Source organism: Helianthus annuus, chromosome 2 (genome assembly GCF_002127325.2).
Source record: "Helianthus annuus cultivar XRQ/B chromosome 2, HanXRQr2.0-SUNRISE, whole genome shotgun sequence".
Lineage (NCBI taxonomy): Eukaryota > Viridiplantae > Streptophyta > Magnoliopsida > Asterales > Asteraceae > Helianthus > Helianthus annuus.
Genome location: NC_035434.2, coordinates 63,841,797 through 63,913,885, shown reverse-complemented (window position 1 = coordinate 63,913,885; position 72,089 = coordinate 63,841,797). Strand labels below are relative to the sequence as shown.

The following is a 72,089-nucleotide window of genomic DNA, read 5'->3' as shown; positions in this document are numbered from 1 at the left end:
AGTAGAAGATGATGCATTTTCTTCTTGAATAATAGGAGCAGACACTGGATCCGTTGCTTCTGAAGTACCTTGCACTGGAGCCCGTGTTTCACCATCATTAGCATCAACAAACTCCTCATCTTCCGACGACACATTGTAGTCGACAGCATCATTAAACACCTCATTTGAAACGAGATTGTTGACAGAAGATGTTGCTTGTGAGTCAACAAGGATTGGGCGAACCAGCTGAGAGCCAGTCGCGTTCTCGCTTTCAGACAACATTTGAGCTATTGCATTATCATCGTCAAATGTCGGCAGATTAAAAGAGTCGAAAAGACCATCATAGTCGAACATCCAAGGATCACCAGAAGGCTTTGGAGGATTAGAATATCTCTGGACTCTTACTTCACCCCATTCTTCAATCCTTTTGGTAGTTAGGTTCCATACTCGCAGATTAGGAGTAGCATACCCAAGGAAGTAACCTTCGATAGCTTTGGCACCAAATTTCCCATCAGGTTCAATCATGGTACATGGTGCACCAAAAGGTTCGAGATATTCCAAGTCTGGAGTCTTCTTGTGAAGGAGTTCAAAGCATGTTTTCCCGTGTCTTTTCACTGTAAGAACCCTGTTCAATGTGTAACAAGCCGAGGCAACAGCTTCAGTCCAGAATCGAACTGGAAGCTGAGACTCGACTAACATGGTTCTGGCAGTCTCTATCAAGGTTCTGTTCTTTCTTTCAGCGACCCCATTTTGTTGTGGCGTATACCGAGAGCTGTACTCGTGAAGGATTCCTTTTGCAGCACAAAATTCATCCATAACTCTATTCTTGAACTCGGTACCATTGTCGCTTCGGATTCTTCTCACCTTTAGATTATACAGATTTTCTAACAAGGTGATCAAATTCTTCAGAATTTCTGGAGTCTCGCTCTTGTGGACCATGAAGTCAACCCATGAATATCTTGAGTAGTCATCAGTAACTACCAAGCAGAAGACTTCTCCATGCACACTCTTGTGTTTGACTGGGCCGAAAAGGTCCATATGCAAACGCTCAAGTGGCATGTTGACAGTGTTTACTTTCTTCAGTGGGTGAGATTTCTTGGTTTGCTTTCCCTTTTGACATGGCACACAGACATCTTGGAGCTGAAAGTTCTTCACATTAACACCTCTCACCAGATTGTTTTTGACTAGGTGATTCATTTTTCTAAGGTGAATGTGACCCATTCGTCTGTGCCAAGAGATCGTCTCCTTTTCAGTGGCTTTTGAAATGAAACAAGTGACTTGCTTGGACTGAGTAATAGCTTGGCTCATATCAAGGACATATAAATCATTCACCCTTGGAGCCGATAAGAGAATCCATTCAGGAGGGATCTTGAAACCCGGCTTCAGCACATAGCAACCGGCATCATCAAAATGCACGGTGAACTTCTTGTCGCAGATTTGAGAAACACTCAAGAGATTGTGATCCAATTGTTGAACATAATTGATCTTGTCAAAGCTCACAATCCCATTTGAAATTCTTCCCTCGCCGGTAATGTAACCTCCCTTGTCGCCTGCAAATGCGACATATCCGCCCCTTATACTTCTCACATCAAACAGAAGACGATAGTCTCCAGTCATGTGCCTGGAAGCCCCACTGTCGACAATCCAAAGACTATTAACAGTTCCTCCTGGAGCCGCCTGCACATACAGTTAACACATCAGATTGAGAGGGGGACCCAAGCCTTTGTTGACTTGGGTCGTCCTTGATCATCAAGGAAAGTGATCTTTATCACTTGATGATTAGGAAATAAAACCTCTGGTGCTCCCCCTGAATTCAATACCTGCTTTTGTTTCCAAGCTTGTGGCACTTTACCAGTATTTGAATTAAACATTTTTGTATTTACTGGTTTTACGTTTGCAGACTTAGCTTGTACAGGTTTTGCATCCTTGACCTCAGATTTCAAGGCCTTCTCAATTACCTTTTTGTTCTTTTGTTTTTCTTTCTTTTCCCTTTCTTGTAAGACATGCGGGTCTTGTTTAGGGGAAACTGGTTGTTTTTGGTAATTGTTTTCATGGGGAACACTTCCTTTTTCTTTCAACTTCTTCAAATATGGGCAATATCTTACGATGTGCCCAATTGTTCCACATTCAAAACACATTCTCCGCTCTACAAACCTCGGAGAACTGTGTTGATGACTCGACTGAGAACCAGAAACTGAACTTTGTGGTTTAGATGTGCTAGGACCTAAGTCACATCCGTTTGTGTGTTGGGTATAATTGTTTTCATCATTTCTCTTTAAAATTCTAACTTGTTTTATGAATTCAATGTTAGATTTATTTTGAAATGTTTCCAATTTGTCCGTACCCTTTGACTCGACAAAGTTCATTTTCTGTTCTCCTTTCTTGACAGGAGCTCTCTTGTTTTGCACCCTAGGAACCTTAGGTTGCTCAACCCTAGATTGTAGAATTTTGGGTTGTGCAGCCTTAGGTTGAGGAGCTTTAGACTGTTCAACCTTAGGTTGTTGAACCTTTGGTTGTGCAGTTTTAAGCTGCTGTACCTTTGGTGCTTGTGCCTTTTGAGCTTTCTTTTCCTGTACCTGCTCTTTACCTTTTCCAGAATTCACTTGTTGTTTTCGCTCATTTGACAGTTTTTGATTTCCGTATTGTTTTCTAATTACTTCACACGGAACGGGTTCACATTGGGTGACCGTAATTTTGTTACCCTTGTTTCCCAAAAACTTGTCAGTTCTTCCTTCAAAAATTTTCTCAATTAACTCTTGATTTACGTTTTTGATTGGAAAATCCTTGTCAGAATAAATTTTACTGTCTCCCTTGAGCGTATACAACAAGTTGTTCTTTTCAATGCTAGGTACATTTGGCTTCATTGCCTTTGGTGTTTCAATCTTACTTGGTTTCACCGGGGGATCACACAAGATGTGATTCTCAGTTGGAATTTCAGGTGCAACCAAGTTAGACTGTGGTTTCTCATTTTCCTCAGATTCATCGTCTGAAGAATCAGCATCCTCAATGATGGGAGGACTCTGTTCCTTAACAAACGATGAAGTTTCCACCTTTTCAGACTCAGATTGCCCCGAGGATGATGCACCTGTTTTGAACCCAAGTCCTACTGCAAAATCATCGGGATTGAGTTGCACTTTAGGTTCAAATCGAGGCATCTCCTCGTGATCAGGCATCTTGGAATAGTTGTGATTCATTGGAGGAGGACATGATTTGAATCCTACCCCAGTGAATTTCTCATCCTTCTTCTTCTTTTGCACATCAATAATGTGATCTAAAACATAGCGGGAATTGGAATAACTTTCCAATTTCTGCTTGATTGTTTCACATTCACACTTTGCTGTGGCCAGCTCAACCATCTGTTGCTCAATTGTATCAATTAAGTTGTTATTAGCATATTGTTTTCTTAAAACAGCCTTTTGAAGTTCAGAAACATCATGCTTAAGTGACTTAATTGTTTCTTTAAACTCTTTTTCATTTTTGGTTAAAAAGAAGTTAGCTTCAGATGCTTTAGCAAGATCCACAATCAATTGTTGATTGTGCTGCAGTGTAATTTCAAGCTTACTTTCCTTTTCTGCATACTCTTTACATTTAGCACATTCAACATTAGCAAAAATAGATTCAGGCTTAGGATCACATACCTGAGAGGTTTGTCCTTCAACATGAGCCATAAAGGCTGTATGAAAAGAGAAAGATCCATCTTCAGAAAAGAATTGAGAAAGCTTCTCAGAAGTTCCAGCAGCTTTCTGACAGAGAATAGATCTTCTTTTGCATAAGGCTTCAGCATCAGCCAATAACTCATCAACCTCCAGATCCAAAGCTTCACCTGACACATCACTAACATCGAGTGATTCCCCATCTGAACTTCCACTATAACCTGAGCTGTCTTCATCCTCAGAAGATTCACCAGCATGCACGGGTTCTTCAACCTTTTCAACCACCTTGGCATAGCAAGCTGTGCCACCATTACCTCCTTCACCAAGCTGAAGATTCCAGTTGCAAATCTCGTCAGCTTGAACAACTAATCCTCTGTGGGGATTAGAGTTTGTGGATCCAGAAGAATTTCCTCCCACGGGAACTAATTGTCTGTCAGAATTGTTCTGTTGTTGCTGAGGCTGTCGTTGATTCCTAAACGGATTCTGATTGCCCTGCTTGGCTGGTTTCTGACATTCCCGCTTGAAGTGACCTTTTTCACCACAGTTGAAGCAGGTGACAGCATTTTTATCAAAACCATACTTGGTATTGTTGTTGCTTTCCAAGTTGGTTCTACCTGTTCGCTCCATAAACTCTTTAGCTCTCCGGATAGCACTTGCAAGAGCCCACTTTATATCCATCATCTCGAATTCTTCTTTATCAACCTGTTGATAATCTTCGTTGGTCAGGTTGATATTTCCAATTTGACCGGCAACCAACCCACAATAGGCGCTGACCAGAGTATTCAGCATTTCCATATGTTCCCTGGCAATCTCAACACTGACTTTTGAGAAATTGGAAGTATCCAATCTGACAGTGTTAGGGTTGGAAGTAGCTTGAAAGCTTGAAGAACTTCCATAGAACCCTTGTTGTTGTGGTGGTTGCTGTTGAGCTCTACTTGGATCCAGGAAAGGTGGTGGAGTGAACTGAGGAGCTGTCTGTTGCACATACTGTTGTTGTTGAGAAGAAGAAGAGTCTGGTCTTGAGAGCATAGTATATGCTGAGGGATCAAACTGATTTGCTGTAGACGCTCCGGTGTTAGAAAGAAAAGCAGTTTGAAGCTTAGCATGTTGAGGAGCTGGCTTATCTCCTTGAATACCGCCTGCAATCCCAAAATACACTTCTGGATTCTGAGGAACGATTGTTCTTTTAGCCTTGAGCCTTTCTTCAACGGCTTTGTTTTCTAGCTTCTGAATCAGCTCATAAATGGTGATTGTATCTAAAACACCATTTTCCTTAAGGATCTCGAGATAACCGCTCCACTTTGCTGGTAAACTATCAGCAAATTTCTGAACCATTTCTTGTGGAGTAGCGGGAACTTTGAAAGCAAACATTTCACTCAACAGATGGTGAAATCTTGTAGACAACTCTGTTAGACCCTCATTCTCCATGCAAGTAAAACCTTCAAACTCTTTCTTAAGCAGTTCCTGCTTGATCTTTCTTGATTGAGCATTTCCCTCACATCTCATAGTAAGCATATCCCACAGTTGTTTTGTAGTTGTACAGTAGACAAACTGATGATATATATCTCTATGAAGCGCTTGTGTGAGAATCATAAATGCTTTCTTCTCCAATTCGAACTTCTTTTTATCTTCCTCGGTCATTGTGCTGTAAGTCTGAGGATTAGATCCTGCGACTTCTAACTCATTCTCGAATGGAGTGAAGAAACACATCCATAAGTCTTGGCCTTGTCCTTGAACATACGTTCTCAATCTTTCTTTCCACCAACCCCAATCATTTATGTGATTGAGCTTTGGAGGTTTTGTGTTTGTACCCGTCTCATTGTCATTTTGCATCATGGCCTGAATACTGCTGTTCTGATTAGTAACTAAGGCCCACTGATGTGCAGATATCATGGCAGCTGAGGGTGGGGTAATAGCTTGCATCCAAGCATTCTTGAAATCTTGATCAGATTGAGAAGTAGATGATTGCGCAGTAGATGATTGCGGATTTAAAGACCATGCGGATGGATCCCATTGACCGTTTGTACCCATTTTATATTTTAATATATTCTGTGAAAATTAACTTAATAAAAAGTTGATTTTCACAAACTATGTTAAAAGTTTCGAAGGATAACAAGCAGCCGAAGGATGTAGGATCGAAAGACCTGAAATTCACAAGCTGTTAAGACAAAACAATTAATACTCGAAGGATCCACGAAAGATCACACCTGTTCGAATGATCAACAGTGTCGAAAGATCACTGTTGAGATTCGAACGATGACCTCGAAGGATAACCTTGAAAGATTCACCTTCACGAAGGATCCTTATCTTTCGAAAAGTACAGTAACTCGAAGGATGATCTTTCAAAAAGATTCCTTGACTCGAAGGATAACCTACAGACTTCGAAGGATGTTCGAAGGATGGCTATCTTTCGAATCTCCTTGATCGAAGGATGATCTTTCGAGTTCGAAAGTTATCTTTCGACGGTTCTGACACAAGTACAGAAGGTACAAAAGTTGGTGAAAAGTTGATGTGGTAGGTGACCAACTTTCGGCAAATGGGTATGATCTGACAACTACTTTTCCAAACACAGATTTGACTTTTAAAAAAAATACCCAAAATAGAAGTTTCTTATCCTCACCAAGGCAACCGGAATTTGACCGGAATAATGGCCGGAGAACAGAAAAACTATCGGATATGATTTTTAAGTTACCCAAACCTTCCCGTAACACACCCGGTTAGTTTAGAACACGTTTTTATGGTTAAATATCCAGAAAACACACTAAAAACGGGTGCTACACCAAGAAACTTTTTGTCCAAAAACTACCAAGTCTTGCACAAAAACCCGGTTTTAACAAGGAAAAGAGCCACGGCTCTGATACCACTTGTAGGTCCCTCGGAGGTTGAGGTTTAACCTATTCCTTGTTATGTTTAACCCACTAGCAAGTGCGGAATCCAAGCTAGCAAGCAAACCGGAGTTTATATGAAAGCAAAGTGAACAAGAGAAAGAGTAGACAAGCAAGTATCAAAGTTTTCTCTTGTATTTCAGTGGACACGGTTACAGACCTTGACCAAACTGAAAATACACTCTTACAAAGACCTGGGTTTCACACACAAAAGCTCTCTACAATGAACACACACTTTGGACAGAACTATCAGAACTCTGTGAAAGTGAAACCCTTCATGGATATATATACCCAAAACAGATTCCCATGCACGAAGGATAGATGTCCTGGTCGAAGGATCATCTGTCGACCAGAAAACCTATCGAAAGATCTCGAAGGATCTAGACATACCTCGAAGGATAGTGTATCCTTCGAGGTCCATAAAGATCCTCCGAAAGACATCTTTCGAAGTCTTCGAAGGATAAACATCATCCTTCGAAGACATCCTTCGTGACACTCTATCTTTCAAATACTAAGTGTTGAAGTTTGGCCAAGTCAAACCAGGAGGATGGTTGACTTGGTCAAACACATATTACAACACAATACAACACATAAAAGACGTAAACACAACCGACAAAAGACATCGTTTTATACATTACAAAATATAGACAAAGTACAGACACAAAGTGCACCAACAATTATAGACTTTGTTACTTTAGACATTTAATCGGCCAATATCATTTATATTTGAATGATGACATCACTTGTGATGTCACCTAGGTGATGTCACTCGTGATGTCATCCCCGATCAGATCCGCACCGCAGCCGAGACTTGACACTAGACGTAGTCGACAGATGACTGCACCAACAGTATTTAAAGTACGCAAGGAATCCAATCCGTGGATTTCATTTGGCACTTTAAATATTTCCAAGAGTCTAACTATGAAGATAGGAAGATCTTAATAGGAATTCGGTTTGTCCTTATTGAGTTGTAATGTACATATTAGGATGTACAAGAATCCAATCAGGGAATCATCCACGAGGATCTTTAAAATAGAGCAACCCATCGTTCCTTTTGTTTCAAGTTTAAGCTTGAATTGAAGCGGTAGCTCATATGTCAAAAAGCCTTCATTTTCACAAGATCGTTGTGCTTGAAGGACAAGTGATTGAATATCAATTAGAGTTTGAACAGAGTGAAGCTTGACTTGTTCCTTTCGACTAAGTGCATCGGCTACGATGTTCGCCTTACTAGGAAGGTAGCGAATCACGCAATCGTAATCGTTCAAGAGCTTAACTCAAGTTCAGCTCGTTTTGATTGAGAATATTCTGGAGACTTTTGTGGTATGTGAAAACCATACACTTCGTGCCATAAAGATGGTGTCTCCAGGTTTTGAGAGCAAAGACTGCAGTTCCCAATTCGAGATCATGAGTTGTATAGTTCTTTTTGTGAACTTTCAATTGTCTTGACGTATATGCTATGTCTTTACCTAGACGTATAAGAACAAAATCAAGACCTAGATTCGGCGCGTCACAAAAGACAATGAAATCATCGATTCGAGGTAAGGAATATCGATTCTTGATGGTAAGCTTATCAAGCTCACGATAATAGATACCCATTCGAAAAGATCCATCTTTCTTTTTCACAAAGAGGACAGGAGCTCCCCAAGGTGAGAAAACTCGGACGGATGAATCTTTTTTTTCTTAGATAACAGTGGGTTTTTAAAAGAAACGAGCGTTTAAGGCTCTAGGGGAGATCACAAGTGATCATGGGAATGATAGAATCACACGAGTAGTTTGTCTTTGTTTTGACATCACAAAGTTGCATCAAACATTCATACAATTACAGTAGTTTAAAATAAAACCACAAATTTTATTTATAACAACCGCATTGTCTTTAAATGTTAAAAGATAACAACCAGACGGATTATAAAATACTAATTGTTCATTCCGCATCATCGATTGCCTCATTGATGTTAAACACTCGCCCACGAGCGGGATTCACATTCGCGTTTGCGTTGACATTCGGATTGACATTCGCATTCGCATTCGCGTTTACCAGTCTCGGGCAATTGTTGCGGAAATGACCCATTTCTCCGCAATTGAAACACGAACCAGGTGGGAATCTTGCAGCATTCCCTTGAGCTTGTGCTGGGACCTGGGCAGCTTGATTTTGTCCAAAACGACAAATGTTGGCCAAATGCCCAAATCTACCACACGTAGTACACTGTTTACAGGCCTGTTGGGCAACATGGTGACCATTACATCGAGTACAGTGAGGTGCGGTACCAGCATATGCTTTCTTCGCAGGAGGTTGAGTCGGTGGGTTCTGAGGGTTCTGAGCAGTTTGATTGGTGACAGCAAAGTTTTGGGAAGCCTTACGCTTCCTTGACTTCTTTGAAGCCTCATCCTGCTTCTTACCCTTACCCTTGTCAGAATCAGTTGACTTCTTTTTATCACCCTTGCGGGTGAGTTTACCCTTCCTGACTTGAGATTCAGTCAGGGTAGCAGACAACTCGATCGCTTGACGAACGGTAGTAGGATTAACGCCAGTCAGGATGTCCTGAATGGAGTCGGGTAAACCATCGATATACCTCTCGATTGCCTTATCCAACGGGGTAACCATCGTGGGACACAACAAACTCAGCTCCTCAAATCGATCCGTATAAGCACGGTGTTCTCCCCCGACTTGTTTCAAATCATCAAATTCTCGTTCCAACACTCGAATCTCGTGTCGGGGATAGAACTCTCTCATCATGAGAGCTCGGAGCTCATCCCAAGTCTGTGCTAGTGCCACTTCAGCACCCCTATCACGCATCACTCCGTTCCACCATGTAAGAGCTCGCTTCTCAAATACGCTTGAAGCAAACTCAACTTTGCGCGCATTCGGACACTGCACATGTCTGAATGTGCTCTCGATACTCTCAAACCATTGCAGGAGCACGGTTGCTCCTTGTGACCCAGAAAACTTAAGTGGCTTCGCAGAATTGAAATTCTTGAAATTACACTGAGCATTATTGTTGTTATTATTGTTGTTGTTGTATAACTCGTGGATTTGGGTCACAATGCCTGGAAGCACAGCAGCCATTTGTTGAGAGACAAGGGCTGCGACTTCCTCAACAGTATAAGTTCGAGCATCGGTTTGAGTATTGCGTCGTGGAGGCATTGTCTAAAAAGGAAACATGGGAAACGGGTGAGGTTGACAGTTGGAAAAACAAAAGAGGCATTGAAAACATCGACAAAACACAAGGAAGGCGGTCATTCGTTCGTTACCTCGAACAAACAAATGAAACGCAGTGACAAATCAAAGTAAATAGGTCATAATAATGTATTACCGAAGTCATGCTCGCCTATAAGTGAACACTCACCCCAAGAGTTCCAAGGTAAGAGTGACTGGTCCGATAATGTGGATTTGTACGAACACTCTAGCCTTAGACAGAAAACTCAGGGTACAGGCATTCACTCTTCCAGTTTGCACGTGTTCACATTATTTAGACCCAAACCTTGACGGGATTTGGAAAACTCAAAAGGCACTAAGCGAAAGATGGATCAAACCAGAGGGGTTCAAAACCATATAATAAAGGGTTCTAAACCTTATAACAGAAGGTTCAAAACCTAGTAATCAATCATCCAAGGATAGATGATTAATTTTCGAAGCGGATTCGTTATTGTGTTCTCGTTGTGGTTATCACCTAAGGATAGGTGACGGTATTGTTTTAAAATTCTAAACACAAGTAAACTTGTGTTAGGGTCCTAAAGTTATAGTCTAGGTCAAAGCAATGCTAATAACCTAATTCCCTATAACCATTGGCTCTGATACCAACTTTTCTGTCACACCCCGACCACGTTAAAACAACAAACCGTGGCGGAAACGTCGGGGAGTGTTGCAACAGAATTATTGTTTCACAACCATGGTAACCAAATGTTTTGTTTTATTGAATTATTATGTAATGTACATTGTCTTTAAATCAAAACAAACAAACTACATATTGTTTATAACTGTTTTTAAATCACTAAGGCCTCGTCCAGGTCCTATGTGACACAAGCTTCCTAGCAAGCAACATCAAGCAATACCAGCTGAAACATATGTAAAAAGTAAAGTCAGCAAAGAAATGATGGCGAGTACATAGGTTTTATGGGAGTATCGGATTCATGGCTCGTTTATATGTTGTAGTATCTCGTTAGACTACATGAGTCAAAATACAAACCTCGTTTAGAAAAAAAATGTATTGCAACATAATTAACCAACTCAAATCAAATTGGTTATAGTTTATAAAATCTCGTAGCCATGACTCTTAACTCAAAAACATTTGTTTTAATATAACAACTTGTAAACATCTCATAAAAACTCGTTAATAAAACTCGTATGGTTTATATCGTTTTGAAAACCTCGTTGTGTGACATCGTTTCAAAAATCGTTTCCCCAGTGAACTAAATAATGATACACAATGTAATATGATAGAAGCACTTATATATAAGATGTACCAGCGGCGTATCTACCATGATTCTATCATACTACACCCGTCCCATTATCTAATCACTACCAAAAACCAATCGTTTAATTCGTCTAACTTGTTTCAAATCGTGTATCTCGTTTCAAATTGTTTAACTCGTCCCAAAATCGTATTCGTTTTAATAGTGAAACTACTTTTGGTCATCGTGCTAACAACATTCAAACCTTTGTGACTCGTCTAACTCGTTTCTCGCATTAACAAACCACCATAGGGTAAGTTAACAATAACAGATTCGGTCATTATCTACATAACCCCCACACATAACAATGGGTGTAGTCTGATAACGGGATTTGTCAGATCCTATGGTACCATAACCTAATACTGGTCGGCTTGATCAGAGCTAATGAATGTTATTTGTTATGTAAATACAACCAACAAGTCTTGTTCACTTTATTGAAATCGTTATTAGTTTAGTATAAACCATCGTTTTTGAAACCCTCGTTTAAACCTTGAAATTCGTTTTGTACATATGAATCACCCCAAAACAATTGAAAACAATAAAATAGGGGAACTATGTACTCACTTGGGATTGCTAATTAGTCTTGAGAATAAGACCAATTTAAGCTCCAAGTATCACGGAATCAACCGGCACCTAGTATAGGTAACTATGTTAATAAATCGGCTCCTAAATCGGGAGATAGGATAGAATGAGGTTCTATAAATCAAATGAGTAATTGCACTCATATGGTATGATTTAATAGGCCCTACATTCTGATTGGAAAGCCTACCTAAGTGCTTTTGACCCGTTTCGACACATTATGGTAACATAAGCTACTATAAGGCGTCGTTAGCGTATAACTATGTTCGGATGGTAATCTATGTGCTATGCCAAGTCTTACATGCCCAATTATCCCTAAACATGTTACTAAATCAGATTACAAGTCAAAAATATGTTCACATAGTCAAATTACGGATTTTAGCTTCAAAAGGGCATTTTGGTCATTTCCTATGGGCATACAAGCTAACAAGCATATGACTAACCAATCCTATGTGATCATAAGGTATAACCTCAGTGGTTATTCCCTATGAAACTATGATCACTAACTAAGCTTGGTCGAATCCTAAAGATCGACCAAACGGGTTGGGTTCGAAAGTGTAAGCGGTTGTTCAGACCGCTTAACTTACGACCCTAAACAAGCACAAACTAATAGTGTCGAGTTAGACATGTCAAAACATGTCTAACCTACTGATTTGGTATAAAAACAAAGTGTTTTGATACCCTAAAGTAGTTCTGAGGCAAAATGCGTGCTAAAACGCATTTTGACCGAAACTTTGACTCGACACTGCAACTAGCTAACGTGGTAATCAGTAGCTATAATCACGAAGGATTATAACTATCGTGATTACAATCACGTTTCAAAGTTCAATTGAACTTTGACTTGACCAATTGATGGTCAAAACCGAAAGTCAAACTGTTGGCCAAACGTTTGACTTTCTGCACTACATAAGGAAAAAGCCATAAAAAGAATGAAAGAAGCTCACTTAGGGTCCTTGCTATCTTTTCTACAAAGAAGACAAAGTCCCAATTCAGCTTAGAAAGCTTCCAAGCAGATGTAGAGGAGAAGAAATGAGAATGAGCAAAGAATGGAGTGAAAGGCCTTGCTATTTATAGTTGTGGTGATGCTCTAGGGTCATTACAAGTGGTTTTCTTGGTCATTAAGCATTAAATCACAACCATACATGTGTTTAGGGACAGCTAGCATGCCTTGGAGAAGTGTTAACTTGGTCACCACACAAAGAATTTACCAAAACAGCCCCTGAATTTGCAAACAGCAGCCAAAAACACACTTTCTGGTTACTGGCACCCTGATGCGGCCCGCCTGGGATATGGGAGGGGGCTCACGCGGGCCGCCTGACCCTCCCAGGTCAGCCAAAGTTTCAAAAATTACAGTTCAGGTCCCTGCATGTGTTTTAAGCTCATTTCAGCCCTTTTTGACCCCCGTTAAGCCATTTTCAAGGCTCTACAAGGTCAATAAAGTTTATAGGAGTCAAAATATGCTTGGAACACTTTCGGATGTCGGCTCGTTTGGTCGTACGGTCACGTTGTTCGTTAAATTACGACGAAACTCAAACGGACGCGAAAACGATCCAAATTAAGCGACGAATGGAATTTTTGCATGCCGATCACTAAAATATAAATATTTTAGTGTGTACAAAAATTTTGGATGTCCAGATGTGGTCAGAACGTAAGATATGCGCGAAAATGCAAACTTACGCCATTTTTGACACTTTTAGTCCCTGAAAGATCAAATAAGCATGTTTTCGCACACCGAACCACTCAAAGCTTATTTCTAAGCTATGTTTAGGTTATTTATGGTATGTTTTGCTTATGATCAAGTTCCGGACTGTTCGACACCATACGAATCGGTATAGTTTCGCAGTTTGACACAAATAGTCCCTAGGATCGAACAAACTTGCTTTCGACACACCAAACCTTCCAAAACTTATTTCTAAGTTATGTTTAGGTTATTTAAGGTATGTTAAGCCTATTTCACTATCCCGGAGTGTTTGTCGCGTTAAACCGACTGCATTTACGCACCCGTTTGCGTATAACTTTCCAGAAAGTGATTTAGAGCTTGAAATCGAACGAGAATTGATATGTGCAAACGATACACATATTTATACAAATTCCAAGTATGAAATACAATATTTCATTGATTTGGTATTTGTTCGATGGTCTTGGAGGCACAGATGTCACAATACCCAACCCGATTACCCGAAACCACATACCCGTTTACCCGAACTATATACCCGAATTTTTAATTTATATTTATATTTTTCATTAACCTTTATCTATTAGAGATTTATTTTAGTATGTTTAAAATGTGAAAAAATATATTTTCTTTTAGTATATGTATTTGATAATAGTATTTATATTTGTTATGTTGTGAAGTATATACATATAAGTGTATAAGTATTATAAAGTTATTATTAATTTATGATAAAACTTATATGTTTGTAATGGACATTTTTTGTTTATAATAGTCATTGTATAAATAGGATTATATAATAATTATAATAGTAAAGAAATGTATTTGGAAATCCCAACGTATATCTTTTAGCAAACTAATGGGTTTACCCGATACCCGACGGGTAATTACCCGACAAATACCCGACGTGTATAGGGTCGGGTATGGGACATGATTTACCAACCGGGTATGGGTATGGGATTACCAATACTCGACCTGAACCCAACCCATTGCCATCCCTACAGTGAAGTAGGGGGGCTGCGAATTTCAAGGGGTGCAATAATATTTTAGGGGTCATCAATTGGATATCACAAACACAATTTTAAGTGCAGAAAAACAAAGAATGGTGTAGAATAAGAACAAGAATGTCGATTGTATATTGATAATTGCACACAATCTCTAGGATTGTCTGGTACAGAACCAATGAAAGCAAAAAACAATCAACCCTCTTGAAAATGTTAGGCAAGAACAGCCATCCTAAAATGGCCTAGGTGCACCTTATTTATAGTTACATAGGATAACCTAAATATAAACTGGGCCATGCCCAAACCGTAATCTCTTAGACAAATAAACCCAGTACTATTTAACCCACTAGAAAAACTAAGTCCAATAATCTATAATTGTGTTTGATAAAGATAAGCGTAAACCTACTCAGTTATATGGCCTTACAATATCCCCAAGGTTTATGCTGTCTTTATCAAACTACAGTCTTTATCATGTCTCAGTGGGAAGATAGTTCATCTTCTCATCCTCAAACTTGGGTTTTTTTTTCATGTTGATCATGATCAGCTTTGCTTGAAAATCTTGTTGAAAAGAATGCGAGAGGAGGATTCTCGTAAGCTCTTTTCTTTTACAATCTTTCTCTTTCAAGCAGGTTCGTAGGTACTTCTTCAAAGGTAATATCATTGTCAGATGATGACTCGTATCTGGTTCTTCTCACTCAGGTAGATCTTGTTGTTGTGATGCTTCATGCTTTGTCAGCAGTTATCAGCATCCCATTCTTCATCAACCCCTGTTTCTTGATTTGAATCAAATTCTGCACATGCTCAGAAAGTTATAAGCAAATATTTCTGTGCAACATAGGAAAGTACCACATGAACACTTGGTACATCTAAGTACTTGTACTCAGATTTCACAATTCAAATTCCTCTCAATTGTATTGATCATTCAAATATTCAAGAACGGTTAAATTTTTGATAAAATAAGTAAATACTTTATTTTATGATTTTCTATTTTTTTTAATTTTAAATATGAGAATATACACAGAAATACGAATAAACAAAGAAACTAATATATAATTACAATTGTAATGGGATCAAAATCATTCTAAGGCAGACCAATGAACATTTTTCAATGCAAGCTTATTCAAACCAGTCTATGTGATTGCCAATATATTTGTCCTCTTAAACCTAATGCTTAACTTTCAATTTTTCAACTTCGTGATACTATTAAGGTAATATTATACTATAATACCCGTGTGTCCCATACCATAACATACCCCCGCGATCAAGATAAGCACAACGGTTCATCATAGCAGGTGAGTATACTGAGATTTTTGATTTTACAACGTCAGACTATTGGTGATAGGTCAGTACTTTCGTACAACAGAGCGACCAATGTTTGTGTTCGACGAGGGTTAGACAAATACCTTTTTGGTACGGATTTTGCTTTCATAAGCACATGGAATTCCCTCATTTGAGTTTGTCTTCGACTAAGGTTTTTGGCCTCTTTGGCTCTTTTAAGATATCCTGACTGTGCCTAGGTCTGCATATAGTCTGGATGCAACAGAAGGACAACCATGATATCCCCGGATGACTCAACAGCATAAAGACCCGAAACCTCAGACGTTGGCTATCTATCAACGCAAGATTTAAGATTATATAATCATAGGCCGATGGTATGTTACACACATGATACATAGTTTGTTATGTTTGTATCACTTAGTATCTTTTATCACTTTGAGCGTCAAGCCTATCGATAAAACACATTAGATCCTAGTCTTTTCAGCTATTGCACCTTACATTTGTTGGTCAAACCCTTTAACAGGAACATTTATTTCATTTCCCATATATGCACAAACTCTTTTTGTATTTTTCTATTTTTCAAATGTTTTTGTATTTTCTCATTTTCTCACTTGCAAATATATTTACAGATATCTCTCTTTATCCCCCCTAAATTTGTGCATAATCTTATGCACAAATTTACCTTATAAAGAAATCTTTATGAACAAAGAGATAAACGACAAACAATAAAATTTTTTTTGCTTAACCGTTCCATCATCAGATTTAAGACTATTCAATATCAAGATTAGAACACGAAATTTAAATTGTACCTTTTCGCTGATATTATCTTACCTCCCTTATCTCCTCCAAAGGAAACATATCAACTGTAAATAAATAGAATTTTTTGCAACAGTGAAATGTTACCCGTTATGTCTCTGGAACAACCGCTATCCACATTCCAAGGATTGTCAATAGCTCCTCATTGGTTATTCCTGAAAAATAAGGAGATCAATAAGACATTGGTACCCAGGCCATCGTAGTCCTGGGATTTCCTGAAGCATCAAAATAAGATACTTCTCGTAAGCACATGTCCCCTTTTGTTTCAGGAACTGGTGATGTTGCTGCTTTATGTTTTGCTCTCCAAATTTGTTTAGGTCTTTCTAATTTCTTAGGTGCCTTTGGCAAAACAGTTTGCATTTCAACCTTTTTATTTTTCAAAACTTGTTTAGGTTTCAAAGCTTGTTTTCTTTTAGCTTTCGCAGCATTCCAATCCGCATCAGATGGTTTAACCTTGGGATGCTTATTCATCATTGCCTTAGGCTTTTCAATCATCATTGGCTTAGAATAAGATCTATCCCTTGGTGTAACCCTCTGATTTTGTGTATAATATGGCACATAGGGACGATGTGTGCAATTTCATGCAAAGTGACCGGGCATGCCGCAGTTGTAGCATGTCTGCTCTGCACATTCTCCATTTGACTCAACCGAGGATGAATTTGAGTTATAGGATCTGTTAGGCATAACCATACCTGTACGCATCCACATTCTCCACATAGTTGGCGTTTTGATAACCAACTTCTTCATCCGCAAATCCCCAACCATTATATAAACTACCCTCATTGTTGTCACCCCAACCGTCTTCTTTAAACCCATCGTTATAATTCCCTCTATCGTCCGAGTATTCCGAATGAATACTCTCATGTTCCGGTGATTGATAAACGAGAACGCTATATGGTGCATCATCGGGAATATGATTTCTCAAATTATCAAGATTGAGAAATTAGGCTTCATTCGTGGGAATGCCACGATTTTGGTTAACCCCATGGTTGGGATTAACATTCCAGTTGTTGAGGTTGGGTGATAACGAGTTTTGGCAATTTTGGTTTTGAGTTGGAAGTGTGGGTGTTCGTTGGTTGTTGTTTTGATTTTAGGTACGGGTTTAGAACGGTGGTGTTGGTAGTCTTGAGTTTTTACCACTCTTCGGACGATCATTTTGAACATTTTGGTTTTTGCAAGGGTAACCTTGGTATTGGTATTGGAATTGGTGTTGGTTTTGGTTGTTGGGTTAGTTGGAGTTTTGGGGATCCATTTGAATGGGTCCAAAAGATGGTGCATGTGGTGAGTTGGTTTTGGCTTGATTAGAGAGAAGGGTTGCCTCTAATCGGTTGGCTAAATTCCTTCTAATGACCCGCTCGATCTTCGGTAAACACACCAATGGTGACGTTCTTCTAGAGTTTCGTGTATGCATGCATTACCTGTAACCTGCACAAGTAACACACCCGCGTAACATAAAAACAAAAATGATAGAAAGAAATAAGCACCTTAAACAGATAATCACTAATAAATTAAAGTCCAAATCACAAAGCGCACAAACTCCCAGGCAACGACACCAAAATTTGATCAGAGTGTCGCGCCCCGGTCAAAGATAATATTTATAATGCCCAAATTACCCTTCACAATGTGTTAGTGGTAGTGTGGGGTCGAACCACGAACAGTTTGTGGTTTGCGTATCGATGAGATTGATTGTCAATGTTGTCACAATTGTGAAGCTTGCTAATATAGTTTAGTTGTTTGTTTGTTGAAAAAGGGTGTCAGAATGTACCAACAAGTTTGATGCTAAATTACTTAACTACTCAAACTTGAATACTTTCGATTACACGAAAACTTAATTACTTAGTTAAAACAATAATTTGGAACAAGGTTCACACCCGGTTCGATAACTGAAGACGTAGGGTTTCTACATGTTTTAGATTTAACTCAATTGTATATATGATTAACGGATTTAGTGTCGCGTGGCTTAGGTGCCAAGAGCTATCAACGTCATAGATGACGGACCGCAATGCACTTCGTTACCAAGAACATGTAAATCCTACCAATTGATAAGGCATAAGTGCCCAAATTTATTTTGCAAAGTCAAATTTTATCATCATTCGACAATTCACAAATTCAATTCAAATACACGACAATTATCAAAAGTTTCAAATTCAAAATACAATTTGTCACAAATCAAATCTCATAACAAATGTTTAAACCCTAGAATCTAACAAAAACCTACACCGGGGTGAAACCCGAGAGGATTAGCCGCTCATTATGAATGTAACTTGATCACCGGATGAATGAGACTCGAGCACGAACATCTTGAACCTTGATGATGGAGATGGATGATGATTAGGGTTGATGATGGATTGTGGAGGTGGATGGATGATGGATTGGTTGGTGATAATGATGGTAATGGATTAGGTTTAGGATCGAAGATGATGATTTGGATGATTGGATGGAATGGTGTAGAAGAATGGTTAGTATTGGGGTGTTCTTGGCTCCAAGATGATGTTCAAACTCAAACAATTCCGTCTCTTCAAAATACTCCAAAAGTGGGTTTATACTCGTCCAAACCACCTATAATGCGAAATTCAGCGTCCGTGTGTAGAAGAGGGCGTCGCCAAAGACCCAATAGGACGTCAACGACGGTGCCTGCTTGATCAAAATTCTTCCGACGCGTTATTAGGCTGTCTACGAGCATTTTCACCCGATGGAGTTATCATAGAGGCGTCACCGACGGCCTAAGAGGGCGTTTGTGACGGCTTACCCATCCTTTGTTTTCTGTTTTCTTCGTTTCACATTCCCGGTTGATCCCATTCGCTCCTCGATGCTCCGTAAAGCCTCCGAATAGCTCCTTAAACTCCGTTAGACCTGCAAAACACAATTCTAATCAAAAGTAGGCCATTCGAAACCAAAATTCATGTAAAAATATAATCTTAAATACGAATAAACACCAGTTTTCGACCACGTATCACTCGAAAAGTTTATGATTTTCGAGTTTTCATGAGATTTCGAGTAGCCTTTTAGTCTTGAAATTTTAATGTGATTTCGAGTCCCTTGATGATTTCAATATATGATAAGATTTCGAGTTCTAAGTGGGTTTTCGAGATCTCTAGTGACTTCGAGTAGGCTTATGTTATTTAGAAAATAATAAGATTTCGAGTTAGTTTGAGATTTCGAGTTCTCAGTGATCTTGAAATCTCTTATGGATCTTGAAACTTGTTATGCATGACTCGAAATTTGCTGATAAATAGCTGTTAATTGTGATAATGTTGAAATTCGAAATTTAAGAGATCATAGGAGATCATGTTTCCTGTATACATGGTGTTTTATATTTATCTGAAAGATTTCGAAAATATTATATCCATTAGAATTAACAGATTTCGAAATCTTAATTAGTTAAAACTTAATCAAAATAGAAAACACTCTTTAATCCTTAATTCATTCAAAATCTAGGAATATATTCGAATTTCCATAAGAACATGATGAACCCTAAAATAATAAAATTAAATTATGGAATATGAAATCTGAAAAATATATCTGCTTATACAGATTTCAAAATTGTTATTTATTATGATGTGATTAAACATCCAGTTGGAAGATAAAAAGCGTGAATATTAAGTTTTATACGAATTTCATGTTCTCGAATTTATCAGGTTTTCATAAAGTTTGTTTTCTAGATTTTCATTCCAGATTCATGGAAACGAACACAACTGATTGAGCAACATATGCTCTGATACCACATGTTGATCAGTTCTGTTTAAACATAATGGAAAATATGCAATCATACATTTTACAGTAGACAGACCAATGGAGAATCTAGAAACAGATGCAGAGTCTAACCTTAATCCCTCCCTAGTAATCTATATATATAATAAACAAATAAAGTGTAGGCCACGTGGCATGTTGTAATGCAATCATTTTGATGTTTTGGCGGGAAAATTAGAGAAAAAACACATATTCGCGTTTGGATCCCGCACTGGGTATCCGTACCCGGATTTTTACACGACTATATAAATGTTCTAAAACCTAATTCCCTCATTTTTTTTCTCTCAGCCGTTCCATCTTCCTAAATATCTTTAGGGTTTTTTACATTGCAGCCGCCTGTTCTTCTCCGTGTTCAATCTTCATCTCAATGGTACACACTCAAAACCCTAGCGCCTCCCTCACTTTTTCTGCAGATCCATATGTTGGAATGGAAGAGTTTCACAATTACGAAACCCTAGCCCTCATCATCTTCCCTGTTTTGATTCAAGAAGCTAGGGTTTGTGGTTTTGGTAAGTTTTTTCGATCTATAATCTAATCCATGTCTGATTGTTATCAGTTTGATTATAGTTACGATTCACAGTGTTTTAGTCTTTTTATTGTTTCACAAAGATCTCATCTACATTCTCCACCATTGGCTTCATTCTATCTTAAATGGTAATCAAATATGACAAATCGATGGTTTTTGTGATTCAAAGTTTGTTCATCTTCCAAATACTAATTTTTCCTTCCATCACCAAATTCGCAGATTTAATAACCCGTTTCAAGTTAAAAACCCTAACTAAGAGCATTTCATCTTCAGATCTGCTGTTGCTTTGGTTAATCTAATCTTGGGAAACCCGTTTCTGAATCTCATTTCATTCAGGTACGATGATTCTTCATATATTGTATTTTTGGTAAGTCTTTATGAATGGGAAGATTAGTAAAGACTGTTAATGTGGGTACTTGTCAATAATTTGCAAAATATTTTATGTGCAGATATGTGGAGAGCATAAAGAATCTGGAATCCATAGGCATGGCTTTCTTGCATCGTGTTTACATGAGGCAGATTCTGTTACGAATAGATCATTGGAACGCAATGGGAAATCATAAGGTGTAAATCATAACTTTTTCCTTCTTTGTTTTTTTTTTCTTTTTTAAGGTACTGATGCATTATAGGTTTTATTATGATTCGTTAAAAGGTTATACATTGTTTTTTGTTTATTTAGTCCTGGTAAAGAAAACTCTGCTCAATTATAATCTTTTTTTTTATGAATCATGCTAAATGGATTAAAGGGTTGTAAGGCTATAGGGTGTGGTCATGACCCTAATAGTCTCCATGACCCTCCACATAAGCGCCATGTCACTCACTTTTAATCAATCATTCAAAACCACTATCCTAGGGGTGTGGTCATGACCCAAACCACCATTCTTTTATTTTAATTTATTTTTGTAAAAAAGGAAAAGCCAATATTAAAAAAGGAAATGAGGCTCATGGTTGCCATGGTTTAATCCATGCCAACCATGGTGGATGAGGCAAGGGGATGGTGTAACAATTTATTAATGATCCTACATGGCAATTAATGACCCACCAATGCCCCCCACACCCTTTAGCCTAATAGACGGGTTATAAAAGGGTTGGTGGGTCCACCTGTTTGTTTTAAAGGGGTTGACAATTCAACCTTTTTAATTAAACTGGTTAAATATGTCAAACCGAGCACGACCTCATTTATTAAACAACTTGGATATGACAATCCCAAACCTGTATTTGTAATTGAATAATTAATTTTGTATTTAAAACCTGATGCATAGTATCATTACAATGATAATACAGACCCAAAACAGAGAGCTTGTCTTCACACTTTTTCTGTATTTACTACTATTGTTTTTTAGTTTTCTCTAGGGTGTCAATTGTGTCAACTTATCAGGTTGAATCATTGATTCTAAACACGACCCATACATATACTGGTGTTAAAACTTAAAAGACATCAATTCTAACATGGACACACTTAAAATCATGTAATCTGAATACGACCCGCGTTTAGCTTTGACCATTTATCTAAAATCTTAATGAGTCAAACGGGTTGACATGTTGGTAGGTTGTTATCAAGTTGTAAACATGCTAAACGGGCTTAAGGGTTGTAAAAATGTGTTAAAATGGTTTGGGAAAGGTTTGGCGAGTTGACATGTTTGTTTTAAGGGGTTGACCTGTTTAATTAAATGGGTTAAACAGCTTATCTGACTCAAGCACATCCTCATTTATTAAACAACTTAGATATGACAACCGATATAATCTGATTATTTATGGGTTAGGTCCAGGAATTGTTGTCACTAATTTTCTCTTCAACACTGTTACTTGCAGCCCCGAAAACTGTTCGGCTTTGTTCTTTTTAAGGACAAATTGACATAATTTCAGGGATAAGTTGAGATGAAAGCAGTGAAAGATGGGTCAGCCAACTATGCAGCTTTAAAGAAGAAAGCAGAGCTGTATGAAAAGCTGGCAAGAGGAGAAGTATGTGATGAGGAAGATAAGGAGAAATATTGTATTTATTTTTTTCAGTAAGACCTATGTAAATGACGAACCACAAAGACAGCCCGTTTTCTATAGAAACAAACAAATACGAGCCTGATACATATGATGAACCTGTGTTGCCTGATACACGGGCTACGGGCCTCGGTAGGGCAGCTGGTATATTAGACAATGATGAACATAAGCGTTTTGTGAGGTAATTTTTCCCAACTTTATCAATTATCATTTCCTTTATTAGTCCAGACAAAGAATGTTTTTTTTCTAAAAGATTGCTTGATGATCAAGAAATTGTTTTGTATAATGTGTTTCTAAAAGATTAGTTGATGATCAAGAAATTGTTTTATATTTTGTTGTATTTTTTAGGGAAATGCATGAAGAAGTGAGGATGTGCTTGAGAAAGGTTACATTATAAAGATAACAATTGTGTCACTTTAAAAGGATGATGTTAGGCTAATTTAGTCCCAATTCATTTTTGGTGTTATTATTTTATTTCATGTGTTTGACCAGTTATAATAATAATAATGAATACAAGTTGACCCATTTCTTACAAAAACTTGAACTTGTAATTTTGAAAATGATGGTTTACAAGTATTTTATCACTACTTCTTTGCTCTTGGTAGCTAAAGGATAAGCATTTCTGCCAATTAGCAGTCCCAATTGATACCATATCGACCCGATACCGACCGAACAAAATCAATATTGGTATCCGTACTCATTTTTTGGGTTTCAATAATCGGTACTATAGGATATCAGTACTTTTTTTTTCGGAAATACCGGTTTGAATTTAGACACACTTTCCGTCTCTTTATCCATTTTTTTGTTGATAATTTGTTTTTTTATTTTTCTAACCAATTTAGTTCAAAAGTTTGCTCTATGGATTAATCATTAATAATAAATATTTATATTAATAATAATTTCCACGATCTTGTGTCATTTCTCCAATCATAGGGTCTGATAAATTTAACAATTCTATTTTTCCAATTGTTTTTCATATTAATACAAAAATCATAAAAAAAGATTTGAAACATTGTCTTTAACTGCCAATAAAAGAAATGATTGATACTAAGGCCGAAGGGTGTGGGGGGCTCCATCGTGCCATCTCATCACCTATAGCGCCACCCGACGCCATACACCCACACCCAACGATTCAACAAGGGGCGCTATAGGAGGGGGTTCCATCATGTTAAGGAGCTTTTGTGCCAAAGAACGAGCAGGGATTTGTCAAGATAAGGGACGCTATAGGCATTAGGGGGCTTTATTCCACACCCTTCAAGTTAAAGGATGGGGCTTTAAATCCCTTGTGTGAGGTGGCGTTGATAAAGCCCCTACCACACCCTCCAGCCTAATTGTTATCATTCTTCAATAGTTTTCTACATACTCTAAAATAACTTTTTAGATAGTTGAATCGATTTATTAGGCTCAATTTAAGACATGATTAATCTCCACATGTCGAATTTTTACAGCAATGTAACAATGGCTCATTGATATGCAGATATGTTATCTTTACTTCCATGTGATATAAGCGTTGTGCAATGACCCATGAGCCAATAAATAAATTTATTTTAGAGTAAAATGCCTTTAAAAAAAATCAAAAAATGCCTTTAAACTTTTTATTTTAGAGTAAAATGCCTTTTTGTCCACGAGGTTTGGCCACTTTTCAGTCGATTTAGAATGCCATCTCTGTAGCCTAATATCTTGATGATTACATGGATAGATTTGGTACATGGTTAAAATTTGATTACAATTGAACTACTTCAATGCAAAGTTTAATAAAGTTAGAAAGATCATCTTGCTCCGAGGGCGTTTTTGTCAACTAATAAAGTTAATCATGGATGCTCATTTAACAGCTTAGTTTTATAATTTGTGGTGGGAAGGGAAACAAGAAACTTAAGAGGTTCAAAATATTGTTTATGTACCTTTTATTATTGAAAACTAAAATTTTTCTAACCCGGGATGTTCCCGGGTGATAGCCTAGTCTCCTTATATACACCCAAGGTGAAACCTAATTAGTTAATAAGGGTAATATGGTCTATTAACAATTACCAACTAATTCTATTATAGGTATAATATATTATGATCTATATTATATAAATGATTATAATGACTACATGATTAAATATACCATAATAAATATATTTAATCTTACAAGTTATTCTATATTTTGAGCTATATCCATTATGCAAATATGTAACTAATAGTAAAAAGTTAAAAATCAAAAAACAAAAAATTAAAGATTGGATATTGATGGTGATAAACTTTATGTGGAGTTTAAGTTTATTTGACACATTAGAAACCGGGTGAATTTAGCAACCCTGTATTTTTGCTATGTTTATTGCTATAATGTTAATCGTCGTTTTAAAAAGATATTTTATATGATTCGTTAGACCAAAGGTTATATTTTTCCGGCCCGGTCGAGGCACTTAAATTCTCATCGACGGTTGGACTTTATGTGAAACTATGTATCCAGTATCGTTAGAGATTAGTGTGAAAAGAAATATAGAGTGAGCAATTGGTATGTTCTAGATTTTGAGCTATGTATTTACTATGTTTTTTTTTAACGGCAAATTTGGATCACTGACGGACCACTGGAGTATCATCGTGCCACCAGCGGAACCACCCGATCATATCTATCTCCACTAGGCATAATGCCTATACACCAATTCAGGGGGAAACCCAATAAATATGGGAAAAACCCTCTTGTGAGAATCGAAGCCAGGACCTATTGGTCAAAAGTCTTATCTCACTCCCAAAATACCACTAGGCTATAAAGCCAAGGGTTATGTATTTACTATCTGGTATTGTGAATAAGTTTCAGAATTCTATGTTAAACATCTGGGTCTCATTATAAGGTTGCTAAGTCTTACTGCAAAATTCATTCAATGTTTCTCGCATTGAAATCCATTTGGTCCTAACGAAAGAGTACAACTTTTACCTCCATTATTTTGAAAGTTGTACTGAGCTTTATAATAAAGTTGATTTTATTTCCTCCGACTTTGATGATATTAAAAGTGGGTCTTAAAGTTCTTTTACTTCTCTGAATGTAGAGCTTGGCCAACTCTACAAGAAATCATTAGCTTGTACCATATTATAAAAAATAATGGATTTTAATAATCTCCACTACTCGTTATTGTTCGGTAATGGTTCCAACTTTAAAAATATCGACTAATGGTCCCACTTTTTAACTTATTATAATCATTGGGCATTTTCTAACTAAGGTCTAACCCAGTTAGTTTTTTTGAAGACGTGGACGCTGATGTAGCACAAGTCTATGTTATCTGATGAGGTGGCTGCTTATGTAGCCCTCTCATCACCATCACCACCATCGTTGCCGCCCACCACCACCACCGCCATCAGCCATCGCCACCACTCGTTACCACCTCAACTCCACCACCACCACCACTCGCTACCACCTCACCTCCACCACCGCCATCATCACCATCTCACCTTCACCTTCACCTCACCTCCTCCACCACCACCACCATATGTATTGCTTTATTAACTGGGCCACCACCAACACACCCCCACCCATCTAACCCTTTTCAAATTCAGCCACAATCATCTCCCATCATCACCATCAGACCATCATCTTTCATCACACCATGGTGCTGACCCAGATGACGATGAGGCTACCATGAGCATCAGGTCTTGTCTCGATTCAGGTCAGATGCGACTTTCCGGAAAAAGTTCCAGACAAATCGATGGAAGGTGGTGGTGTATTTAAGCTCAGGCGGCGACGTCCTAGGGTTCTGGCCAGATGCGACTTTCCGGCGGAAGTTCCAGTCGTGGTTTGGGCAGATAATAGTGGGTGGGCGACGATGGTTGTGTGTGGTATGGGGTTCTCGGTAGTGGTTTGGGGAGGTGGTTTGTGGTGGTGGTGGAGTTGAGGTGGAGGTGAGGTGGTAGCGAGTAGTGGTGATGGCTGATGGCGGTGATGGTGAGTGACAGTGGTGGTGGTCGTGAGGTGGTGATGAGGGTGTCACATAAGCAGCCACCTCATCAGGTAACATAGACTTTTGCCATGTCAGCATCCATGTCACCAAAAAACTAACTGAGTTAGACCTCAGTTAGAAAATGCCCAATGGTTTACAATAGGTTAAAATGTGGGACTATCAGTGGTTATTTTTAAAGGTGGGATCGTTGCTAGCCAATGGCTAATAGTTGGAATTATTAAAATCCATTATTACTATTAAAAATACGAATAAAAAAACCCAAACCTAACTGAGATTCAAAACATCAGGTACGAGATTAGTTTTAAATAACAAACTTCATATAGGGCGAGTATGATATTATATCCATTATTACTATTAAAAATACGAATAAAAAAACCCAAACCTAACTGAGATTCAAAACATCAGGTACGAGATTAGTTTTAAATAACAAACTTCATATAGGGCGAGTATGATATTATATTGATACCCATGGATTATTCAAACCTATTTACCCTTATCAAAATCGAATATATAGTAATATAATATTAAAAAATACGATAAGTAGTACTCCTTAGGAAATTTAAATTATAGAATATGGATAATTTCTTAGGAAACTGAGGTTACTAAAACTATACAACCGTTATTAGTGTGGTTTTGTATTTGATATTTGAAGTTTGTTTCTTAGGTGAGCTTAAAACCGGGTTTTAGTAATCAACATTCTAGTGTGTAATTTTTAATTACATGTGCATACTCGTTATCCCGATGGGTAAGTGCTACAATCTGGTATGGGATTACATGGTGACCGTAATTAAGTAATGTAAAAACCTAAATAACTTAGATAACTAGGATAAGTTGGGTATCTTTCCCAAAAGAAGCATGTGGTTAGTATTACATATATCGTTTCAATATAAAAGAAAATGCAAAAACTTTGATTGTAGATTGTTGAATTAACTTAGCTAAGCTAAATTTCACTTTAATTATGAAGTAAGAAACACAAAAATAGTTGAATTTGGTTAGAAAGATGAATAACAAGCAACCACGTTCAATTTTAGGTTTGGTTACTTAGTTGCAAGAACTTATCTTGATCCTACCACTGAGGCACTGACCTAGAACCAATGTTGTGAAACAAGGCGTCTAAGGCCGAGTAATCCCCGAGTAGTTGCTACAAGGTAGTCTGCCGGTGCGACTTTATTCAACTCCACCTAATTACTTGGAATCGATCAAACGCGGTCAATCTTAGCCAAAATTGGATCTAGTAGGTTAACTCGGGCCAAGTTTGACTTTAAAAGAAATATGCTTAATTCTTATGTCTATCATATAAAAGAACAAATATCAATTTTCGAAATACTTTACTATTTGAACATGTATTTTTGAAATTTATATTCAGAAAGAGTTTTCTATTCAGGGTTTTCTATTTAGAAGGGGATGACGGTGCAGTTTGTTGCTCGACTACTTGCTATCCTTATGTAATTTGCTCTGGTGATTGGAATGAAAGTGAAATACTATTTAAACTTTAAAAAAATCACTTATTTTGTTATAATATTAGTAAACATATGATATTTGACATGTAAAATTTCTCACAAACTAATTTTTTTATAAGTTAACTGTTGGGTTGTGAAGGATTTGACTAGAGTGATAACCCAGATCACCAAGTTAACTCGTCTGGTTATGCCTTAGCTACAACTGATAACCCAGATGCCCAAACAACTCGTCTGGGTTGTGGCAACAGATAACCCAGATGTGGGTTATGAAGTTTTAACTAGAGCAGAGGTTTTATTTGTCACTGTAGCTTAAAGTCAACAACCCTAATTGTATCCCCTATAATTACTTCTCATTCTACTGTAACTTTTGAGCACCTAATACAAAGAAGAACTAGTTGTGAAGAGTGGTTGTAGGTCAGATTAGACCGAACCACTATAAATCTTGTGTTCTTGTTCTTGTGATTTAGAGTTTGTGAGTGTGTGTGCTTGTTGCAGATTGTTCTAGTGTTCGGGTGATTCGTGCCCTGTCCCTAACAACTGGTATCAGAGCTCAGGCTCTTGATCGATTCACACAAACTAGGTAAGAGGTGAAGAAAAACACTTACCTGTCGAAGAACAAGCCGTGGTCTCGGGTTTCAGTCACAGTCGCAGACATAGCGTCTAGGGTTTCTGAACCAGCCGCCGCTAGCACAGCCGCCACCGTCGTCAGTTTCTAACTCCGATTAGGGCTCCGATTTGAAGACATCTTCTGCAGATTGCGACTAGGGTTCCGATAAGCCAGTAGCCGTCGTAGTCTAGGGTTCCAATCCTTGCCGAATATCGCATCTAGGGTTCCAAAATTGAAGACCTAGGGTTTCAATTCTGCACTTGAGTTGCTTGATTTTGTGGAGTTTGTAGGAGCAGCGTCGTGTAGGAAGGAGAAGAAGAAACAGGCGTGTTTTTTTTTGTTTCTCTCTTTCTTTTAGGGAAAATCAAGTTTTCCTTATTAACAAGGAAGCCCCTCAACTTTGACCAAAGAGATAAGCACTGAGATACGAGTGCTTAATCGTTTGTTTGAAGATCAAAGAAACTTGAATCAGGTGTTTTTTGTTTCTATTTGTTTCAGTGTTGGTTTTCTATTTGTTTCGATTTCAATTTCGTTTTAGTCTTGCTTGTGTTATCATGGCAGAAGACGGGAAGGTGCAAATCGAAAAGTTTGACGGGAAAAAGTTTGGTTGGTGGAAGATGCAAATTGAAGCATTACTTTGTCAGAAAGACTTAGATGTAGTGCTCGAGGATGAAAGGCCAGAAAAAATGCCACAAGCAGATTGGGATAGGATGGATAAGAAAGCCAGAGTAGTGATAACGCTTTCTCTATCAGAGAATGTTGCATTCAACATCGAGAAGGAGGCCTCAGCTAGAGGAATGATGGCAGCATTATCGAATATGTATGAGAAGCCTTCTGCAGCGAACAAGGTTTATCTTATTTGAGAACTTGTGAATACCAGGATGAGGGAAGGTGATTCAGTTACAGCGCACATCAATAACTTAAACTCGATATTATCTCGGTTGGTGTCTGTGAACATCAAGTTTGATGATGAGGTTCAAGCCCTATTGTTATTGTCCTCATTACCCGATAGTTGGTCCGGAACCGTAACTGTTGTTACGAGCTCTTCAGATACGAGTAAGTTTACGTTTGTGAAGATGCGGGATCTTATTCTGGGCGAAGATGTCAGAAGAAGAAATTCAGGTGGATCATCGGGTGATTTAATGCATGTTGGCAGAGGAAGGAAGAATAACAGATGTAGTGGCAGCAAGAACAGAAAGAGGAGCAGTCTAGGGCTCGAAATGATGTGACCTGTTGGAACTGTAAAGAGGTTGGACATTTCAGGAATCAATGTCCAAACGATAAGAAAGAAGTTAATGTTGCAGTAGACCACTCAGATGATGAAGTTTTGATCTGTAATGTGGAGAGCAGTGTGGATTCCTGGGTTATGGATTCAGGTGCTTCATTTCACACTACCCACAGCAGTGAAGCATTAAGGAATCTTAAAATTGGGGATTTTGGTAAGGTACGACTTGCAAATGATGAAGTCTTAGATGTCACAGGCATGGGTGATATTGACTTAGTTACTTCAGTCGGATCTACGTGGACTTTAAGAGACGTGAGAGTTATTCCAGGCTTGAAGAAAATGTTTATTTCTGTCGGGCAGCTAGATGATCAGGGTCACGAGGTTAAGTTCGGTAGTGGACAGTGGAAGGTAACTAAGGGAAATTTAGTAGTTGCACGTGGCAAGAAGAGATGCTCATTGTACATGGTCAGTGTACCGCCTGAAGGAGAGGTTCTCCCAGTTCAGAAGAAGACCAAGATCCGGTTCACAGAATCTCATGGGCAGAAAAAGGTTTGCTTTGCAGATGGCAAACCCAGAGTCACAGGTCAGATTCAGGTGGAACGTGCTAGAAAAGGTTCAGTAAAACCAGTCAGGGGCATTCGTGGCAGTGGGAGCACGGGTCGTGCTTCAGTCAGAGTTACCAGACGATAGTGGGTTAAGAGAACCAGTATTCCAACTGTCAAAGTCTCTCCAGTTGACTATCTGCTTTATTCGGAGAGTGTTTGTTCTTAGGATGTTCCAGGATCGGGCAGTTTGTGTCAGTGGGAGCTGACAGGGACAGAGAACGATTCACGAGTAGTGACTGATGAGTTGAAGCTCAGTGGGAGCTTCAACGAGCCTTCAGGTTAATTGATGAGAAGGCAGCCCACAACTAGTAAAGATGAAGAGGTTACAGAGGTAATTATGAATATGAAGTTGCATGGAGTGCAGTTTGAAGTTGTGAAAACCTCCAAGTGGGAGATTGTTGGGTTGTGGAGGATTTGACTAGAGTGATAACCCAGATGACCAAGTTAACTCGTCTGGGTTATGCCTTAGCTACAACTGATAACCCAGATGCCCAAATAACTCGTCTGGGTTGTGGCAACAGATAACCCAGATGTGGGTTATGAAGTTTTAACCAGAGCAGAGGTTTTATTTGTCACTATAGCTTAAAGTCAACAATCCTAATTGTATCCCCTATAAATACTTCTCATTCATGTACTATAACTTTTGAGCACCTAATACAAAGAAGAACTAGTTGTGGAGAGTGGATGTAGGTCAGATTAGACCAAACCACTATAAATCTTGTGTTTTTGTTCTTGTGATTTAGAGTGTGTGAGTGTGTGTGCTTGCTGCAGATTGTTCTAGTGTTCGTGTGATTCGTGTTCTGTCCCTAACATTAACATGTCCGAGTACTCTCCACCTAGGCGGAGTCTCGCAACTCCCCAGTCGACCGACTAGGGAGTGCCTAACGACTTTTACAACAATGCCTAGAACACGAACCTAGTACTTACACACCAACTATTAGATTCTTAATTAAACTAACTAGGGTGTGGTGTAACTATAAAACGTATGTTGAATTAACGCAAAATCAATTCTAAAACATATACATCCCACATGCCTATGATTAACGCACGTTCAACTGCTTATACATAATCATTATTCAAGAATGTGGTATTACAACTTGTTAACTCACCCATGGCATTATAGCCTAGTGGTATTTTTAGGGGTGGGATAAGACTTATGACCATTAGGTTATGGGTTCGATTCCCACAAAGGGGGTTTTCCTAGATTTATTAGGTTTCCTCCTTAATTGGTGTATAGGCATTACTGTCTAGTGGAGATGGATATGATCAGGTGGTTCTGCTGGTGGCACGATGATAATCCAATGGTCCGTCATGATCCAAATTTGCCGTTAAAAAAAAAAAAAAAACTTGTTAACTCGACATTCAATACACATGTTTGACTATTCACATTGACATAACCTATATTGGTTGATTTATTAACCTACAAAACAAGATATGTAAATTCTTACAAATTGTCTTTTCTTTAATCACGCTAACTATGTTGGAATTAACAATTGCATTATAGATTACTAGGTTATCCCCTGTGAATACTCACGGGTTGGATATTTAAATTTATTAATCACAAATGTTTGTATAACATTTCAAGCGAGCTCCAAGCAATCATTTTTTTAATTATGCATCTTCCATCACATGTGAAAAGTTTGACCCTTTATAAATAAATGAGTCGATATATAACATGTCAAATTGGTAAAACAAAATAGGGTAAATTACACTTTTCGTCCTTTATGTTTTTATCGGATTGCAATGGATGACTCTTCAATAATTACAGTCACAATCCTTTATTTGGAAAACTTATTACATCTTTCATGCTTAAACACTAACCAGGTTAAAATTAAAAGTTAATTTAGATCATGTAAGGGTATTTATGTCTTTTAACACCCAAACAAACAAAAATGAAAAAAAAAACAAAAATTATATTTAGGACATAAAGATATAGAACTCCTATGCCTACCTTATCTTTCTCTAACTCCTGAGCATTCACATCCATTCCATTAAATTCTGTGTGTGAAGTTTTTATAATATAAAGAGTATAAAAAGTGGTTGTGAGTGGAGGAGAGAGAAAATGTTACTGTTCATCTGTATATTTTGGGGGACACTGTTCACCCTCTATAATTTTTTAAAATATTTTGAAAGTGGTTGTGAGTGGAGGAGAGAGAAAAGGTAATGATAAAGGTATAAAAAATATTATTTAATTGAAAAGGAGAGAGAAAATTTAGTGTTTTTTAGTGTAATTTAGAGTGAAAATATGGTGGAATGGATGTGAATGCTCTAACACCACCGCCATAGCACCAGCCCTAACGGCACCACTACCACCTCCACCTCCACCGCCATAGCACCACTGCCGACGTTTTCCCTATGATCGAAGGAAATGATGACCAACTCTGCAATCTTATCAATCGTTGGTAACTCTTACTTAGGATTACATGTTTTGATTTTCTCTTTTGTGCCCTATCTCGTCTGCCGCCACAATCACAATAACCATCTCTGTCCACGACCATCTCCGAAACCATCACCACTTCATCTCGTTCGCCGGAATCAAAGCACGTGAGGAAGGTTGTACGAAGAATCCGACGATGACGGCGACTGGATTTGTGGGATCAGGTGGTGGGGTTGTCGGATCGGGATGGTGACATGGCGGCGGTGATAGTGGGTTTAGGGTTTTGGTCGCCAGAGACGAGGAAGAAGGGGATGTAAAGAGTTTTTCCATTTTGGGGTTCTTGCGTATCTCTGTTTCATTTCATTTTGGATCCCATGTTTCATGGTATTTCTGTTAGGAATTATTAGTAAAATCTTTAAAAGAAATCATAGTTTGTGGTGCAAATCATATCTCTATTAGGAATTCTGAGTAAAATATTTAATGTTGTATGTGTATCTCTGTTATGAGTTCTTTGAAGCAAACAATCAAAGCTAGTGAGTGGGTCAAAATTAGTATCTGCAAAACTCAAAGGAATTAATATGTTTCGTATTGAAAGTTTTTCTTTTTGAATCGCAAGGCAATGAAAGCAAATTAGTATTTAATACGATTTTTGAATTCCGATTTAGTGGCGGTGGTGGCTCTGTCACATCACAGTGGTGGCATGGTGGTGGTGGTTGGTTGGTTGGATAGAGGGGGGGTTAAGTGAGATAGAGAGATTGAGTTTATGTTTTGTATATATATTATTTTATTTTTTAAAATACGGTTTTGTAAAATTACTAACTTACCTTCATGTGCAAGGCACATGGTCATCTTTAACTGAAAATTTTAACTGAGTTAGTGCTAAAGGACTTGGGGTGTAATGCTTTTAACAAAAAAAAAAAAAGGATTGTGACTGTAATTATTGAAGTTAAAGGGTATCTGTTGCAATCCAATACAAACATAAAGGACGAAAAGTGTAATTTACCCAACAAAATATTAGCTAAAGAGGAAATAGGTTGAATGGGTCAAATGTTGTCAGAAGTGTATTTAAATTGTATGAAACTTCCCAAATGACTTCTTAAATTTTTTTTGAAGGTTCAATAAGGAACGAACAAAATAACACTTTTAACCTCTAAATTATTCCCTTTCCATTCTCCACCACAAATTTTTAGTTCGGAACGTTTTTTTTCATGACATTTGTAGTTGAGACAAATTTTACCGTAATTAACAAAATATGTAAAAAAAACATATATTATACAATTTTTATTGATATAGTAAACGACTAAAGCAAAAAGGTTCAATCCCATACAACTAAAGGTGTTTCTGAAATGAATCTTATGTTTCGTATTTATCATAGAGATCCATTTGTTGTATGCAATTATATATGGTTGTTGAGTTAAGTCATCAACAATGTGTACCTAAGCCTCAATTTCAATGACAAAATTATTATTCACAATAGCATCTTAAAATGTATCAAATAGAAAAGGTAGTATTAAATATGAGAAGTCCCAAAATAAGCGGGCAGGGTCACGGGTCAAAAAGTGTTGGATTGACTCTCAAACACTATATTTGTCTGATTTTTATTTTTTTTTAAATAATGCTTTGATTAAGAAATGTTCAAAAAAAAGTATGCACCTTATATTCTTAAAATTCAAGTAACTTTTTAACCCAATTAACTCATCCAACCCATTTGACAAATTTCATTCTCATTAAAACCTTAACTGACCACCTATTTAGAATAATATAACCAAATCTATCAAAAATGTAACCTTTTTCTTGATAATAAAAAATCAAAACTTTCTACAACACTTTTATTAAGATGTAATAGACTTTAATAGGAATATAGTAGGTACCAAATAAATATTTCAACCAAATAAATGTTTCAGGTCTATAAACATAACCAAACAAAACGTCGTTTTCTTTAACTACAAATCTTGATTCCGAAATTGCCCCTACATAATCCTTTGCAGCTGATAACCTCACATTTAGTATCTTAGTCTAAAATTTAAACAAAATAATAACGAAATACTCAACGTCTTTAACCAAAATAACGAAATATTCAACGTGTGTACCATGTCCATATTTTTACCTTTGAATTCTTCATGGCTTCTCTTTTCAGCCTCTTCGACTCTTGCACCATCTTTTGCATCTATCTTTCTTCGTATGCAAGTGTTTTTTGAGCACATGCTATCATGTTTAGATTATCTTTTTCAGCTTCATCCTAATTTTGTTAAAGCTGAAAGTAATGTAATCTCTTACGAATCTAACAAAAAATATACGAATCAACCACAATACCTTTGCATGTAACTTTTAATAATCAGTTGTTAAATAAAGCATTCACAATGCATTCTCCATCTTCGTCCCTACACTTTAGCTACCTTCGTCCCTACAATTTAGCTATGAAATTATTATTTTTTCAACCAGATGCAACACATATATTAATTACTTAAAACTAACGAACGAAACGCACAAAATAAATACAAAAAGAAAGAAGTACCCCTTAGCAAGGATGCGGAGGTGGGCCCCACCGTGACTCGGCATGGATGGTCTACATATTTTCTATTAATAATAACCATTTTATAAACTTTTGACTAAAAATATATGAACTTCTACGAAACTACAGTTTCCACAAATATAAGAAGTTGTAAATACTTAACTAAATAAACGAACTTGTTTATATGTTCTAACTGACTAAACAACCATATTTTGCCTTTTTAATTGTTTAAGTCCGAGTGTAATGTTCCATCAATGTCATATTTAATTTTGGTTTAATAAATTAATCTAATAATCAATATAATCACAATCATTATTTAGTTGAAATAAAAAAACAAAGAAAGCATGGAAAGAAAACCAACAGAAATGGGATTCAAACTATAAGAATCGAGGTTGTGTAAAATGCCATTGTTGGTTATGAATTACTAACATATAAACAAAATAATACAAACAAATTGATTATATGTGTATAAATCAAATAAATTCAAAACAAAGTTACATAATTTATTCAAAGGTATGTTGATTAGACAAAATGAATTCAAAGCACTCATTTTTAGGCATAAAAATATTGGCAGATATATTTTTTTTAGCGACAAACTAAATCTTTATTAACAAAGGGAAAGCCGAAAGCTTAACCCAAACACCAAAATATTTACATTAGACCATCCGTAGTGGGTGGTATTTTTTCAAAAAAATGCCCCCAACCCCAACACGCCACGTCCCCCACCCCCTTGGGCTTTTTTGGGCGTGATTTTATAAAAAAAGTCCCCAACGTGTTTTAAATCACGCCAAAATAGAAAATTGTTGGCCAATCACATGCATCCCTCTTTTTCTTGGCCAAGCCCCTTTTTTTGGTTAGTTTTTTAATTTAATTCTTTACACTCCTTTTTAACATAATACTCACATCCCCACTACACCCATTTTAGGGAAACGCCCAATAATGCCCCTTGCTGACTGGACTGCCACATGGAGGAAAACGGCCAAGGGTGGGGGCATTATTCACCCTTACCACTACGCATGGCCTTATACATATTACATTCCACTAAACGAATCATTACACTTTGAGCATTTTCCATTCCTACCAACCAAGTACGTTCATTCTTGCTCAATTTCTAATCCATAGGTATCCAAGAACTTTGACCTCTTTGACTATTTTATGCTAAGATGTCTATTTTTCGCTAAAGCGATAATGCTAGAATCCTAATCTTATTTAATAATAAAAAAAACTTTTTTGAGGGCTAAATCAACCCGGCCCATTATGTACTAAAGCCCCCACTATAGATCTATGATAAATAACATTCATCAACCAACTGTTACACGTACCTAAACCAGTGTTACACGTACCTGAAGGTAGATTAAGTCATTAGAAATTGGTTCACCTCCTAGACTGTTCTGACTTGGTTCCTGGATCATTGGAAGAGGATTTGAAAACTAAAAGTCAAAAGCAATATAAATGGACCTCAAACACAAAATTTAACAGCTAATCAAGTTATAGGGAACCAAATTGCTTTCAACAATAAGAGTATTAATCAATAAAACATTATTGAAAGAGGATTTGCTAATTAATATATGTTTTATTCTCAAGATATTAGCATATTCTAATAATAATAATAACAATTCGCACATTTAGTGAACACATGGGCCGTAAGTTTCAGTGTCTTCTCCTTTCTTTCATTATTATAGTTATTATATCTTCTGGATCAGAAATCTTATATCCATCAATTTTTCTTTTTAATTTGGCATGCTGGTCCAGTGGCCTGTTATCACTTAAACACAACCTAAACCGGCCAATTTCCAAATTAACGGGTCAAAGTTGAATCAACCTGCAGATAACTACATAAATAAGAAGTATAAATTTATTTATTCCAAACTAAATAATTTCGATTATTTGTTAAATATATAATTCATAAGCATATGGTTCGTCCAATATTCATGAGAAACTATTTATAAAATCTGTGATTAAAAAAACTAATTCAAATTTTCTTAATGGCAACGTTTACATACTCCTAAATTACACCAAATAAATCAAAATCTACTCTTTGCTTGGGATTGAACCCAAGACCTCCCACTAAGAGGCAAGAGCTTCTACCAAGTGAGCTATCCCCACATTGGCACTAATTCAATTTTATTAACAACCCAATTTGCTAACACAAATAATATGATAGCGACATACCTTTTCACAGTGGTCATTGGTTTTTGTTAGTGCAGTTGTCTGTCGACTACATCTTTGTTCGAGTCTTAAAGAGAGAGAAAGACAAGTTGTTACGAGTTTCACTACGAGATTGACTACGGCAATATCCAAGGGAGAGATTGTTAGAGAGATTTGGAGATAGACTTTTGGAGAAGACTTGGAGAAGACTTTCTAGAGAGAGAAAGTAGAGAGAGAAAGTTGTAGATTTGTGATTCTCGTATTGTTCTTGTCAAATTTAGTACTGGAATCACATTAGAAGTACGTTATCGTGTGTTCGGTCACGTTCGTTCACGGATTCCGCACGTGAAACGTTCGTTACGCAATCGAACGGTGCCAAAACCGGTCCTACAAGTGGTATCAGAGCTAGGAGCTCGATTGCTTGATCAAACACATCGTTTTCGTACCGATTCAGAGCCAAATCAGATCCGATTTTGTCTATTTCTTCATCTTCTACTTATTTCTTACGTTTTTTACTGAAAAACGTCAAATTGAACGGGTAAATACGGTCCGTTTCGTCTGATTTTTGGATATGTTGTGCGCATAGACCCGATCTACAACCCTACCAAATTTCAGCCCGAAACTCCAAGCCGTTTTGGAGAAATCTCGATTTTTCGGTCCGAATTCGCATAAAAGTTTCAGCTGTGGATCGCCTTTATGACACATGTTGGGATCGCTCATTGGAAACTTCTTGGATCGCTCATAATCAGTTGATGTGGAACCGCTCCAAAATCAATCCCTTGAACCGCTCAAATGACAATCTTTGAATCGCTTTTATGATCATCGTGTGAACCGCTCATACGTCAAGTATTGAACCACGTGAATCGCTCATAGGGGACTAATCTGGATCGCTTTTAAGTCAATTGATATGAACCGCTTATAGATTCTACGTTTGAACCGCCTATTAGACAGACTTGGGATCGCTTTTAAGAAAAACTCAGAACCGCTTTTGTGTCATCGTTCTTCACATAAGTCACTGATCTTACAGGTTGTTGACTGGTTGTTATTGTTTGCACGTGAAGCCCATACTGCCGCCCACTATTTTTAGTTGGATCTAGATTCAAGTCACCGACCCATTACAGACCACCGCTCCATATGCCCAATACTTGCCACCCATTTCATAAAAAATAACCCACCGCCCCACCTAAACATTTGACCCTATAGGTGCGGCCCATTCCTTATTTGTTTTCCACCGCCCATTTAAAGTCAAACAAAAACAGCACGTTCATTTGACAATTAAAGATATTAATACATATTTTGCCGCCCACTTTAAGATCATTGGCCGGCCCAATCAATAGCTTTTGGGTCACCGCCCATTTGTTGATCTTTGTTTTGTGGTGTGTGCCGCCCATAAACTGTTGATTCCCTTGCACCGACCAATTAATCCAATTATTGATTAGTGTAGTGGACTGGAGGTGCCACCATTTGAAGGTAAACACGTGTCGGGTTTGTTGTTGCGAAAAATGGCAATGGAATTTGATGAACAAGAAAACATTTTGTTAGAGGATTTTAACAATTGGTATATGAGAACGATGGATACCGGTTATAGAAATGTGAGTACAGACACTTGGACTAAAAGTTTTGAACTATTCATATGTCAAAAGGAGGAGACGCTGAAAGAAATAGAAAACCGGTTTAAAATTTTAACAGATATTATGTGGAATAGGGGTATTAAGTTGTCAAATGAGGAATATCTTTCAAAATTGACAATTGCATTACCTGCTAAATAGGATGAGTTTATGGTTGAGCTAAAACAGAAAGATTACTTTCCCAAGCTTTCTCCACATCAGTTCTTTAATGAAATTAGATCAGAATGGTATAAAGAAGAAAAGAAAAAGAGGGAATTTTTGTCTGAGATGGAAAAGAATTTACATAGATTGGAGCTGGATGAACTCATTGAAGTTGATCGAAGAGTTTGTGGTTTTCTTGCAACAAAGAGTTCTCTGAAATATGATATCAAAAGGAAATGTTATATTGATGATAATCTGAATCCTTTTGATGTTGTTAAACTCTTTTGTGCAGGGATCGACAGGATGGAAACAAAGGATGCTTCAAAGATTAAAGAATCTGTAGAGTTTGGATCTTCAAGTTCAACGTCAGCATGCTCAAAATGTGATCGCTTCAAGACCGATAATGACAAACTTGTCAAAGATGCGGAAAGTTTGACATTGGAGATCAAGAACAGTGGCGAAGCTTGAAAAAAAAGTTTGGGGGGTCGGAAGGTAACGGACCTAAAAAAAATTGTGACACCCCGTTGAAACGCTTTCACTTACACTAGCTTGACAGTGGCTGCCTTAACTTTCGGGACGAAAGTTCCTAAAACTTGGGGATAATGTGACACTTCGGAATTTCCCGGACAATCTTTCGATGTAACATGTGTGTACGTATATTATTAAATGAAAAAGTTGTGTATTGTTTTGATGTTCTATGTGATCCTTGCTTTGTGTGTATGTATGATACCTATATACATATATAGGTATGAGTGTGTGTTATATATGTGTGGGCCGAGACCTCTAAGAACCCGACTCGAGACCACGGTCTCGAGTGAACTGTAGCAATGGGCCGGTTGGGCCTTGTCACCCCTTAGCCCACCCAGAAGCAACCCTAACCCACTCGAAATCCTATATAAACCAACCCACCCCTCCCTTAACCATTTTTACAAATCTCACAACACTCTCACACTCTCCTCTCATCTCTCTCACTAAAACCCTAAAACCCTCAAAGAATCACCTTCCTCTCCTTTCCTTCTCCTTCTCGGATCCGACCAACAAGAGCACCCTTTGGATTAGCTTGGAATCATCACTCGAAGGCTTCAATCCATCACCAACTTGAACACCTTTGTGTCACTCTTGAACCGGTTAGTGATGATGATGTTGTTTATATTTGCTTGTTACTAAATGATGCTTGATTATTGTTGTTGTTGTTGTTCTTACTAGACAAAATAGAGTGTTTTTCCGGTTGTTATGATGTTTGGTTAGATCGGTTATATGTTTCGGACTAAGTGCTAGCTATGTGATTCATGTTACTAATAAGAGGATATGTTATATTGTTTAGGTTGAATGGTCTTCTTTGTTATTGTCCGATTGATATTAAGGGCTCGGGTAGGGGACTTTATGCATGATTTTGGGTTATAAAGGATGAATGTGGTTTTGAATATTGTTTGAACATTGTTTGAATAAATGAAGAACATGTATGAAGATGTTATGAACATTCAAATATTATGGTTTTTGATCTGTTTTGTGCACGAAATAGACAAACAAACATGTTTATGCAATATTAGTGGATAGTACATATTTGTTTCATGAAAATGCATTTCTATTGGGTCGTACAAGGTGACAGGTTCTAGAAGGCCTTCATGTGCACGTAATCACGGTTGCGAGTCGCAACCTTTGGTTGCTACTCGAGACCACAGCAGGATTTGTCGAGACCTCCCGGTTGCGAGTCGTAATCAACGCGTATCGAGTCCGGTTGCGAGTCGGAACTGCTGGTTGCGAGTCGTAATCTCCGGTTGCGAGTCGTAATCAAAACGTGACGAACCGAGACCTCGGTTGCGACTCGCAACCTTGGTTGCGAGTCATTCTTGTCTCGACTGGACTGTCTTAGGGTTATTGGGCTTTTGACTGTTGGGCTTACTGTTAACTGGATTGCTTGTGTGACTGTTACTGTTTAGGCCCAATACCCCACTGTTTGTATATTGCATGTTATACGTGACTGCTTTGTGTATTGCCATACGTGTTCGCTATGTGTTTACTTGTACCCGACTTGACCCATATTTGGTAACCATGCTAGGACGTGGTGACCAACATACTTAACCAAGTAACGTATCATACCGAGCAACCCAAGGTGAGTTCACAACTTAAAAGCATGCGTCCCGGTGGTTTGGGACACGAGACTAAAACAACCCTATCCCCTTGTAAAGGGGATACCGTCTACATTCCTTCCCTAGTTATTGGGAACAAACTTACTTTATCTTCCCTTGCATTGGGGAAATCTTTTAGTTAATTACTGTTTATACGGAATGCAACCAACGGCACTAAACGCAACTCTATCACTCAAGTCCCTACTACATAATACCGATTAGTCGCCGGTGCCAGGCGAACGGGTTATTAGTTGATAGCGCTATTTAGGTCTTACCAGCCTCACACCGTGCCATGGTATGGGATCGGTCGTGAACTAATGTACTCAGGCATCCGTCAATGATGATAGAACATTGACATCGGGGCATCCTGCGGAAACGCAAACGGTTACCTAGTGTTCGGTATTGGAAAAACAGTTTAGTCGCTAACTTTTGGGGTAGCTCCCCATGGCATGTATAAACGGATAAATTAACTGGTGAAACAAGTTTTTAGTAATTAAAACTGGACAACTAGTGAACTCACTCAGCATTATTGTTGACCCCCTTACTGCATGCTTTGCAGGTGGCCAGTGATTGGAGCAGCTGCTTGGGATGTGTAGTGGTCGTCTGCCCGTGTGTTGGGCATTTATCATGCTTACCTTATGAACATTGTTTAAAACTGTTAATTATGCTTCCGCTACTTTTTACTCTGATCTTAAAACATTGAACTCTAAACTTGATATTTGCTAATCTTACGGTTAGTAAGTATTACTTTTGTTATCAACTTTGTTATTCAGTATAATTGGTGGCTGGATCCTGGTCAGTCACGCCCTCAAAGCGGGTGTCATCCGCGGGTGGATTTTGGGGGTGTGACAGATTGGTATCAGAGCCATTGGTTGTAGTGAACTTGGTTTTAAAAAGGGGAAAAATCTTTTTGAGAAAAACCAGACTATAACCCGTGACTCGTGACGACACTACACTCCAAGTACATGGCTCGACTTATCTGACCTCATAGCTCGGACCCATATTTACTCGCTTAATTGTCTTATGCTTTCTGCTTTACTATACGTACTAGCCTGCCTGATTAGATAGATGCGTCTCCTCTCTTCTATCTTATTCTCGCTATGTTACGACACCACACTCATACTATGTTTTCTGGTTATGAAGACAATGAGTGGACGCGGACGAGGAAACGTCAACATGACTCAGGTTCAGTTCACTAACCTGCTCAACACCGTGGCTGCAGCTTTCGCGGCTCACCCTATAGGTAAACTCGTTGTTTTAGGATGTTTAGATCCTACCGCCACAACGTCTTTTCGCCTCTAAACCTATTTCGCTTCACTCCTCACAACAGGTCAGCCTGCGCCTGTACAACCACGTGTCTGTACCTTCAAGACCTTCATGGATTGCAAGCCTCTTCCGTTCAGTGGCACTGAGGGTGCCATAGGTCTTCTGCACTGGATCGAGAAGGTCGAAGCTGTCTTCGCTGTCTGCGAGTGTCCCCCTGCTAATTGGGTGAAGTTTGCTACTGGTACTCTTGAGGGAAGCGCACTTTCATGGTGGAAGGCGCAAATTCAAATGCTTGGTTTGGAGACTGCAAACGCTACTGCATGGGAAGATTTTAAGGATATGATCAAGGAGGAGTACTGTCACAGGGATGACATCCACAAACTCGAGGACGAGTACTATGAACTCAAGATGGTTGGGTCAGAGATTGAGACCTACACCAAGCTGTCCAACGACTACGCTGCTCTTTGTCCAAACTTGTCCCGACCCATGTACCGAAGGATTGAGTTGTACATCAAGGGTTTAGTCCCGGAAATCAGGAGCCATGTAACCTCGGCTAACCTCCCTACTATACAGCCTGTGGTTCGTCTTGCCCACAAACTCACCAACCAGGCCGTGGAGGAGGGCAGGTTGCCCAAAAGGATCAGTGCTGCGGAAGGAAGTTCTAGTGATGGTAAACGAAAGTGGGATGGAAATCAGAGCAAGGATGCTAACCCTAATCAAGCCCCAGCTCAGCAAAGGAAAACTGACAACAACAAGGGTACTCAGCAACAGGGTGGCTACCGGGGAAGCTACCCTAAGTGCAACAAGTGTAACAGGCACCACAATGGGGCATGCAACAAGGGTCAGTGTCAGCGATGCCACAAGATGGGGCACGAAGCAAAGGATTGTAGAAGTCAGTTCCCGGCAAGACAGAATCAGCAACAACCCCAACAGCAACAGCAGCAGGGAAACAACAGAGCATGTTTTAAATGCGGGGCAACAGGGCACATGCGAAAGGATTGCCCTGAACTGAATCAGAATCGCAACAACAATCAGGGAGCTGGGAACAATGAGCAAAACAACAATGCTGGGAATGGTGCAAGGGGCAGAGCCTTCGTGATTGGAGCTGGTGAAGCAAGGAACGATCCCAACGTCGTGGCGGGTAAGTTCCTACTTGATGATCGTTATGTTTCTGTGTTATTTGATTCCGGTGCCGATGCCAGTTATGTATCCCTTCGCATTAGTAAGAAACTTAAGCACTCGCCCGCATTATTAAGTTCTAAGCACATCGTCGAGATAGCTAATGGTAAGAGTATTGAGGCCTCGCACATAATCCGCGACTGCACATTAGAATTGTCTGGTCACACGTTTAGTATCGATCTTTTCCCTGTTAAACTTGGAAGCTTCGACGTCGTCATTGGTATGGATTGGTTATCCAAACATCGCGCTGAGATCCTCTGTCAAGAGAAAGCAGTTCGTATACCTCGTCGTTCTGGTCAGCCCCTCATCGTTCAAGGCAACAAAGGTGGAGAAGTCACAGGCATTATCTCGCTTCTAAAAGCCCAGAAGTGTTTACAGAAAGGGCACACCGCTATCTTAGCACTTGTCACCAACACCCACGAAAAAGAAAAGAGGATTGAAGATTTTCCTGTAGTACGTGATTATCTCGAGGTATTCCCTGAGGAACTACCTGGACTCCCTCCCCACCGTCAGGTCGAATTCCAAATCGAGCTCGCTCTCGGAGCAGCACCCATAGCTCGTGCGCCGTACCGTCTAGCCCCTGCAGAACTGAAAGAACTCGCTACGCAACTACAGGAACTATTGGATAAAGGATTTATCCGTCCTAGTTCATCACCCTGGGGAGCACCAGTACTCTTTGTCAAGAAGAAGGATGGCACATTCCGAATGTGCATCGACTATCGTGAGCTGAACAAGGTTACCATCAAGAATCGTTACCCTCTCCCGCGTATCGACGACCTATTCGATCAGTTGCAAGGATCGAGCTACTTTTCAAAGATTGACCTGCGATCAGGCTATCATCAGCTGAGAGTTCGTAATGAAGATATTTCCAGGACTGCATTCAGGACTCGTTATGGTCATTACGAGTTCCTCATCATGCCTTTTGGGATGACCAACGCGCCGGCGGTGTTCATGGATCTTATGAACCGCGTATGTAAGCCTTACCTCGACAAATTTGTGATTGTGTTTATCGACGACATCCTGATTTATTCGAAAAGTCAAGAAGAACATGAACAACACCTACGCCTTATTCTGGAACTCCTTCGCAACGAGCAACTGTACGCCAAATTCTCTAAATGTGACTTCTGGCTTCGAGAAGTCCATTTCCTCGGCCATGTAGTTAACAAGGACGGGATTCACGTCGACCCCACTAAGATCGAATCGATAAAGAACTGGCCTACGCCTAAGACTCCCACTGAAGTTCGCCAATTCTTGGGTTTGGCAGGCTACTACCGCAGGTTCATTCAGGGATTCTCGAAGATTGCACAACCCCTCACGACCCTTACTCAGAAAGGCGTCGCCTACAAGTGGAATGAAGCGCAGGAATCTGCTTTTCAGAGACTTAAGGATAACCTCTGTAGCGCTCCTATTCTCTCGTTGCCTGACGGCACTGACGACTTTGTGGTTTACTGCGATGCGTCTATTCATGGACTCGGTTGCGTGTTAATGCAACGCGAGAAAGTTATTGCCTACGCCTCACGACAACTCAAGACGCATGAAAAGAACTACACGACGCATGACTTGGAACTGGGAGCAGTGATCTTTGCTCTTAAGATATGGAGACATTACCTGTACGGTACCAAGTGCACTATTTACACCGATCACAGGAGTCTCGAGCATATCTTTAGGCAAAAGGAATTGAACATGAGACAACGTCGATGGGTCGAACTCTTGAATGACTACGAATGCGCCATCAAGTATCATCCGGGCAAGGCCAATGTCGTGGCAGACGCCCTCAGCCGAAAAGACACTATACCAAAGCGCGTGCGAGCATTGCAACTTACCATCCAGTCTAACCTCCCTACCCAGATCCGAAATGCTCAAGTTGAAGCATTGAAGCCGGAAAACATCAAGGCTGAGTCTCTGCGAGGATCGAGACAACGACTAGAACAGAAAGAAGATGGTGCTTACTATGTAACAGGACGCATTTGGGTTCCACTCTATGGAGATTTACGTGAACTCGTGATGGATGAAGCCCACAAGTCCCGCTACTCAGTACATCCTGGTTCGGACAAGATGTACCACGATTTGAAGACTACATACTGGTGGCCTGGCATGAAGGCCCACATAGCAGCATACGTCAGCAAATGTTTGACTTGCGCAAGAGTCAAGACAGAATACCAGAAGCCAGCAGGTCTACTCCAACAACCAGAAATCCCGAAATGGAAATGGGAGCAAATTTCCATGGATTTTGTTACAGGGCTACCTAGGTCTCAACGCGGAAATGATGCTATTTGGGTAATAGTAGATCGATTGACCAAGTCCGCGCACTTTCTGGCTATTAAGGAAACAGACAAGTTTTCTACCTTGGCAGAGATTTACTTAAAGGAAGTAGTTTCGAGGCACGGAGTGCCAACCTCAATTATTTCCGACCGAGACGCTCGATTTACTTCGGAATTGTGGCAAGCTATGCACAAATGCTTTGGCTCACGTTTGGACATGAGCACTGCTTATCACCCGCAAACGGATGGACAGTCCGAACGTACCATCCAAACTCTAGAAGACATGCTTAGAGCGTGTGTGATCGATTTTGGCAAGAATTGGGAGAAGCATCTACCGCTAGTAGAGTTCTCTTACAACAACAGCTACCACACCAGTATTCAGGCAGCACCTTTTGAGGCATTGTACGGTCGTAAATGCCGGTCACCTCTCTGCTGGGCGGAAATCGGTGATAGTCAAATCACGGGCCCAGAGATGGTGGTAGATACAACGGAAAAGATTGCCCAGATCAGACAACGCATGGCGGCAGCTCGTGACCGTCAGAAGAGCTACGCTGATAAGCGTAGGAAACCACTAGAATTCCAGGTCGGTGACCGGGTTCTACTTAAAGTCTCACCCTGGAAGGGTGTGGTCCGCTTTGGTAAACGGGGCAAGCTTAATCCGCGATATATTGGACCATTCGAAATTACAGAGAAGATCGGTAAGGTTGCTTATAGATTGAACCTGCCTGAAGAACTGAGTGCGGTACACAACGTTTTTCATGTATCCAACCTGAAGAAGTGTTTGTCGGATGAAACACTTGTGATTCCTTTCAAGGAACTAACTATTGACGAACAGCTACACTTTACTGAGGAACCGATCGAGATCATGGATCGAGTGATCAAAACCCTCAAACGTAGCCAGATACCTCTTGTACGAGTCTGTTGGAACTCGCGACGCGGCCCAGAGTTTACCTGGGAGCGGGAAGACCAGATGAAGCACAAATATCCCCGGCTATTTCCTAACGAAAACCCCAGCACTGAAGCTACGAACGAATTTCGGGACGAAATTCCAAACTAACGGGGGGATGATGTGACACCCCGTTGAAACGCTTTCACTTACACTAGCTTGACAGTGGCTGCCTTAACTTTCGGGACGAAAGTTCCTAAAACTTGGGGATAATGTGACACTTCGGAATTTCCCGGACAATCTTTCGATGTAACATGTGTGTACGTATATTATTAAATGAAAAAGTTGTGTATTGTTTTGATGTTCTATGTGATCCTTGCTTTGTGTGTATGTATGATACGTATATACATATATAGGTATGAGTGTGTGTTATATATGTGTGGGCCGAGACCTCTAAGAACCCGACTCGAGACCACGGTCTCGAGTGAACTGTAGCAATGGGCCGGTTGGGCCTTGTCACCCCTTAGCCCACCCAGAAGCAACCCTAACCCACTCGAAATCCTATATAAACCAACCCACCCCTCCCTTAACCATTTTTACAAATCTCACAACACTCTCACACTCTCCTCTCATCTCTCTCACTAAAACCCTAAAACCCTCAAAGAATCACCTTCCTCTCCTTTCCTTCTCCTTCTCGGATCCGACCAACAAGAGCACCCATTGGATTAGCTTGGAATCATCACTCGAAGGCTTCAATCCATCACCAACTTGAACACCTTTGTGTCACTCTTGAACCGGTTAGTGATGATGATGTTGTTTATATTTGCTTGTTACTAAATGATGCTTGATTATTGTTGTTGTTGTTGTTCTTACTAGACAAAATAGAGTGTTTTTCCGGTTGTTATGATGTTTGGTTAGATCGATTATATGTTTCGGACTAAGTGCTAGCTATGTGATTCATGTTACTAATAAGAGGATATGTTATATTGTTTAGGTTGAATGGTCTTCTTTGTTATTGTCCGATTGATATTAAGGGCTCGGGTAGGGGACTTTATGCATGATTTTGGGTTATAAAGGATGAATGTGGTTTTGAATATTGTTTGAACATTGTTTGAATAAATGAAGAACATGTATGAAGATGTTATGAACATTCAAATATTATGGTTTTTGATCTGTTTTGTGCACGAAATAGACAAACAAACATGTTTATGCAATATTAGTGGATAGTACATATTTGTTTCATGAAAATGCATTTCTATTGGGTCGTACAAGGTGACAGGTTCTAGAAGGCCTTCATGTGCACGTAATCACGGTTGCGAGTCGCAACCTTTGGTTGCTACTCGAGACCACAGCAGGATTTGTCGAGACCTCCCGGTTGCGAGTCGTAATCAACGCGTATCGAGTCCGGTTGCGAGTCGGAACTGCTGGTTGCGAGTCGTAATCTCCGGTTGCGAGTCGTAATCAAAACGTGACGAACCGAGACCTCGGTTGCGAGTCGCAACCTTGGTTGCGAGTCATTCTTGTCTCGACTGGACTGTCTTAGGGTTATTGGGCTTTTGACTGTTGGGCTTACTGTTAACTGGATTGCTTGTGTGACTGTTACTGTTTAGGCCCAATACCCCACTATTTGTATATTGCATGTTATACGTGACTGCTTTGTGTATTGCCATACGTGTTCGCTATGTGTTTACTTGTACCCGACTTGACCCATATTTGGTAACCATGCTAGGACGTGGTGACCAACATACTTAACCAAGTAACGTATCATACCGAGCAACCCAAGGTGAGTTCACAACTTAAAAGCATGCGTCCCGGTGGTTTGGGACACGAGACTAAAACAACCCTATCCCCTTGTAAAGGGGATACCGTCTACATTCCTTCCCTAGTTATTGGGAACAAACTTAATTTATCTTCCCTTGCATTGGGGAAATCTTTTAGTTAATTACTGTTTATACGGAATGCAACCAACGGCACTAAACGCAACTCTATCACTCAAGTCCCTACTACATAATACCGATTAGTCGCCGGTGCCAGGCGAACGGGTTATTAGTTGATAGCGCTATTTAGGTCTTACCAACCTCACACCGTGCCATGGTATGGGATCGGTCGTGAACTAATGTACTCAGGCATCCGTCAATGATGATAGAACATTGACATCGGGGCATCCTGCGGAAACGCAAACGGTTACCTAGTGTTCGGTATTGGAAAAACAGTTTAGTCGCTAACTTTTGGGGTAGCTCCCCATGGCATGTATAAACGGATAAATTAACTGGTGAAACAAGTTTTTAGTAATTAAAACTGGACAACTAGTGAACTCACTCAGCATTATTGTTGACCCCCTTACTGCATGCTTTGCAGGTGGCCAGTGATTGGAGCAGCTGCTTGGGATGTGTAGTGGTCGTCTGCCCGTGTGTTGGGCATTTATCATGCTTACCTTATGAACATTGTTTAAAACTGTTAATTATGCTTCCGCTACTTTTTACTCTGATCTTAAAACATTGAACTCTAAACTTGATATTTGCTAATCTTACGGTTAGTAAGTATTACTTTTGTTATCAACTTTGTTATTCAGTATAATTGGTGGCTGGATCCTGGTCAGTCACGCCCTCAAAGCGGGTGTCATCCGCGGGTGGATTTTGGGGGTGTGACAAAAATTTTCTATCACGTAGTTTTAAGGTGTATGTTCGGGTCGGATGTCAGTGATTCGATTCGGGTCGGGTCAGGTCAAACATTAATATCAAATAAAAAACGTTCTCAAACATTAAAACTTAAACATTGTTTAACAAACAAACGAACAAAGACACCAAATAATTTTATTCATTCTAAAAAAATTATTCATTCTTTCTTTTGAAAAAAGAAGTTATCATTTTATTCTTTCCCATAACAATCTAATAGCAAAACAAGTTAACAAATCACCATAAATTTCAAACTCTAATTTCTATCGAAATCAAATCAAAATAAGATTAAACAAATAAAATTAGACACAGTTACAGAAATATTCAACAAGTTTAGGGCAAAAACTCGAACCTACTTCACCCTTAATTTCAACCTAAATCACATAAATTGCAGCCCTAAATTAAACCTAAAGATAAAAAACACATATCTTTAACCTTATGAAGATTGAAGAAGTCGAACAAGAGTACAGGACCATAACAACGAGCCGCGTATTGGCTTATGTTCTCAAACAAGAAGCTGAAGTCGAATAGTTCTGGAACCTGCTTCCCCCCTTTTGTAGTTCTGGCTTGTGGCTTCTCTTCTTCTGGTTGATGTCCCAAAGTAAACGAATTTGGGTTTTTTTTATAGGGTGGGCTTTTAAGTTGGACTATATAATGATTTGATTTGGGTTATATAATATGCATTCTAGTAACCTACCAAATATAATGATTTGGGCTATAATATTTGGGCTAATTAAATATTTTATTTGGACTATATAAATAAAAAAAAATAAAACCGGGGGTCGAAAACGTATATACCTATTTTTTTATAAAACCGGGGGGTCGAAAACGTATATACCTACAAAATCCTATACGAAACGTACATATATAACACTACTAACCGAAAAGTTCGGGGGGTCGGGCGCCCCTCCCCGCCCCTTAAATCCTTCGCCACTGATCAAGAAGTTGAGAGATATGAAGCAAGCTGATGATAAAAAGATTCTTATGGTTCAGGAAAATTGCAAAAACCTGAAAGCTGAAAATGACAAACTGTTTAGTAATTTGAACAGTTTGACATTTGAAAACAAGAAATTGAAAGAAAAGGAAAAGGTTTTTGAAGAGAAAATTAAGAATTTTGAAATTGAAAAAACAAAATGTGAAAAAGAATTTCAAAATCAACTGAAAATTCTTGAAGATGGGAGAAATGTTTTTAGCCAAAACAATATTGAGAAGCAGAAAATGATAAATTCCCATCTTCAGAAAATCATTAAACTTGAAAAAGAAGGTGAATGTGCTCGAAAGAAAATCAAAGAGCTAGAAAAGGAGTTTGAAAGCAAAAAGAAATCGTCAGAAGATGAGGATTTCTGGATAAAGCTTGAAAACAAAAACCTGAAAGCGAATGAATCAAAATTTCAGGAACAGATAAAAGTTTTGATGAATGAAAAATCTGTTCTTGAAAATTTGAAAAATGAAAATGAGAAAACAATCAAGTCTCATTTTGGGAGAATATCTCAGCTTGAAAGTGAAGCTGAAAATTCGAGGAACAAAATTGATGAACTTGAGAAGAAATTGATAGGTTTTGTGACTAAATCAGACAGTTTGAATTTTCCCTGTCCAAAACCAATTAATTCTGTTCCAATAAGTGACGATGTCACAAACTTTGACTCTGTCAAAGTTGAAGATTGTGATGTAAAATCTGATGATGAACATGTTAAAATTGAAAAACAAAAATTGTTTTTAAATTTAAAAGAAAAATTTCAGAAAACTGTTCTACAATCGACTGAAAAAGGTGAATGTTCTAAACAGAAACCTTTGAAGAAAAAAGTGGAACAGAAACAAAAAGATAATAAAAGTTTATCAGATCGATCATCCAATCAAAAGAAAAAATTACAAAAAGTAAAAAATGAAAATTCAAAAATTGTTGGTAATAAGTGGTGCAGGTCGGACCACAGTGCTCAAAAGCCAAATCCAGCAAACTTGAGGAAGGAATATTACCAAGCCAGACAATGCTATGATTTGAGCGTTTGGTGTGAAGGTGGTATACGGTACGATAACAGAATGTGTTACCGATGTGGCTATCATGGACACATTGCTGTTAACTGCTGGTATTGGAGCTATGAGACCAGGAGGTGCTTTAACTGCAACATCAAAGGTCATATTGCCAGAGATTGCCCAAGGAAATCTAATGAAAGATTGAGGGTTAATTCTCAGAAAATGGCAAAGATTTCAGTCAAAGTCAAACCCAAAGAACTGAAAGTTCAAGAACCAAAAGTTCAAAAACCAAAAGTTCAAGAACAGATAGTTCAAGAGACGAAAGTGAAGCTTTCGCAGGGACAGAAAGACAGACTGAGGAAAAAGAGGAAAAAGGCGAGAGAGTATCTCGAGAAGATTTTGTCCTCGGGTTCACCGGACAAAAAGATTAAAAGTTCTGATGAATCGACTCCCTCAGCTGCAAAAACAAGCAAAAAGAATTCATCAGATACAAATCTGGGGACAAAAGAGGAGAAGAAAAAGGAGAAGGTTGGCGATGAATCTGACAGGTCAAAGTCAGACAAGCCACCTGCAGGCAATGATTCTGGTTCGTTAAAACCAGAGGAGCTTTTGGTTGAGGTAAAAAAGGAGAATTCAGGTTTAGCAATGGATGATGCAAATTTTCCACCATTGTTGAACAAGAATTCGAAATCACCCAAGGACCGTCAGGCTTGGGTGAATCTGTTTAAGTGAAAAACCTGACTTGCCGGAGATCCCAAGATGGTATCGTGGATCATGAATCGGCACATTTCTTGAGAAATTTCACTTTGGTGATTTTTCGCCTCAAATGTGGTAAATCAGGGACATTAAGTTGTACTTGATTTTCTACAGGTGGTTTATGGTAAACTGGAAATGATAAATCTTTAAAAGGTTTGAAGAAAACAAGATGATGAGATAACCCCAAATCTACAAATGGTTGGAACACAAACTAATTTTTCCGGAAAAACCATTTTGATTGAAACAAACTTGAGTGTTTTGAAATCATTATGGGAAAATAGTTTGTTGTGAGGGGGAGTTCTGATTGTTTTTGCACAAGAATGGTGAATTGAGGTAATTCACATAATGTTGTCAAATTTTTGTATAGTTTGTTTTTCAATTTTTCCTCAGAAAATCAAAATTGAAACATATTTTGATTTTAGGGGGAGTAAGAAAATTTTGAAAAATTTAAAAAAATTGAAACATTGAAAATGAGTTTTGTTGCAAAAAGAGGAGATGATAGTACATTGGTGGACTTTCACAGTATGCTAGAGATTTGTAAATTCAAAAATGTTTTAAACAAGTCTTACTAATGATGTGTCAGTAGACTTCGCACAGTTAGTAAATTGTATTCGAGATATAAACCTAAAATCAAACTTACTTATTTTGTGGGGAACACTACTTGGATATATAGGTAACCCCTGAAATCTCGTTTGAAAGGTTTCTTATTTTGAAATATTAGGTTCTTATACTCAAATGATGTCTGGGGTATTATTCCGGGACTTCTGCTGAACGGTGGTTCTGACCTAGTCCCTGGCTAATACTTGCTTCAATATGCTTGAAACATAGCATAAAGCCCTCAGCTGATTAGACAATAAAATTGATGATCAGTTGTTGTAGCTGAAAAGATCCTCTAAAGGGGACACACTGCTAAGTCGAAACTGATATCTCTCTGCTGAACGGAAGTTCTGACCTGAGATCCCTCAGTCTTCGCATTTTTCCCCTAATTTATATACAGATATCATTTGTAGTATACTTACCTGTAAATCAGAATATTGAGATCTGGATACGGGAGTATATTCAAGAGGTGGGACACTCAAATGAGTCTAAGTTCTAAAACATTAAATACGTATCTTGAATCAATTGAAATTTTGTGTAGAGGTTTAAGTGGACAACAATACTGACAATTAGAAGTAAATTTGCTTTTAACATTTGCTGATTAATCAAGATCAACGGTGTTGGTGATATGTCTCAAAAAACCGATATGATCCTCTTGCACAATCTCTCAAAAATAGTGTTCATTTTTGTAAAATTCAAAAATCCAAAAATATTGTATTTTTGTTTGATATTTGAAAAATTCAAAAAGATTTTTGACAACAGAGTGTGAAGAACTGATTTTTGTCATTTTAAGTGTAAAACATGTTGAACTTGTGGTTTGGGAGAGAGTGTTAAATTGTGAAGATTTGAAATGCAAAATTGGTTCATTAACTTGATGACTAAGTTGAATGGTAACCTACAATTTGATCTTCATAGTTTTTCTTATACGATTAGTTAATTCATTAAGTTGAATTACAAATTGTGTTGTTTTGTGATAGTGTATTTGAGTATTGCAGGTTTCTGATCCTGTTGTTACGGATAGCCAGGAGACTCATCAGAACCAGAGAAGAGCTTAAACAGAGAAAGCCAGGAGTTGATTTCAATGGTGATAACGATTTCCAGACAGAGATCCCAGCATGATGATAGGGGGAGTCTGATGAAAGTTAGAGCCAGAGAAAGATCCAGGCATATGATTCCAGGAGGAAGTTTCTGAAAAAGAAATGATTCCAGGAAGAGTTCCTGAAAAAGATCGAACAAGATTGAGGTGCTGTGAATGATTGAAGACTCTCACTGAAGATTCCGTCAACATCCAAGGGGGAGTTTGTTAGTGCAGTTGTCTGTCGACTACATCTTTGTACGAGTCTTAAAGAGAGAGAAAGACAAGTTGTTACGAGTTTCACTACGAGATTGACTACGGCAATATCCAAGGGAGAGATTGTTAGAGAGATTTGGAGATAGACTTTTGGAGAAGACTTGGAGAAGACTTTCTAGAGAGAGAAAGTAGAGAGAGAAAGTTGTAGATTTGTGATTCTCGTATTGTTCTTGTCAAATTTAGTACTGGAATCACATTAGAAGTACGTTATCGTGTGTTCGGTCACGTTCGTTCACGGATTCCGCACGTGAAACGTTCGTTACGCAATCGAACGGTGCCAAAACCGGTCCTACAGTTTTGTTATGAATAAGAAACCATCAGGCTGAAGGAATTGCAAAAAAATAGATACCATATAACTGTGAATATTAAAATGGAAAAGAAATCACACATTTGACCTGTTAACAATATAACATAACCCGACTTGAACCATTTGTGCATACCTGAGGATAAGGTAGTATTTTATATACAAACTAAACGAAAGGTCTTGGCTCAACAATTTTAATAGTCCTACATATATAATCATATAAAAGAGGTTAAATAATTAAATAGAAATAATTGTGGATGTATATAAAAAAATATTACTTCAAAATGGCACTGAGAACTATCACCCAAAATAGATTGAGCCTGCCCAAACCACCAAACATTGCCCCTGTCTCTATATCAAAAAGAAAATTAATAATAATAAAAAAACAGAATTTAACAACTGTATTCAAAATTTTGTTAAATAAATAATGAAATGGTGTCCACCTACCTTAAGAAAAGCGAAATAAGGCACAACAGTAAACTAAATATTCCGCAAAAATTTTGGTTGTTCTTCAGCTTCAACCTGCTTCAACCTGAAAATTTTAATTGAAAAAAATCAATCGCAATCATGATATGATATGAATGAACCAAGTATATACAAACAACTTGTATACATACAATGACAGAAAAAAGAAACTTACTTTGAAAAGAATGCACAAAAACAAAACGTAATATGCTTTCCATTGATATTTGGCAATACTGAACCATAACTCGCTATACGATATCCACCGAACCGAATAATGTCAATCGGGCTCGGGTTTAACCATTTATTGGGTTCGGGTAATTTGGATATCATATTTTTTCGGGTCGAGTGGCATTGGGTCGGGTTCGGTTTCGGGTTTCGGATAAAAATAACACCCCTATACATATATACATAAACATGATATCAACACCCAGTCTAACTTGAAAACTAACCTCCTTCCCGAGACAAACATCAAGTCCAAAAGTCAGCCACCTTGCATTTGCAATAACCGCCACACGATGTGGTTTGATGTTGATAACCCAACTTCAACTACTGCGGATGAAAAACATAGTCACAGAACCAGCCAACAATAATCAAAAGCAAAATGACAATGTTTGCTTGAAATCTAAATAGCTCTATTTACCCATCTACATATTTATTTGTCATCTAAATAATTTAAAGGCAAACTTATTAAACCTGATACATAAAAAAAAATAGATTTTCTAGAAATTGTTAAAAGAATTGCATATAACCATATTGAATACATGTATTTACATGAGATTTAAATCTAGTTTAATTTAATATACTATATAAATAATGTTGATATGTCTATCACCCTAATCCTAAATACCACCATACTCAATAACATAATGACCATCATCCATCCCCTCTGCGATCTGATTCTATACATACACATATAAAGTTACACTAATTTTTTAAAGATATTCAAGGGTTTAGTCAAGATTTGGTCTAACAAATCTCCATCACCATAACTGAAATCAGTGGGTGGATAATTAGGCGGCAAAAAGTAATCTGTAAATTAGGGTTTCGAATATGAATCAAAATTAGAATAAATCCAATTGTGTACAATTAAAGAATCAAAACTGATCAAACCTGATTAAGGATTTGTTGAGGAAAACTATCAAATTGAATCCTGAATAAGCGTTCTTTGGAGAATACAGAGAGGAAGAAACCTGGAAATTAGGGTTCCAAGTTCTAATGGTACACGGGTTATAATAGTTATATAGGATCCAACATTGTATCGACGGAGCGGGTTTAGGTCGAGAATTTCAATTGAATGCTTCAAAGAATCAAGAACACCATTAGATTAAAGTGATAGAAGATGATTGTCGGTAGGTGAGATTTTGTGAAACTGATAAGGGATCTTGGGGGTGGCGATAGGAGGGAGAGAGAGCAGCAAATATCTTTTTTAGGGTTTGTGGATGAGTGGTGTGAAAGATGAATGAGAAAAAAAAAGAAATATAAAGGATCCGTTAATCCGACCCGACAACATCCGGATCCTGCGTCCAACATCTTATTTGGTTTGTGTATTGAGAATTTTGGTTTGTGTATTGACAATTGAGATGGATTCCCTCCCAAAATCACCATCTACTCCACCATAAGATGCCACATAAGCAAAAATGCTCCATCATCACATGACACATGACCCAAATCATCTCATTTATTAATATATATAGATAACCTATCCATCAATTAACAATAACATATAACAAATAATAATCACTAGTAATAATACGAACTCAGTTATCATATTTCATAAATATTTAGGTGTAAAATAAAAATACGCCACATCAAGGTTAAACCACGTATACCAAACCATAATCATGTCTGTGATCACCATAAAGGAATTACTCACTCATAATAAAAACGAATCTGTCAGTGTCACTTTTGTGAATCATCGTATCTAAGATTTACATCTATTATAACAATTAAACTCAACTCTTGTTCTTTGCCACGAGTCTTGTGTGTTCTGTCACCAATAGCAGCAACTAGGGTTGCTTTCCTTATCCTATGCGAATCGCCCCCTTCTCTAGAGGTGCACAAACCAAGTATTTTTTCTAAACCATGTCCAAGTTGGAATGGTACCAAGTTCAATAACCATGTATTGTTGGAACTAGGTCAGGCTTAGAACCGAGCATTGCTAAAAATAACCAACCACTAGGAAACTGGGTAAGGTAGAAACCGAATATTGGTAGCAACCGAGTATGGTAGGAACCGTATTTTAGGAACCGGTTTTATCAAAAAAAAATTTTTATTACCATAAAATAAATTCCATCTATACACCCTAATAAAAGCCTTAATTAGGGGACACATGTCCACCTCCTAGGGCCTCTAAATCTCATTTTCCCGCCAAAAAGGTCATTCTCCGCATTTCCCTTGAATAACCCGACACGGGATCCAGCAACGAATTCGGGTCCTCATTATTTGGTCCATATTTAATAGAACAAACCGATCAACTTTCCCATTCACCTTTCTTCTCTTATACTCTTTGTGATTTTAGGGTTTTTTTTACCTTTCTATCCATCGTTCGATTCTTCATCAGATCTAACAACGACTCTTGAAACATCGACGGTATGTATGTTATTTCTCTAATACGTAATCTTTGAATCTGTAATTTTATTTGTTCTTATGACTGATTTTAGGGTTTTTGTTTTCCTTTCTATTGTTGGATTCTTCATCAGCTCTTATACCGATTCTTCGAACATCGATGGTATGTATGTTATTCCTCTAATACGTAATCTTTGAATCTGTAATTTTTTTGTTCTTATCACTGATTTTAGGGGTTTTTTTTCCTTTCTATTGTTCGATTCTTCATAAGCTCTTATACCGATTCTTCGAACATCGCCGGTATGTATTTCATTCCTTTAATAATACTTAATATTTGAATCTGTAATTTTTTTTTGTTATCATTGAAGAATCGAACAGACAGGGTACATCTTCAGAACCATTAATCATTATATTCTAAATGTATATCAATTTCTAATAATATTCTGAGAAGTTCTTTGATTTTCTTAATATATTTTTGTTTATAATAACTCCATCAGATTGTTGTTTTCTTTTTATTTTGAAATTTGAGATTTTGTAATATGTAATTTGATTCGTTATTTTTTCGTAACCGTTGTTTGTAGGTTTTGAATATGACGGAAAGTTCATCAAGGTAATTTATGTTTATCTTCTATATTATGTTTTGTACTATAACTTTTAATTATTGTGTTTGATATGTAGATCTGTATAAATTTTTGGAAATTATGTATAATTTTTTTTTTGTTATGATTTGTTAAGTATTTTTTCTGTTTAATATGTTTGTTAGAATTTCTTCATGTAAAATTTTAATTCTTTTATCTATAAAATCTGTTTTCTTATGTTTGTTGAATCTATTATTCTATATCATCTGTTTTGTTATTTTCATTTAATCTGTGTTTTTAATCGTTGCTTTTTTATTGTTTATGTTATTTGTCTGTTCTAAATGATTGTTTTTTTTAATTGTTTATTTTTATTTTAAATTTTTTGTTTATGTGTTTAGAATTTTATAATTTGTATTGTATTCCTTCTATTCATTTTATTGTTTATTAATATCTTATATTTTTCTAATCAGTATCAGGGAGCCATCTTTCTGTAGGCATTTGAATAGAGCCGATGAATTTCTTATGGTAATTGATAATTTCTAACATCAATCATATGTATCTTTTTTGTTTTCATTAAATTCCTTTTATTATTATTTTTTGTTTAATTATACTTTATTTTCAATTGCTTGCTTTATAAGGCTCTTCCCTCTGACTGATTGAAATTTGAAATTAAGATTGGCATTTTTTTTCTAAAAGTATCACAAACTAATGTGAGAAATACGAAATTAATGTGATTGACATTTTTTTTCTAAAACTATCACAAACTAAGAACTAATAAAATCTTAAAATTTTTTTAATTTGAAATAACTAATAAATAATTTTCTGATAAAATGCGAGAAAATTGAAATTAATGTGGTTGAGAAATTTTTTTTGGAAAGTATCACAAAATTAGGAACCAATGAAATTTTAAAATTTGAAAATTTGAACGTATATCTATAAAATTGGAAATAAGTTACATATTTGATTTCTAATAAAATGTTTGGAAAGTATCACAAATTAGACAACAATGAAATCTTAAAATTTTAAAAATTTGAACTTCTATCTATAAATTCTGAAATAAGTTACAAATTTGATTTCTGATAAAGTTTGAGAAATTTGAAATTAATGTGATATAAAGAATTTTTTATGGAAAGTATCACAAACTAAGAACTAATGAAATCTTAAAAATTTTGAAATTAGAACTTATATCTATAAATTTGGCAATAAGTTTCAAATTTAATTTCTAATAAAATGTCAGAAAATTGAAATTAATGTGATTGAGTATTTTGTTTTTTGAAAATGTATCACAAACTAGGAACTAATGAAATTTTAATTTTTTTAAAATTTGAACTTATATCTATAAATTTGGAAATAAGTTTCAAATTTGATTTTGATAATAAATTTAATAGGTAATCAAATATGTAACTGATATGATACTTGAACGGGAAATGTTGTGTGGGGGAGAATGTGGTTTCAACACATGCATTTTATAGAATCATTTATTAGATAAAAGATACGAATTTTTTCAATATATGTGTCATGCTTACAATATGTAATGGGAGAGATAGGATGTGTTTACATGATTTATTGCACTTATCAACTTAAAATTTGTTTGTATTAAATAACTATGTGCATGTATACATAAGTAAAATAAATATATAAATAGGCGGTTTGCTCAAACTACCAAGTTTGTTTACTAGAGCTCAGATTTTAATGTTCAAGGTTTCCTAAATTGTAGTGAATTAATTTGGTTTGTTTCGTTCATAAAAATATGAGAAATTTGAAATTGATGTGATTGAGAAAATTTTTGGAAAGTATCATAAATTAGGAACCAATAAAATCTTAAAATTTTAAAAATTTGAACTTATATTTATAAATTTGGAAATAAGTTACAAGTTTGAATTCTAATAAAATATGGGAACTTTGAAATTAATGTGATTGAGATTTTTTTGAAGTATTATAAACTAGGAACTAATAAAATCATAAAATTTGAACTTAAATCTATAATTTTGGAAATAAGTTACAAAATTGATTTTGATAATAAGTTTTAATAAATTTTTATGCCATTTGAATGATATATTATTCTGATTTTTACCTCCGTGTACTAGATTTTGTTTTTATATTGCGAAAATATTTGGTCGATTGTATCGCAATTAGGGTTTTGAACATTCATGTTTGTTTCAATAATGTTGTCTTATTGCTATTTTGATGGTTTGGTATTCATGTTGTTCTTGATTTGATGTTGTGATAGCCTCTTTAATTGTTGCTAAAATGGCACATTTTGAGTTCTGTACTTTTGTTTTTTTCTCAAGCCATGTATTGTAATATGTTTCAAATTAGGTCATTTTTAATTATGTAATTTGTTAGACAATTTGTATGAAGTTTTCTGGATTTTCTAATTAGCTAAATTTGTTTGTTAACAACCTAAAGTTGCAAGCTTCATTAATTGGGTGTTGAAATCGTTGGTGTTAACGTTTGAGATCTCGATCTCGCCAATACAAAGCGTGTGCTGATAACTTTGTTTGTGTTAATAACTTTCAAATTGTGCCTCTAGTGAGAAATAAATGCAGTTTTCTTTACGTCTTTCAACTTTTGAATTATGTTAGCATAACTATATATTATTTACCTGATGTAGGACATGTACAATGATAATGCTATATCCATCCTTGAAAATACATGTTTAAGATTACTTTATTGTCATTTCTAATTTAAGTTTGTTACAAACATTTGTTGATATAATTTGTTAGTTTTTAGTATGATTAGAAGTAGTGGTGTGAAAATTAGTTGTGTTTTTTAATTGTTGCAGCATGTGCCACCTTTTGTACATCCATCAAAGTTATCAAATCCATTTGATCTCAACGAATCACCTTCAGTTCAAGATGTAACAGTAAGTCTTTTTTTAATTAATATTGGTTGAACATTAAGTTTTAATCACTATAAATCTATTATTGAAAAAAAATTAATTGTTCTAAAATGCAAAAAGAAAAGGCCATTATACTTCTCTTTAAGGATTAAATAGCCTTTTGTTAACAAAGAATGAGACATGTGAGAAGGGTTTCTATTTCATGACGGGTCAATTTGGGTTATAGCTTGAACCTAATAGCTTTAGTGGGTTAATTTTTGCATATTGGGGCCAATTTTAGTTATACTTTATTAGTAATTGGTCAGATAACTGATGTGCACAAAATGCAACATATAAATTACATCAATCGTGGCATAAAACTAACCCTTTTTTAATACTAATGTTGAAAAAAGTGTGCTTTTGTCTTCCTTTTGTATTTTCATGTCAAATGAGCTCAAATAAACAAAAGAAGCAAAAAGGCAGCTAAATCTGACATAAATACAAGAAAAGGAACAAACGTGGCATGCCCGACCTCCCGACAGCATCTTCCCAAGCAAAACAAGAAGACAGAAGACTGAACACGCCTCGTGCTCAGTGAGCATGGGGTCGTGCCCAAGTGTCAGCAGAAAAGACAAAGTGATAGAAGCTTCTATTGCCCACCACGGGGCCATGCTCAGTGGACACGGGGGCGTGGTCAACTGTTGCAGACGCATTTAATGAAATTGCAATTAATGAAGAGAGAGAGAGTCGGATGGGCACGGGGCCGTGCCTAGTGGACACGGGCCGTGCCCGAGCTTCTGTTCAGCCTATAAATAGGAGTGCTTAGAGCTCTTGCAACCCATCCCTTGGCACACCACCTCTCTCATACTTCACCCACCACCATCACAACACCATCATCCACCACCATCATCCATTGTCCATCATAGAGTGTGTGAGTCGTCTCGGGATCCAAGATTGATCGTAATAGTTCTTGACAATCAAAGGCCATGTTTGCCTAAGTCTCTTACATCTCTTGGTGAAGACAAGTGTTTAGTGTAATACTTTTTATTTTTAATCTTTTGCACTTTTTAATTGGTTTTGTATTAATGACTTTAATTACTAGTTTCTTATGTTGAAGGTGATTCTTCCTTATCGTTTGTCCGTGGTGTCTTGGCATTATTTTACTGTCTATATAAAATAAAAGATTTTCACCATTCATATCTCCACGGTCTATATGGAGGTATGTTGGCTACCTGGTCGGGGGTTAAGGGAACGGTTTGGTAAGAGTCTTGCCATTGTTCAGTGTATAGATCCTGCAAAGGACCTGTGTCAAATTTAGTAGGATCTCCTTCAATACCCAACGGTATTGGATGGCGGGGGTCCAAACTCTTTGACCCCCTCATAAGTTAAACTACTATTAAAACTTTAACCCGGCTACTTAGGACTGTATCCCTGTTGACTCAGACTACTTAGCCGAGGGTAACGTCGCCTTCAAAAGAGGGGCCTACCACATTATGCATTAATAACTTAATTAATTATCTTTCAATAATCCGACCCTTTAGGATTGTATCCTTGCTGACTCAAACTACTGGGTTGAGGGTAACGTCGCCTTCAAAAGAGGGGCCTACTACAATAACTAAGATAATCTCTTAAACAAGTGCAAAAGTGCGAAAATAATCAAAGGTTATACTACACACGAGTCGGATCCAAGTGATTCATCTTGTCTATCTGTTTTTACTTTTATTTTACTTTTCAGCATTTTAGTTAGTTTTATTTTTCTAGTTTAAAAACCTTTTTCTAACATTTTGATTTGATTAGACGTTGAGGATAAACCGGTACTAAAAGCTCTTGTGTCCTTGGACGACCTCGGTATCTTACCAACACTATACTACGTCCACGATGGGTGCACTTGCCCATATGTGTGTTTAGTGTTAGTGAATATCGTGTTTATAAATTTAAAACTTGGCTAAAAAGTGTAAAAAGGGCTTAAAATATACACCTAAAATATATAGCACCACGCACACATCAAGTTTTTGGCACCGCTGCCGGGGACACAAGGATTTTAAGAAAGTTAGGAGTCAGCGGCCTAATCATTTTTTATATTTTCTTTTTAGTTTTTTTAGGATTTTCTTAATTTTTCAGCTTCTGTAGAGCTCAGCATGGGCCGTGCCTGGTCGGACACGGGCCGTGCCTAGCAGTGTCACTAGCAATTTTTATTTTCCGAGTTACAGAGAGCTGAGCACGGGGCCGTGTCGGTGCAACACGGGGCCGTGTCCAACTTTCCAGTAACAGGGATCCGGAAAACAATCGCTGTATCCCCGACCACGGGCCGTGTTCACTAAGAACTGGGCCGTGGTGAACTTCCTGACCAACAGTCTTTTCTGTTTTTATTGCAGGACTTGGAACCAGACACCACATCTGAACTTTCTACGTAGTGTATGAGCTCCAGTTCTAGTAGAGACATAAAAGACCCTCTAGAAGAACCCGAACGCTTTCTCAGAAAAAGACTTAAAGCTAAAAACTGAGAGAAGGCTCTGGGGGACCCACTTCCAATGGCGGACCAACGTACCCTCATGGATTACCTACGACCCACCGTGGGTAATCTCGGCGCCGCTATCAATGCATCGAATGTTGAAGCTAACAACTTCGAACTTCGGCCACATTTGATATAAATGCTTCAAAACTCCGCAACCTTCCATGGGCTTGCGGACGAGGATCCCCATCTACATATTACTAATTTCTTAGAAATATGTGATACTTTTCAGATCAATGGAGCATCAAATGACGCCGTCCGCCTTCGAATGTTTCCATTTTCACTAAAAGACCCAGCAAAAGCTTGGCTCAACGCCCTCCCAGTTGGTTCGGTAAACACCTGGGATGAACTAGCCCAAAAGTTTCTATATAAGTATTTCTCTCCCGCTAAAACGGCTAAATTAATGACTGAAATTAATACATATTCACAAGAGGATGGGGAATCCTTATATGAAACTTGGGAAAGGTTCAAGGAGTTATTGCGAAAGTGTCCTCATCATGGTCTTACGGTATGGTAACAAGTATCCACTTTCTACAATGGGTTATTGCCACACACAAGACAAACACTTGACTCTAGCTCCGGGGGACTTTTAGGTAATCGTCGCCCACATGAAATATACAATCAAATTGAGGAAATTGCTTAAACCAATTTTCAGTGGCACATTCCCCGAGGATATAAATCTATTGCCCCGGGCGCCCATAAGGTTGATGAAAGCACTTCTTTACAAGCCCAAATCGAGGCCCTCTCTTCAAAAATCAAAAAGTTAGAAATGACAAAAAACGGTCTCGGTTATGGCTTGTGAAGGGTGTGGTGGGCCACATGAAAATTGGAGCTGTATGAAAGAAACAGATGATCAACCAGAGTCGGTAAACTACATTGATAATAGACCTAGGCCGTCGGGTCCTCCAACGGGTACCTACAACCAAGGATGGCGTAACCACCCTAACCTTGGTTGGAGAGAACCCGGTAATAGTAGCAACCAACAAAATCTAAACCAACGAACAAACTTTCAACAACCAAGAAATGAGTCACAAAATTTCCCTCAACAACAAGGTGGACGAGAAAGGCTTGAAGATACTGTATCTCGCCTCATCTCCGACACTGAAAAGAAAAACTCGGATGGATTTCAACAATTGGAATCGAATTTTAGGAATCAAACCTAGTATACAAAACATTGAAAAACAAATAAATCAATTAGCTCAAAATTTCTCCAAGAGACCACAAGGCGCGTTACCAAGTAATATCGAAACAAACCCAAAAGCACAAGTCCATCTCATAACATTAAGAAACCGTACCGTGGGTTTCGAAGAAGCTCCACCACCGCCAACTGAGGGAAGCACAACACCGCCCCAACAAGAGAAGGCTTCTCCTCTAATTCAAGAGCCTACCAAGGCTCCTCCAGTTCCATACCCCGGTAGGTTAATTCGTCAAAAGACCAATGAGCAATTCCCAAAATTCGAAAATCTACTAAAACAATTGCATGTTAATATTCCTTTTATCGAAGTCCTAACTCAAATGCCTAAATACTCAAAATTCATGAGGGACTTCCTCACTCATAAAAGGAAAAATTGAATCACTGCAATTAGTTAACTTAGGCGAAGAATGCTCCGCCCTCGTACTCAATAAACTCCCACAAAAGAAGATTGATCCTGGAAGCTTCACAATTCCTTGCTCGATCGGGGAATCCCCCATTCGTAATGCACTAGCCGACCTTGGGGCTAGCATTAACCTCATGCCTGCATCAATGTTCAAACGACTCGGCCTAGGAAAAACAAGCCCTACCAAGATGAGTATACAACTTGCCGACAGATCCGTCAAATACCCGCAAGGTGTCGCTGAAAATCTATTGGTCAAAGTCGACAATTTCTTCTACCCGGCCGACTTTGTCATACTAGATATGGAAGAGGACATCGAAGTCCCCCTCATACTAGGGAGGCCATTTCTAGCCACCGCGCAAGAAGTGGTAGACATGAATGATGGAACACTTACTTTGAAGTTTGGGGATAAGGAAGTGAAGTTTGGGGTTGGGAAGAGAGTAGAGGACGATGCCCCGGTCAATTACATGAAGGTCATTGATTCGAGTTTGGATTATGCTCTCTGACGGTGCAACATGGGATGCAAAACATCCCGCTCGGGAAATATATGACCTCACTTTGGGTCTAGCCAAGGACCCTTATAAACGTGGCGCACCACGGAGGCATTTCGCGGAACTATCCTTAGTATAGAATAATTTTTAGTTTAATTTTAATTTGCAGGAATAAAACACACTTGGGATGGTAAAGGATAACAAGGGAAACGAGAAACATCACCCCATGCACGAAAACAGGGCCATCCGACAAAAATTTCTTCATTACAGCAAGTTCAGCACGGGCCGTGTCCACCCAACACGGCCCCGTGCTGCACAATCTGCAGCAAATGCCCAGTTCAGGTAACTGGACACGGGCCGTGTTCACTGAACACGCCCCCGTGTCCTGGCTTCTGTTTCTCTTTACTAAATTTTGTCACTGGCATCTGAACACGGGGCCGTGCCCGGTCACCACGGGGCCGTGTCCAGAATGCCAGTAACATAAAATTTTGCTTTTAATACCCTTTTACACATTCAATCAACCTAAAAACTTATTTTTGGGGCACATTGAGGACAATGTGTTTAAGTGTGGGGGGATGCTAAAACCTTGAATCTTGCAAGTCCTAATAACAAGCCTTACACAAAACTCTATTGGAACCGCTAATCACCCCAAATTTTTTCAAAAATTTTCATTTTCTTTTTACTTGTCTAGGTTAAATTGGGAATTCAAGTTCTAACAAGGTTATATTTTTACAAATTTAGAACCGATAGCGTCGTGATAAAAAGAACCAACATAAGAAAATTATGAAACGGCATGACAAGCTTAGTTAAAATTTGATTATATATACTTGATCACATAAAAACCCATTCCCACAAAAGTGAGTTTTGAGCCTTTATTGAGCATACAAATACATATCTTTACACTAAATGCTCATTTTTCGTTTCTTGTGTGAATAGCCGCTTGGTTTTTACGACTGTAGAACTTGCCACGACAATGCATTCCTGGTCCTTACCAACTTAAACCCAAGTAAGTAAATGATGGAGGCATTAGGACTAACCCTTTTTCTTTCTACACCATTATTTTTCATTTTTTTACCACCTACCCAAAATCCCCCTAGTTAACCCCTTTGAGCCTAAACCTTTTCATTTCTTAACCCAAAACAATCACCCTTTTTACCCACCTAAACCTTTTTATTTTAACCCTTTCTTTTAGTAACAAAGCTCGGTTTTTCTTATGACTTGAAAAAAAATGAAATGATGATGAAGCCAAATAAACAAACAAGTTCATCAAAAATAACTTTGTTTGAAAGAAATGGTTCATCAAAATAAAATAAAAAGTGTGAAAAATAAAAAGTCTTTCAAAAACCGACGTTTTGTTACGCCTTTCGCCCTTTCACTAACCACTAACCTAACCACCCACCTTTAGCCCAAGCCTAACCCTTCACCCAAAAAGTCCTCTTGATATTTGCAAAGGTATACAGTTAAAAAGGAGGAGGATTGATTGCTTGGCAAGCTTATGGTAGGAGTAAGTTCCATGCCGCTCTCAAGTGATTCACTAAAAATACACCTTGAGCCGAGTGTTGAGTGATCCCCCGTGAGGTATGTGAACTTGTATATAGATGGAATTTTAAGAAAGGCAAGTTATGCCCTAATAAGTAATTTATCTTATGAAACGTTTTTAATAAATCATGACGAATAGGATTGTAAATAAATAAAAATAAAACTTAATAAAGAATCTTGGAAATCCCGACACTCTATGACAAGCCCAAAGACCTTCTCTTCTACCCATTCCATTTAGGAGTGAAAAAGCCACATTATAAAGAGTTTTTCTTGAGACAAGCAAAGATTCAATTGTGGGGGTATTTGATGTGCACAAAATGCAACATATAAATTACATCAATCGTGGCATAAAACTAACCCTTTTTAGTACTAATGTTGGAAAAAGTGTGCTTTTGTCTTCCTTTTGTATTTTCAGGATCAAATGAGCTCAAATAAACAAAATAAGCAAAAAGGCAGCTAAATGTGACATAAATACAAGAAAAGGAACAAACGTGGCATGCCCGACCTTCCGACAGCATCTTCCCAAGCAAAACAAGAAGACAGAAGAATGAACACACCCCGTGCTCAGTGAGCACGGGGCCGTGCCCAAGTGTCAGCAGAAAAGACAAAGTGATAGAAGCTTCTATTGCCCACCACGGGGCCGTGCTCAGCGGACATGGGGGCATGGTCAACTGTTGCAGACGCATTTAATGAAATTGCAATTAATGAAGGGAGAGAGTCGGATGGGCACGGGGCCGTGCCCAGTGGACACGGGGCCGTGCCCGAGCTTCTTTTCAGCCTATAAATAGGAGTGCTTGGAGCTCTTGCAACTTATCCCTTGGCACACCACCTCTCTCACACTTCACCCACTACCCACCACCATCACAACACCATCATCTACCACCATCACCCATTGTCAATCATAGAGTGTGTGAGTCGTCTCGGGATCCAAGATTGATCGTAAGAGTTCTTGACAATCAAAGGCCATGTTTGCCTAAGTGTTTAGTATAATACTTTTTATTTTTAATGCACTTTTTAATTGGTTTTGTATTAATGACTTTAATTACTAGTTTCTTATGTTGAAGGTGATTCTTCCTTATCGTTTGTCCGTGGTGTCTTGGCATTATTTTACTGTCTATATAAAATAAAAGATTTTCACCATTCATATCTCCACGGTCTATATGGAGGTATGTTGGCTACTTGGTCGGGGGTTAAGGGAACGGTTTGGTAAGAGTCTTGCCATTGTTCAGTGTATAGATCCTGCAAAGGACCTGGGTCAAATTTAGTAGGATCTCCTTCAATACCCAATGGTATTGGATGGCAGGGGTCCAAACTCTTTGACCCCCTCATAAGTTAAACTACTATTAAAACTTTAACCCGGCTACTTAGGATTGTATCCCTGCTGACTCAGACTACTTAGCCGAGGGTAATGTCGCCTTCAAAAGAGGGGCCTACCACATTATGCATTAATAACTTAATTAATTATCTTTCAATAATCCGACCCTTTAGGATTGTATCCTTGCTGACTCAAACTACTGGGTTGAGGGTAACGTCGCCTTCAAAAGAGGGGCCTACTACAATAACTAAGATAATCTCTTAAACAAGTGCAAAAGTGCGAAAATAATCAAAGGTTACACTACACACGAGTCGGATCCAAGTGATTCATCTTGTCTATCTGTTTTTACTTTTATTTTACTTTTCAGCATTTTAGTTAGTTTTATTTTCCTAGTTTAAAAACCTTTTTCTAACATTTTGATTTGATTAGACGTTGAGGATAAACCGGTACTAAAAGCTCTTGTGTCCTTGGACGACCTCGATATCTTACCAACACTATACTACGTCCATGATGGGTGCACTTGCCCATATGTGTGTTTAGTGTTAGTGAATATCGTGTTTATAAATTTAAAACTTGGCTAAAAAGTGTAAAAAGAGCTTAAAATATACACCTAAAATATATAGCACCACGCACACATCAATAACTTATTTTAGCAAAAGAGGAATAATGCGAGGTGCGTTAAATGCCATCAAAAGTGTACTTTTAATGCTTGCCTAGGTACAAGCTCCTAATTGCTTTATTTTTAAAATGTAAATTATTATCATAACTTGGTGTCCGTGTGACTGCATTCACCGGTTTCATGTCGAGTATCAACGTTGGGTCCTTAACGAGATTACTGAAATGTTTTACATATTCTACAGCACCAGCACCCCCGTACCTGATTAGGTATGCCAGATGAGTTAACAGAGCAAAATTTGTCCAAGTTTTATAAAAAGTTGGTGTGTCAGCTTACAAAGTCTAAATACATATATGCAGTCTTCGATTGGATTGGATATATGAGTTTAGTGTCACATTATTGACTTCAAGTAAGCATAAACAAATTAATGTGCTTTTCTCATATAATGATATGTTTCACAGTATTAACATTGCGAGATTTAACCAACTTTTAATAATTTCGCTGCAATTCTTCGGTAACAATTTATAAAGAAACACTAGCAATAGGAAGGGATGGTTTTTAACATCCTATTATTTCAAATGAGGAAAAGGTCATTTTTTGTTTCACTTATTTTATCAAACCAGCATCCTAATACTACTATATTCTTGATTTATAAACTTCATTTTAGTTCATATGAATAATTTGAGTTTGATTATGATCTTGAATTTTGATCTAGGGTTTATAATTTCTTCATGGTTATGTAGTAAAACCATATTTAAAGTGGTAATCTAAACTTTATTGATGAAATTATGGGATAGGTGACAGCGATTTGGAGATGAGATTTTGATTTTGGTGGAAAAATGTTATGGTGAATAGTTTTTATTTGGTGGACCTACTCTGTGTTTACACAAATGGCTGAACACAAACCCTAACTTCATCTTCATCGCCATTTCGACTACTTTTCTATCCACAATGGAATAAGGTTCGGTTTCAATCTCCTATTTATTATCCCATTTTCAATTCCATGCTGATTCACTATTAGTGTCACACCCTGGCTTTGCGGAAGCGTGGGTTAATTTGGTGTGACTTCTTAATACCATAGCTTAATTACAACAAAGCTATATGAAAGTAAAACCATGCAGATCATCCATTGATTCATGTTTTAAAATAAAAGTACCACATCATAGTTTTAAAATGTCGACACATGCAACGATAATACAACATAACTAAATAAAATCTTGTTCAAAAGACACAACCACAAACATGAAATAAACGTAGTTTAAGAAATGTGACTCGTCCAGGTAAAAGCCAGAACTCCTAAACACAGATGACCCCATAACTCTTACGCAGCGTGAAAACGTAGCATACCGTGCCAGATCCTTAGTTTCCTGAAATACATGTAAGTTGGAAAAATCAACAAAAATGTTGAGCGAGTTCATGTGTAGTGAGTATGTAAAACCTTTGTAAGTACAAAATTCCTGGTTGTCACACCCCAACCGATGGCGGAAACATCGGGATGAGACGAACAAATTGCTCAAAACAACATAACACTAAATGTGACAATATGAATTAAATCATTTTATTAAAACTAACGAATAGTACATTGTTTCAAATAGTAAACATAGATTCAAACATTGTTTAATTGCTAAAATGGGTATCTAAAGCCATCCTAGCTTGTTTCTTGAGTCTTGTACTAATCAACCTGCAACATGTATTAAAATAACATCAACAAAAAAGTTGGCGAGTATACAGGTTTGATACATAGCATAAAGTAGAATAAAAAGTTTAAATACTCATATCCAACATGAACAACATAATACAAGTTACTAATATGCTGAAACAGTGTCACTATATGTCAAACCCAAGTTTCCAACGCACACGCCCCAAGACTCACTCAAGGGCGGTGCGTACTCCTATAGCATAGGGGATTTAATAAGTCTCAGAAGTTTAATAAGTCTCAGAAGTTTAATAAGTCTCAGAAGTTTCCAACGCAAACACCACAAGACTCACTCAAGGGCGGTGCGTAAATAAGTATAAGAAGTCTAACAATTCTCAGAAGTTTTCAACGCAAACACCCCAAGACTCACTCAAGGGCGGTGCGTAAATAAGTATAAGAAGTCTAACAAGTCTCAGAAGTTTCCAACGCAAACACCCCAAGACTCACTCAAGGGCGGTGCGTAAAGAAGTATAAGAAGTCTCACAAGTTTCACAAGTTTAGCCAGGTTAATGAGCATATAGACACAAAAAGTTTACATAACATACGAGATTAACAAGCATCAAATTGTGTCATGTTTAAAATGGATAGAGCGTGCATATAACAAGTTTCAAGCGTTACGTGTTTTTGTATAGAATACATGTTGCACCCAAAAGTGATAAAATAAAAATGGGATCAAGTATACTCACATTGATTGCGTTGCGTTTTCTTGGGAAGTAAGAAAAGAGTGAATTGGATCCAAGAGAGTTGCAACAAGCGCAAGAGATTTACCCTATTGTGATTGGGAATTCGTTAATGTTGGGTAAGAATGATTAATATGATAACGGAAATTTTGTGGACTTGATAATGATAATAATATTATTAATAATGATAAGAATAGTAATAGTTCAAATAAATCATAAAAATTCTGATTTTATATATATTACTATTACTGATTATAAATAATAATATTATTAAAAATTCTGATTTATAAACCGGATTATATATAATGATAATAATAATAATTCTGATTTAATAAATATCAATATTACTGATTATAATATTAATAATATTTCTGATAAATAAACTAAATAATACTATGGATCTGTTTATTATTATAAAAACATTGAAAATATTATTACCGGTTTAAAATAAAAATAGTAGTAATAATAATACTATTAATAAATTCTGAATTATAAATTTGATATATATATATATAACTAGAAATACTGGAATTAATAGGTCTGAGTTATAATAATATATTTGATAAATACTGAATTCATATATTAAAACTAGTTTACTGATTTGATATATTTAACAA

The 72,089-nt window shown here is 37.7% G+C and overlaps 2 long non-coding RNA genes and 1 other non-coding gene across 7 annotated transcripts; 1 reads left to right on the top strand and 2 right to left on the bottom strand.

Annotated features, from left to right (window-relative positions):
• The first annotated feature begins 20,356 nt into the window (after positions 1-20,356).
• LOC110915422 lies at positions 20,357-23,111 on the top strand. 3 transcript variants are annotated; one of them, XR_002578970.2, is made up of 6 exons: positions 20,357-20,574; positions 20,654-20,719; positions 20,811-20,927; positions 21,041-21,155; positions 22,404-22,767; positions 22,935-23,111. It is a non-coding gene; the product is annotated as an uncharacterized LOC110915422 (long non-coding RNA). The 3 variants fall into 3 exon arrangements; XR_002578976.2 differs by lacking the exon at positions 20,654-20,719 and having other exon boundaries at positions 20,865-20,927; XR_002578969.2 differs by having other exon boundaries at positions 20,357-20,719.
• An 11,565-nt stretch (positions 23,112-34,676) lies between these two features.
• Positions 34,677-54,952, bottom strand: LOC110903734. Of its 3 annotated transcripts, none has more exons than XR_002572151.2 (5): positions 54,878-54,952; positions 54,736-54,802; positions 36,651-36,710; positions 35,109-35,199; positions 34,677-35,034 (listed from the first exon to the last, which is right to left on the bottom strand). It is a non-coding gene; the product is annotated as an uncharacterized LOC110903734 (long non-coding RNA). The 3 variants fall into 3 exon arrangements; XR_004881770.1 differs by having other exon boundaries at positions 34,677-35,000; XR_004881769.1 differs by having other exon boundaries at positions 54,904-54,952.
• Positions 54,953-63,937: 8,985 nt separating this feature from the next.
• On the bottom strand, positions 63,938-64,044 carry LOC118489782. Its single transcript, XR_004887796.1, has one exon. It is a non-coding gene; the product is annotated as a small nucleolar RNA R71 (small nucleolar RNA).
• Between the last annotated feature and the right edge of the window lie 8,045 nt (positions 64,045-72,089).